General features: G+C 31.2%; 1 protein-coding gene across 1 annotated transcript; it reads left to right on the forward strand.

Moving 5' to 3' along the window:
- Positions 1–10,116: 10,116 nt before the first annotated feature.
- LOC143192522 (fatty acyl-CoA reductase wat) lies at positions 10,117–55,988 on the forward strand. Its single transcript, XM_076397916.1, has 9 exons — positions 10,117–10,350; positions 45,784–45,963; positions 46,347–46,591; positions 49,985–50,256; positions 50,939–51,048; positions 51,110–51,310; positions 51,370–51,625; positions 53,880–54,137; positions 55,644–55,988. Exons 1-9 carry the CDS (start codon positions 10,332–10,334, stop codon positions 55,738–55,740), a joined length of 1,638 nt encoding a protein of 545 aa, XP_076254031.1. The 5' UTR covers positions 10,117–10,331; the 3' UTR covers positions 55,741–55,988.
- The last annotated feature ends 10,555 nt before the right edge of the window (positions 55,989–66,543 follow it).

A 66,543-nucleotide genomic window follows, 5' to 3' on the forward strand; every position in this document is an offset into this window, starting at 1 on the left:
CGCAGTGGACGCCCAAAAGAGGTTGTTACCGATGAAAACATTAAAAAAATCCACAAAGTGATTTTGAATGACTGTAAATTGTAACTGAATTAAATAGCAAACACTCTAAAGATATCAACTGAACGTGTACATCATATCATTCACGAATATTTGGGTATGAGAAAACTCTGTGAAAAGTGCGCGCCGCGCGAGCTCACTTTTGACCAAAACAACGACGAGTTGATGATTCGGAACAGTGTTTAAAGATGATCGAGCATTATAAATCTGAGTTTTTGCGTCGATATATGACAATGGGTGAAACATGGCTCCATCATTTCACTCCGAAGTCCAATCGACAGTCATTCGAGTGGACTGCACAAGATAAACCTGTTCCAAAGTGTGGGAAAACGCAACAGTCGGCTGGCAAGGATATGGCGTCTGTATTTTGGGATGCGCATGGAATAATTGTCATTGACTAGCTTTAAAAAGGAAGGACGATCACAGCGACTATTACATACCGTTATTGGACCATTTGAAGCACGAAATCGCTTAAAAACGGCCGCATTTGAAGAAAAAGAAAGTGCTGCTTCACCAAGACAATGTACCGTGTCAAATATCCATGAATTGGGCTTCGAACTGCTTCCTCATCCACTGTATTCTCCAGATCTGGCCTTCAGCGACTATTTCCTGTTCTCAGATCTCAAAAAAATGCTCCGTGGGAAGACTTTGTCGAATGAAGAGGTGAAAGTAAAAAGTGGTAAAAAAAATGTTATTTATTTGTACGTCCAGATATTTTCTTTGTCTCGATGTTTGTTGTTTGTGTAGGTTTAGTTGTTTATATATTTAATCGTTTTTTTAATTGAATTATTGTAACTGTTGATTGTCTTATTGTTTTCCAATTTCTTGGAACTGAGCAATGAACACTATGACTCGAAACCAATAATATCAATCATTATTAGTATTTGTATACAATAAATAAAGCAATAATTATAAAATGAATACTGATGTTTTATATAGACTAATATAAAAGCGGTATAATTTAATAGTTGTTTGCATTGGTACCTTGCATTTTCACCAATAGATATCGGCCATCAAAATTTATGCAAATATCTAATAGTTTCTGAGATTTTACTTTTACTCTGTAACAGATTCATGTAAATCAGATATAAACAACATCTGCCATGTTGTCGAAAGACGATTTTGCAAATAGTAGTGTTTCTTTTGTGTTTTCGCGCGGTGTGATTATTTCTTTTCTTTTTCATTAGGTAAGCAAAAAGCATTGGGTATAAAAATAGCTGCTGGTTGATAATTATTGAATCCAATTTCCGTGCTTAAATTTGTCGAATATACAAAACAATGATTTCACTAATTTTCGAGTCAAAAATACATTCGATATTAATATACATATTGCTTTCGATTCAGTTCAAAAGGTTAATTTTGATTCTGAATATAAAGTGTTTTATTGCATGTGACACAAATCGGTTGAAAATATAATAAGAAAATTATACCCCGATATTTTAATATATTGTAATTATGCAAAATGATAACAAATACAAATTTTCCATGGTTTAGGCATTCTGTAAATTAATGCTATTAATACCTAAAAATTTCCACTGGTTCGACAAAAACAATTAAGATAGTAATATGATAAATAATAAATAGCTTATAGCAATTTGAGTTCTTTCAGTCTTTTATAAACCGTATACCGTTTATTGGAGTAATAAAACAGCTTTATTATGGTTAACTCTCAATTAATAGTCCACAAAAGTATTATTGTCTTTCGATTTTTGTATCAGAGCTATAAAAAAGCCACATATTACTAAAATATCTCTATTTTTTAAGTTTAACCAATTGAAGTTTCACTCAGCATCATAATGTGGTTTCTCAAACAAATTTAAACTAATATTTTTGCTCTTTGTGGTTACTGCTGCCAAGCTACTGCCATAATTATAATTTCATAAAAATGAAAAGTATAAGATTTTCCCAATAAAGGATCGATAAAAATATATTATTTTATATATCTCCCGTTAATATATGGGACTTCCCAAATTCTTAAAGCAAAATTTTAATTTACCATCAGCACAAATTCGTCATCTTTTTCAATAAAAAGTCGATTTAATTTTCTGTGCACTCAAATACAAGTCTTCATAAAATGTTCTTGAGTTATTTGGCTGAATATGGTTCGAAACTGACCTTAAGCAAATGGTCCAGCCCAGACAAGCCTTATTTTCTGGTGTATATTCATTTCAAATACTAATCTTTATCTATAAACTATAACAACATTTGGATTTTGACTACTATGCATTTTTACTAGCTAATACACGTCATAGATGACGTCGAATTTACTGTAAAATGTAACTGGTAAAAATGTAAAACTTGTTTTACATTCGAAGCGGATTTTTCCTTCTTATTTTACTCTAGTTAAAAGAGACAGAATGCTGCTTGATGTGTCGAATCAAGCTATAAAATTCGAAGTGTGTTGGTATTGGTGGACCATGTTGTCAAGTGTGTATAAAATTCTTCAAAATTTTACTGACAATAATTACAGGTCACAAACCCCCTAACGTTGTACACCAACGTTCTAAATTGATGCGGCAACATTGCGATGTGCTGACGTCATAAACTGTGATGATTAAAATTGTCTGTTTCATTGATTAAACTATATGTTGCGGTTTTTAAAAAAAATCGGATGTACCAAAAATATGTAACCAAGTTTTTTATTTCTTACGAATAGTTTGTCTCTTTTACTTGAATATATAATGATAGAAATGATTATAACGATAGAAACAAGATTCACGTCAAATTTAAGTGGAACTTGATTACATTTTATATTTGGTCCAACCGTCATGAAAATAGTAGTTTAACAAAAATGCTTTTAAAAGTTTAGTTCTTGATGCCGCATTACTAGAACAACTACATCTGTGAAGATAACTTGAATTTTGAAGAATCTTCTTAAGGGTATATTCTTAATGGGATAAGCTTTGAAAATCACCTTAATGACTCGTCGCCATAAACGCAACACAATTTTCTTCGAGTCTTTGTTTTCCTGTAAATCATGTAGAAGTTAGAGAGCAAAATATGAGTAAAATTGAATCTCTCTCTCTCTATTCACAATAATTTTTGAGGGATTAAACATTTGACACTAATTTTATATCAAGAGTATTTTATGGACTAGTACTTTTCAAACAAGCAATTATTTTCATCGAACAAATATATTTAGATATATAAATATATATAGAGCTTGTTTTTCTTCCGAAAAGTGATATGTACTATAATTATAACTATAAGTATAACAAAAGCAAATAAGAATTTTTATATCACTAACTATCGATATATAAAAATAAATAATTATGAATGTTATTTTAGATAATCATGCTACGACGACATACAGAGTAACGCTATCTAAATTCTTTAAAATTAATTTATAGGATTGATAAATATAGATATTTTCTATCACTAATACCGAGAGTACAAAAACCTAGGTTTTTTATCAACAATTATTGTGAAAGTTCAAAATCTTATAGTCAATATATATTGAGCCGGCTTGGTGGCGCAGTGGTAACGGCGATGGGACGGCCCTCCTACTGGGGCATGGTCGTAAATTTATGTTTGTGATTGTTTAAAATTTGTGAATGTTCTAGGCAAGGGTGTAAAATTCGACAAGGAAAATGATCCCAGCCACGCCAGTAACCAGGCTGGGTAAGACCGGATGTCTTCAGGGATGATTTCTAAAGTTGGTCACTCGCCAGTCGGTAGGCTTAATGCTGAGGATCGTGTTTCGGAGCCCACGTTAGGCCAAGTCTAGATAAACCCATGGTTGGTGTAAGGAGACTTTAATATATATATATATATATATATATATATATATATAAGTGTGTCTCTGGGGTTATACAAAATTCTAGCTGTCTTTTGCTCAGAAAGATCAGGTTGTCAGATCAATATAGGGGTGTCGACCACTAAGAGAAATATCGATATTTTTTAGTAATATATATTGATATTTTTAATAGACCCTTATAATTAAGTCCAATATACTAAACATTTAAAATTAAGTATCAAATTAAAAGATTTATTAAAAGTAATTAAATGTTTTTTTATAATGTTTAAGAAATATGTTTAATTATTTTTGAAAGAATATCTAAAAACATCTAGGTTAATATATGTAAAAATTAAAAGGTGGAATGCTTAGAGAATACTGTGCATAATAAAAGGCGTACCATTTAATGGTTTTTTTTGTATAAAAATAGTGTTTTTTTTGGATTTTTCAATTAAAATGCTTCAGTTATAATCCCCTATGATAGTTTTGTTCGGCTTCAATACCCTATTCTGCATCTTAGTAATCTTTGGGCTTTCGTTTATGTTTTTTGTCTTCCATGGTAAAGTGCATACGATTTCTCCTTGAAAACACTTTTTTAGTTCCTGTTGATTGCTACGAGATATATTGTTTTTACACCGTTTTTTTTTATATTATATAAGATTTCCGCTAATACATAATAGTAATAGCTGTAATACAGAATTGTAATTTATATTATATAAATCCGAACTAATTTACGTTAGTTTCAGAAATAAATCGCGTCTTAGTTGGCTGGGCGTCGTGTTACTGCGGGTTGGTCAAGATCAGGTTTGATTTTATGTTGTTTATTTCTTCTTTGGTTATTAGTTCGTTGATGCATATTTGTTAGGTATGTTTATAGATTTTTATGGTAAGTGTATTTTTACTCTGGAGTTGTTTTTCTATTCTATATCTCGTAAATATATTTTATAATATAATAAAAATCAATTATATAATAATAATCACTGTCGTTCCTTGAAAGTTCTTTTGTTTATCAGAAATTATGGTAATATACGCAAATGAATTATATTTTTAATATAATATTAGGCCTACCAATTATTTTTTTTAATTTGTAGCTTTATTTTAAAAAATCAGTTCAATATATTTCATTCAAAGCATTGAATTTGTACCATGTGAATCATATTTGCTGGGGATGTTTTACTTTTTATTTAAGAAAAAGGACTGAAGGTCATCATCGAATGCTTTGTGGAACTTCTGGCAACCATGCTCCATCGATATTATTATTTGAATACTGGTTTATACGTTTTAAACGTAATGGTCTTGATAGATGACGATTTAAAGGCGTTACTACATGATGATCCTTGTAAAACGTAAGAAAGCTACGTAGAATTGTTGGAATTGGCACAAAAACCATTTCCATTCGTTAGAAGAACATGGAAATGTTACAAAATATTTTGTGCCATATGAATTGATGCCAACAGATATCGAATAATTGTCATTTGTGAAATGCTGTTTCAACGGCAATATTGGAAATATGTTTGGTATCGTATTATTACTGCCAATGAAAAAATAAAGGGTCCCATCATAGGGAAACCATTAATGGGGATCGCTATCGACTAGAATTAATGCGTTTGAGACGAAGGTTGAAGCAAAAACTACCAGAATACGGGAAAAGACAAAAGAATGTTATTTTGCAGCATCAGAACGATAGCCCATATGTTGCAAAACCGAACTATTAAAATCATATATTACAACCAGAATCTTTAGAGTCAAACAAGAAGAAGCTTACTCTACAATAAAATAGCTAACGCAGGTGTACCACAAGGAAGTGTACTGGGATCAATGCTTTATCTACTCTACACTTGTAATATACCACAAATGGAGAATATTATGATGGATATATTTGCTGTTGATAATGCGATTATAGCTGTCGGAGACAATAGTGAAGAAGCCTAACGAAAATTACAACAGGCAAGTGACAATATAAAGAATTGGACACAAGCTTGGAAAATAAGAATTAATGAAAGTAAATCTGTACATGTGCAGTTCACCTATAAACTGACCATACAAGCACCAATAACATTAAATAATACTATCATTCCATGTAGGAACAACGCAAAAACAAAAACTTCGCTGGAAGGAATATATAATGAAGAAAACAAAATAACTGGAATTGAAATATAGGAAAATGTACTGGCTAAGTGGAAGAAAATCACATTTATCAGTACATAATAAATTGCTATTATATAAGCAAATACTGAAATCTATATGGACATATGGAGTTCAATTATGGGGATGTTCTGCAAAGAGTAACCTAAATAAAATACAAATTTTTCATAATAAAGTCCTGAGAAGTATGGGCGCACCCAAATACTATAGGACTGATTACCTACATTGAGACCTTCAGATACCTACAGTCAGTCAAGAAATAAAGAGAATTGCAAGGGGTATCAAATCATCTCATCTTGTGTAATGTTGTGTATTGAGGTGCATATAATAAAAACTATAGCAGTGACATGTATATACATTATTTCATCAGAGACTGAGAGATAGCGCCGATGGATCTTCCTAGTTATATACCTAGATTTAACTTATCATAAAGACAAAGTGTAGGTTAGACGGAAACGATTAGTACCAATGTAATAATTAAATAACAAAAAAAACTAAACGACGCCTTTAGAAATTGTTTTAGAAAAAGTCGAGTTTAACTTTTGGGTTTTACTAAAGTGTTATGCGAACTGCTTGGTGTCAAAGTTTTTTTTATGGATCAAGGGGTTTGGAGACTTTTAAAATTTTATAGGGTGTCCAGTACTGGTGATGAAGCATAAGTACTTCTACTAAGTGATAATGTCTTTTTTGATATTGATATATAAAAATATAAGCAATTACGAGCGTAATCACCACTTGGAATATTTTCGGAGTGAATATACCAAATAATACAGGAATTCGTTAAAATTATTGGAAAATTTTTCTTCATCGTTGACCCGCGTTGTCCTTTAGACGAGCGAACCTTCATGTTAAACTGATCGTTAAAGCTTTGAATATGCTAAAACAAGGTAATTTTGCAAATCCGGTCTAACGTGTATTTCAATCTCATTGAAAATATCTACCCGTCCTATTTACCCGATATGGGTACTTCTGGTTATCATTTATTTCGGTCAATAACTTAATCACTATACCGAAGAGTGAATATTCATATTATTACGTCATAGAAAACTATTCCTTTTCCTTGATAAGTAATGACACCGCGATATTAAATGCTTCAAAATGATATTTTCGTTCAATTCGTATGGTGGAAATTTTCTCTCGTCTTTGTCTTCTCATTGCATGTAGAGGTCTCCTTACAGTAATACCAATTATTGACTTATAATTACTGTCGGTATACTCCTAATCTATTATTATATTGCCAAACTAATTTTCTAAAATTGAGCAATTTGGAAAATTTTCGGGTATAACTAGAAATAATGGTTGGAATAATCCGTTAATCGGTCATCACGATAGGCAATATTATGACAATTATGAGATTAGACTGCCTTGAATTTTGTATCGTCTCTTGCGTTTTTTTATTTTAAATGGTACATACATTATTCAAGCATGATATTCAATATCTATTTTGGGAAAGAAATAGGTAAACAACTTTATAGTTTACTGTTATTTTTATATATATATTTGTTCGTAACATTTTTGTTTGTATATATTCATTATATCTTGTCAAAAGATATACATAGACATACATTAATAAGATAATGTATGGTCATCAACGGAAGTAAAACATTATCTATATCTGAAATAATTCTTGGTATTTTGGATAAAAAAAGGAAAACTCACCTTTCTTCGAAATATACACTTGTATGTTAACTATGTTTATGTGGGTATTAGGTGTACAAAAAAGGTTATCATGATTCTTCTTTGGTAGTAATCTCGATCTTTCTGTTGTCTGTCGGATAATGAATTAAACAGAATATAAATGAAAGCTTGAATGCTGTTATCTGATTAATTTATTATAATGATTGATTCTAAAGATTGTTAGATCACACTTCCTGTATGAGATTTAATTTGCTCATATAGATATTATGCTGTTTTGAAAAGAGCTCGAATAGGAAAATATATATTTTAAACTCATCACTTTCATAAACTATATCATATCATAAAATATCACTCTTAGTGGTCTAACAATCTACTTAGTGGGTAATAACCATTGCACATGAATACAATATATACGTGTAGAGAACACACAGTATATATTGTATATGGACGTAGAACATCCCGTGTATAACATAACTTTTCTTATGTAAAATATTATCTTAATTAGTTAGTGTCATTTTTAAGGTTATTATAAACCTTATGGATGTCCTACCACTAGATCGGATGGTGTCAAACGTTATAGTCTACGCACTTCACGCATTTAGCTGATTAGGGAGAACTTTGGGGTGCACTAACATTTTTTATTAATGTACTTAACACAAATATTTTGAATTTCACTCGTTGTGGCTTCTAGATAGGTTTTTTGATTCAGTTTATTTTATTAACTTGTGTTTGGAGATTCTTTGATGTTATTATTGGATCTTCCTGAGATGCTAAGATGGCTGTATCGTCTGAATAGGTCGCCGCAGTTGTGATTTTTGTGATCGATAGGTATATGTTTTTTTGGTTAGCCCTAACCCTCAAAAGATGCGTGTATATATTTGACAGCTGCCGGATCATTAGTTTGTGAATTATAATATTTTGAGTGAAGCAACTTTTGTTACTGTGAAAAAAATTGATAAAAAGCAATTTCGCGTGTTGATAAAATATTGCTTTTAGAAGGGATAAAATACAGTTGACAAAACAAAAACTTGGTTTGATGCCGAGTTTCCGGACACTGCCCTAGGAAAATCAACCATCAAGGATTGGTATGCTAAGTTTAGACTAATTAATGTTTAGAGATTAATGTTTAGGTGAAATGAGCACCGAAGACGGTGAACACAGTGGACGCCCAAAAGAGGTTGCTACTAACGAAAACATTAAAAAAAATCACAAAATGATTTTGAATGACCTTAAATTGAAATTGAATGAAATAGCAGACACTCTAAAGATATCAACTGAACGTGTATATCATATCATTTACGAATATTTGGGTATGAGAAAGCTCTGTGTAAAATAGGTGTCGCGCGAGCTCACTTTTGACCAAAAACAACGACGAGTTGATGATTCGGAGCAGTATTTGAAGATGATCAAGCGTAATAAATAATAAAATGGAGTTTCTACGTCGATATGTGACAATGGATGAGACATAGCTCCAATCGACAGTCCAAGTGGACTGCACACGATGAACCCGCTCCAAAGCGTGGGAAAAGGCAACAGTCGGCTGGCAAGGTTATGGCGTCTGTATTTTGGGATGCGCATGGAATAATTTTCATTGACTACCTTGAAGAAGGAAGAACCATCAACAGCGACTATTACATAGCGTTATTGGACCGCTTGAAGGACGCTTGAAAAATCGATGAATTGGGCTTCGAATTGCTTACTCATCCACCGTATTCTCCATATCTGGCCCCCAGCGACTATTTCCTGTTCTCAGATCTCAAAACAATGCTCGCTGGGAAGAAATTTTCATCGAATGAAGAGGTGATCGCCGGAACTCAGGCCTAGTTTGAAGCAAAAGACAAATTGGGCTACAAAAATGGTATCGAAAAGTTGGAGGGTCGCTATAATCAGTGCATCACTTATTATTATTAATTATGTCGAATAAAAAAACTAATTTTGCCAAAAAAAAAATGTTTTACTATGGTAGGCCGGGGACTTTTCAATTGATCTGTTACTATATTGTGATATTGTCAACATTTCCTGTATTATTTCGAGACTAGTGATTTCCTGTTCTTCAGTACACTCTTCAATTTTCCTTTTAATTTTTTCATTTTTCTCTTTGGATGGTATATTTTTTCGAATGTTTTCTGCGGACACCGTAATTCCTGTAGCTATTCCATCCATCTTTACATGATTTTATGTTGTCTTTTTTAACTTTATGCGCATCTAATAATTTGATTTTCCTAATGATTTAGGATTTCAAAAGCATATATATTGGAAAAACCTAAATTATTTTTTCCCCTTATTATTTTGTAAATTCTCAGAATTGTATTTATATTCATCGGTTAATTTTCGAGAAATAATACCAAAAAAAAAACAATTTCTTATATAAAACAAACAGTTCAGATATTTTCTAGTCATCGTGAAAGCAATTTTTGAAAATCCGTTAATGTTTCACCGATTGACCGGCAATAACTTCTCAATTAAGAAGGGACGGGTCGTGCGGGGTCGCGTACTCGTAAGTGGTACCGTCGACAAGAGTACCACGCACACCTTAAACTATTTATTTATTGGTGGGACGAGGTACCACGAAGTTAGTATTGTTTTGGTTGCGTCTGTGGTGAAGTAATTGGACTAGCGCTCGCATAAACTGCGGTATCTATCGACTTCTGCTGCTATATCGACTGCCGCGTTCATCGTGTTTCTAATTCAAGTGATAAAACTGTTTCTCTTTTTTGTCTTCCTCTTGGGACATCGAAACTAAATCGTGTTAAAGATGATTGTGGATCGCTATGGTGAGTTAACATTGATATTTTCTTATAATATTCGTAACTATAATCAACTATATTTAAAAGTTATAGAAAACTTATTAAAAAAATTGTTTAAAAAAATGAATCAATTTATTGAAGGTTTTAATATTAACCTATATATTATTATGATAAAAGGGCCAATGAATTGAAGATTCTCTAATAAATTTTTAAATTTTTTAATTTAATTTCTTGTATTATTTACTACATTTTCTTTTATAAAATGAATTTATGTTACGGTAATAGTTTTACATCATATTAGTTACCTATAAGCACATCGTTAATTATTAACATAGATTAGTTTTACTGATATGATAAAAAAAATATAATAAAATGTCTCTTTAGTTGATTTATTCTACATTATTTTTTTCTTATATTATTCGCAATTATATTTAGCTACACAAATATTAGTTACATTTTTTTGTGTTTTATTATCAATATTATTAAGCGTTGGTAAATAATAAAAATTGGTGTAAATTTTGGTAAAATTTACGAAACAAAGTGAATTTAAACAATGAATCATTGCACAGTTTAGGCTTTAATAAGGACTTTTGATATTATGAATAATTGACTAATGAATTTTTTTATTATTCAATATTTTAAATGTATGTTTTATATAATTTGATACTAGTAAAATTATTGTTAAAAGTGGTATTTTTTTTTATAAATTAATTTGCATGTGTGAAAGTGTAAATAATATTTAGGCCTCTTTATATATATATATATATATATATATATATATATATATATATATATATATATATTTATTTATTTATTTATTTTTAATTTTTTAAAAAAATTTACTAAGCAGACTGAACAATGAGCCATAAATTAGTTTAGGCTTTGATAACAGTCTTTTTTATTATGGAAAATGGATAAACAAATTGATTTATATTTAATATTTTTAATTCTTTATATAATTGACTATTAGTAAAAGTTTGGCTAAAAATGGTAAATATTTTTTTATGAGATTAAATTAAATTATGGTAAATGGTAAAAAGGATTTAAACCTCTTTACCATAAACATTTTTTTTCTTATATTATTCGTAATTATAATTAGACAAACATTACTTTTCTCTTGTGTCTTATTAATAGTATTAATATTATTTTTAAAATCACTCAAAATTGGTACAAATTTTGCTAAAATATACTAAATATACTGAATTATTAAAACAATGAGCCATTATTTAGTTTAGGCTTTGATAAGACTCTTTGTTATTATGGAAAATGGATAAACGAATTGATGTAATATTCAATATATTAAATTTATTCCTTATATAATTGACCACTAGTAAAATTCTTATATTCTTCGTGATTATAATTAGTTAAACAAAAATTACTTTTTTTTGTGTTTTATTAATAATATTCATATTGTTTTTAAAATCATTAAAAATTGGTAAAAATATTGCTAAAAAATCACAAAACAAACTAAATTATAACAATGAACCATTATATAATTTAGGCTTTAATAAGAACCTTTGTTATACTTAATTATATAAGATAGATTTTCGATGATCTAATAGGCCTAGTAAGCTCTGAGTTTGCTAAGTGTGTATATTGGTCGTTCGATATTTTAAGTTTCGTGTTTCCTGATCCTTGTACTTGAATTTGTTAACAATGGAATTAAATTACAATATATTCGAATGCATTCTTGATTTAATGAGATTTTGGTTAATTGCTATGATGTTGAGTTAAGCGGTACAAAACCCAATGCATACGTCTCGTTACGGACCAGTAATTAGTCAAGTTATTACCATCGGTCTTTTGTTCTTGGACTATTCCTTTTCCATCATTTGGCTTATTGAAGAAGAATGATATTTTCATTGGGACGTCTTGTTCCTTGTGGACACTGTCATAACACTTATCTTAATATTAAAATTTAACTTCCTTTAGGTTCTGACATATATCTAGCTTCAAGTGAGAATCAACCTGTATAATAACCTCTAAAATTCTGTGCCATTTGTTTTATTACCATTTTGACTCATACAAATATAGCTATTTTTTCTAAAGTGGTTGAATGAAAGTATTTGTTTAGCATGCATTATTTACTATTTCGCTTTAATTTTATAACATATTTCTCGAGATAATCTTATTGGTGGGTTATACGGAAAAACATATTGGTCATAAAACCAACGCCTTTCAATTTTCAGATTTTATGAGGTATATTTGAATTTCTATGAAACAATAATAGTGCCACAATATGCCTATTTTATTGACATATATTACCACATTATTCGTACTATTTAAAATTTTGTTTGATTATTAATGAAACTGAACTTATTATTTGAATTAAATTCATAGTTATATGTTGCGTGTGTTCTGATCATATTTTCAGTTTCAGGAGGCTTTTTCTATTGTTATTTAACTGGGATTGTCCACTGTAGTTGATCCACTTTTCATCCCTATTCACTATACGCCACAGAAAGCTCTTCCACTTTGTCTACCAAGAAATTGATTGATTATTAATGATACTGAACTTGAATTAAATTTGTATTTATAGGTTGCTTGTATTATGATCACATTTTCAGTTTAAGCAGGCTTTTTTCTATTGTTATTTAACTTATTATTGTTGTAGTTGATCCACTTTTCATCCCTATTCAGTATAAGCCACAGGAGTTCTCCCTCTTTGTCTAGCAGAAAATTGATTCAATGCTAATGGAAGGAGACTTTTCTCTATTGTTATTTAACTGGGATTGTCGTAGTTGATCCACTTTTTAACCCAATTCACTATACGCTGCAGAAAACTTTTCCTCACTGCCTAGCAAGCAATAAAACTGCGATATTGAAACTATTTGAAATTACATTTTCAATAAATTCCTGTATATAATCATCTGGAAACACATGATTTATCAACATCTAATATGTCTGAAAGTTCTTCGAGTTCTCGTCTAAGTCTTGTAATTCGCTGTCTACTACTGTTTTACTCTTTTTGGTCTTCCAGGCCCTTCTATGTTATTGACACCAAAATCATCAAGTCAAATTGTTCAAACTAAAACTAATAATTCGAAAATTAAGATATTTGTTTAACAATTATTTACATTAACGTTATAATTATGCAAATCTTTTTAAAATCATCTTTGATTTGAATTTAGGTCTGTGATTTTCTGCAGACAAAAGTGTAGAATCTGAAAACAAGAAAACAGTTAGTAACTAACAACCTCAGTGTTAATTAATTTAATGGGGATAATAAACATTATGTTGCTTAAAAACACATTATTTATGCTATATTTACATCTTATACGAATATATTAACATGACATATTTCGCGAAACTTTCTCATTATATTTGGTTTAAATAAATTATACCATCAAAAAGAAATTTTGCCACTATTCTAGAGAATTCCTCGTTCTGGTAAAAGTTCTGATGAAAGTTGCGAACACCGAGATAGTGGGTTCGTTTTGGAAAGGTATTAAATTGATGAAATGGCTAAACACTAAATTGTACCACTTTATAAATTAACTCAGAATATTGGAAAATAACAAGGAACAAATATTTTTAGTTTTATTGAATGCATAGGTATCAGTTTTTGTGTGTGTATAGTGATCGAGTATATTTTTAGTTCCAAGTCGTTAACATCTAACGTGTTTCGGAGATTCTGATGAACCATGGTGTCCTAATTAGTGTAGATTTAATTACTACGATTATAATTAACTTAGTAAACTGAATCTTAAAAATACTCATATCCAAAAAAAACGTGTTCATTCGCACGGAGTCGAATATTTAATTGAGTCCATCATTAACGAATCTATTTTGTTTTTTTTATTGGTTTAGCTCTATTTCTTAACTATAAATTCATTCAACAAATCAAATAACGTCCGATCATTATTTTTATAGTATTTTTGTGTAAATTTATTCTCCACCTAGTTATAATTGATTAAACATAAATATTCATTAGGTTGAATAGAATTAGGAATAAATTCGGATATTTTTTGTCGATTATGATGGAAATTAAATTATCTGATTAAAATTTGGAACAATAATAGATTATTCGAAATTAATTAGCAATATTAGAACAATACGGCGTGTTTACCAATATTTTTTATCTCTTTTGAGATGTGAGGTAGGGCAGTGTCCTATTTATATTAATTATAAGTCTTTTATAACCTAGTTTGATCCTTCGTTTTGACAATTATTCTGTCACTTTTAATAGCTCTTCTTATATGTCTTTAAAATATCATATAACAAATCAAAAAACGCATCTTAACGTCGGCGAGTTCGAATTTTGACAAGGCGGTCCAATTGCTTCATGATAATCCCAAGGCAATTCTTTTATTAACCCTTGAAGTCTTTGATACGTTTTCACTTCTCGATTTACAGTTTTAAACAGTATTAACCTATTGATTGAGTTGTAACTTATAAAGGGAAGATTGAATGTTTAATTTTAATATTAAATTTTAATTAAAAAGTTGTTTTTATTTGGAACTAGCGACCCGCCCCGGCTTCGCACGGGTGCAATGCTGATACTGAATTAAATACAGTACAGAAAAAATGTGAACGTTGTATATAAAAACATAGCGGCCCGCTCCGACTTTGCACGGGCATAAAATATATATGCCTATGTCACTCAATGAAAACATGATTAAAATCGATCCAGTATTTTTGGTTCATTCATTACTGCCCTTGGCCTGCACGCATTAAATTTGGAGTAAAACAATTCCTCTTCCCCTATACTTACTATGAAGATTTCCTGCTATCTTTGGAATATCTAAATTCATACAATTTTTATTACATTACACATTTTTAAACGCAAATTTTAAATTTGTAATATCTCCGAAAATATTTGTTTAATTTACATGCTGTAAGGAACCATATTGATCTATATTAATTGCACACTGTATTTAAGGTACTTAATTCGATAAGGATTAATGCCGTATTGCTTAAAATAGCTTCGTAAATAAGCCATTTTCTCACGTAAAAAGTAAACAATAAAAATGGTTAATGTGGGTTATCCCTAAAAGATAAACATATACCATCGCGGTCTTTTTTGTAGACCTTTTTATAGTGTACAATACTGTAGTACATTAATTTGATCTAACTCGTAGGGTTAGGCAGCGTTTTTGCTAATTGCTAAATAAGCCTAAAAAAATAGGTTAATTTACGACATCACGTTAGAAACCTCTAAAATTAGCAATGTTGCCTTAGTATATTATGCATGTATTATACATATAAACCTTCCTCTTGAATCACTCTATCTATTGAAAAAAACCGCATCAAAATCCGTTGCGTAGTTTTAAAGATTTAAGCGCACATAGGGATATAGGGACAGAAAAGGCGACTTTGTTTTATACTATGTAGTGATTTAGGGTCTGTGATTAGAACTGAGGCCACATAAAATAAAGATGATTTTAGAAAACTCCTTTCTAGAGTAGAGACGCATGAAAAATATACCGCCTTTATATATAGGTTGGGGCAAAAGTTCTGCCACTATTTTGATAGTGCGCCATCTTGGTTATGTAACGTTTAGGTCCATATCGCTTTAACCATTGTATTGTGTAAATGTCCAAATTTTATTATGGGTACATATTAAATATAGGCTACAAGAACGAGTAGACATAGCGACAATATTTATTGAAAATAATCGTTCCATTATTGCCACTCATCCTATACAAAGGAAATAAAAGTGTCTTAGCTATTTAACTGACAACTAATAACCTTTGTTTTTACATTTTTTTATTAATACATTATTACTAGTTGCTGTCAAATAACTTTTGTTTTATCTAGGACTTACTGATTTCAGTTAGTCTCAATGGTAATAATGTTCGATTCAATCTGATTAATATTTGGAACAATAATAGATTATTCAAAATTAATTAGCAATATTAGAACAATACGGCGTGTTTCCTAATATTTTTCATCTCTTTTGTGATGTGAGGAAGGGCAGTGTCCTATTATTAATTATAAGTCTTTTATAGTCTAGTTTGATACTTCGCTTTGACAATTATTCTGCCACTTTTAATAGCTCTTCTTATATGTCTTTAAAATATCATATAACAAATCAAAAACCGCATCTTAATGTCGGCGAGTTCGAATTTTGACAAGGCGGTCCAATTCCTTCATGATAATCCCAAGGCAATTCTCTTATTAACCCTTGAAGTCTTTGATACGTTTTCACTTCTCGATTTACAGTTTTAAACAGTATTAATCTATTGATTGAGTTGCAACTTATAAAGGGAAGATCGAATGTTTCATTTTAATAGTAATTTTAATTAGAAAGTTGTTTTTATTCGGAATTTAGGGTAAGTGATTAGAACTGAGGCCACATAAAATAAAGATGATTTTAGAAAACTCCTTTCTAGAGTAGAGACCCATGAAAAATATACCGCCTTTATATATAGGTTGGGGCAAAACTCCCGCCACTATTTTGATAGTGCGCCATCTTGGTTATGTAACGTTTAGGTCCATATGGCTTTAACCATTGTGTTGTGTAAATGTCCAAATTTTATTATGGGTACATATTAAATATAGGCTACAAGAACGAGTAGAAATAGCGACAATATTTATTGAAAATAATCGTTCCATTATTGCCACTCATCCTATACAAAGGAAATAAAAGTGTCTTAGTTATTTAACTGACAACTAATAACTGTTGTTTTTACATTTTTTATTAATACATTATTACTAGTTGCTGTCAAATAACTTTTGTTTTATCTAGGACTTATTGATTTTAGTTAGTCTCAATGGTAATAATGTTATAGCTATGGTGATATTATTCATTTTGCTATATCTGATTATATGCAGATTAGGTAAATAATTGGCTTCAATATATTACGTTATGGTACTCCTGCTCTCGTTTCTTTCATTGTGAAGTAGGCTATGATTAATTAATAAGAATAATTTCATTAGATAGCAATAAAATGAAAGATTTCGTTTATAACTATGTTAAAACATTAGGTGCATGAAAAAATAATGCACGTTCTTTACGTTATGATTTATTGAAGTTATTTTTTATACATTATAAACAGTAATTAATTGATGATGTTACATTGCATGATTTTACAGACCTTTTTAAAAGTACTACGTGGGAAGTGTTACTGAATAGCACATATATTTCTTTTTGTCATTGAATTGAACTTGATACCAAGTATATCGAAACATTATTGCCAGTTTTATTCGGAAAAAAATTACATAATTGTCAAGAAAATGTCTGTTTGCCCTTTGACCAAACAATTCATGGAGCCATTTTCTTGACATTTTCAAAGATGTATTACTTTTGCAAAATATAAGATGTATAGTTTTGAAGCTTCATGTTAGTAGAATAGAATGACATATGTATCAAATCATTACATTGCATAATTAAACCTAGTGACTTCTGTTAGAAAAACCGGTAATGACTTTCCAGTACATCTGGTAATCTCGAAGGTTTCTGATTATAATAATAAGTTCTTAATAGTATATTATGAAATAGCTGAATTTAACATAATATATTGTTGATAGTAGTTCATTCATATCATGTTTTGGTTCATTATTATATGATTGAATAATTCATCAGTAAGTAGTTATTAGTTAATAGTCTTATAGTTATACAACTGAAGTTTTTGTTGAAAGTAGGGCGCTGTCCTACATATCTCCCCGACGGCTTTGTGAAAAACGGTGTAAATCATCCTTCGAACATTTTGCAACGTCTAAAACCTTTAGCGACATGATCTTGATACGTACGACGGGCTTTGTTTTTGGTAATGTGTTCGATTTATTGAATCCTAATTAAGCTTCGATTAGAATACAACAACGGTAGCGTCAGTTACATAAGCTCGGCGACCAATCGTTGGTATTCAGTGCGAGCTTTGGTCTTACGACATGACGAAACGGCATGCGTCTTAGTCTTGAACTCATTACGTACTTGACCCAATTCCGGACAGTATGGAGGATGGTGAAGGTAGCGAAGAAAGCGGACGAAGCTTTTGTCTCACTCAGAAAACTACAGTTGGATTCTATCACAAAACATAGAGAGTATAGTGGAGAAAATCCCATGCAGTAGTCGTAAAGAAGGGTAGTTCATTTTCGAACCAGAGGGCGCGACAAGTAACGGGAAATATATTAGTAAAAATAAGAATAATAAATAAGAGAAAATTAAAATACAATAAATGTAGAAAATACACTTTACTTAAGTATGTCTAATATTTTAAATAAATACTGAATATACTGTGCCGAGTTCAAACAATATTAAAATAATAATATAATTTTGTGACATATATACAAAATTAAATTGCGAACAAAATAAATCTAATTTGTTGCTCGTACTGACTTCAAACTGACCAGTTGGTAGTAGTTAAAAAAATATTGTAAATAGATAAATAGGTATAGGCAGGTATTAAGCTAAATTGTTTGTATACAGTAGAATAAAATACGTGTAGTAGATAGATTAAATAAGGTTTTGTTTAATTTTGTTTAGTGTTTAGTAGTTTAGTTACGACTATTATGGACATTTTATTTTAAAATGTTTTGTTTGTGCTAAAAATCTAAGTTTGAATATTTTTTACTTTATTCAGTTCCTTATTTATTTTTAAAGTGGGTTCAATTTTTTTTAAAAATATTTAATATTGTTTATTTTTGCTATAATAACTTGGCTGTCACTACCCTGAAGTTGATTCCTTTTATCGACCATATAAAATTTTTCAGAATTAAACAAAAGAAATATAATTAACACGTTTGTTTATAAGTTTTTTTTAAAAATTGAAATTGAAAAATTCATCTCAACTCGAAAGATATGCTTTCGACAAAAAAGTTACTGAAGAAAATTAAAACGAAATCCATAATATATAAATTGAATTGTCTCTACAGAGAATTATATAATCACCAAAAAGGTCTAAAATATCCACACCAACTTCTTCATTATTTCGACAAAATATTCTCGTATTATATAGTATTCTCGTATCGTTTTGTTTTCTAGAACAAATTTCTAAAAGCTAAATATGAAAAATTTAGCGTTCCTGTCAAATTTATACTTCTAGTCACTTAGTCACCAAAAAGATAATTTGATATATCATATGCGCCCCTTTGAGATCCTCTTCTATATTCTCTGTATTTTGTGAACTGTCTCAGTGTTATGTTAGTATGTCGTTTTTTGTATAGATATCACGTACTGTGTCTATTTTTAGACTATTACACGTAAATAAATGTGGAGCAGTCGTAGTACTACTTATCTCGACCATTTACACTTGTTATCATGTTGCCAATAAGATATTGCAACTTATTAGGCCTATAAATAAGTTTTAAAGCTTTTTGAGAAAATTAAACCTTTATTGTAAAGAATTGGTACGATATATTTTATTAATATATTTCATCAATATATTTCATCAATAGCCGCTATTATTTGTAAGAAGGCACAAATAGGTCACGACTCGAACCTCGGTACAAGTTGTAATGAGAAGGAGCGCTTTCTATTTTAATGTTTTTAAGTATGTTTCTACCGGTTTTGCAACATGTGGGCGTGCGTTATCAGGCCGAAACATAAGATTGTTAGATTTTTCCGTCGAAGCAGCATTTCACTCATGACCAAACATCTTTCAATGCATTTTGGTTTCAATACGACAGTATCCAAGATCTCTCAACAATCCGGCATAATCTTCTTGCATTTTACAATCCAAAATGCTCTTTGTAGTGGATGTTATAAGAACCACTTTTAAAACATTGAAACTAGTATTCACATGTAGGTATGTAGTTCACGTAGAGCATGGTTTTCACAAGCTGCGCACAACATTTGTTGATCTTCAGCCGCATATTTATTCAAATTGAATTAAAAAAATAAAACTTTCCAGATACTGAAAAATAAGGTCCGTCAGTGAAGCTTGAGCATGAAGTTGTTTAAGAATGTACCCGATGCGATTTAATACACGATAATATCATCTTTGAAACTTAATTTATAGACCTAATTATTGTTGTATACTTTAGTATGTTTCTTTTTCTGTTTCTTTGATTTTATTTAAATGGTATCTAAGGTTTTTGTGGCATACAGGTCGCACAATTTGGATAGTAATGTTGTGAGGCTCTGTATTAAAAGCTGTACAATTGAGGAATAAAAGCGATCTGCAACTGTGGATATTCCTATTATTTCGAGACCTTCCAATAATACAATATGGTAGTCAATGATGAAAAGATAAACGGTTTCATAGCAGAATATTCTGTCTGTTATTCGATCTAATTCATATTAATATATTTTGTATAAACCTTTAAAGCAAACTATTGAAATTAACGATCTTATTTCGGACCTATATCTTTTATTCAAGTCAGTTAATTAAATATGAATTGACACCAAAGTTTTGGAACACACATATACTTTTAGTGTTGATTTCATACACATACAGATCTGATATCTTCTTATCTGTTATATTCTCATTTATATATAATTATGTGAAAGGTTTTGATTTCATTGCTTTATACTGTTTTGACGTATCGTTTATTAAGAGTTTTTTAATAGATATCAATCATTCAAGGGTGGAGTTAGTTTCACACTTGATAGACGTTATCAGAACTTATTCTTTAAAAATTAAAAAAAGAAAATATCGCTAGGTTATAAATCTGATGAATATAATGGAAACAACTCCTATCCTGGGATATAACGTAAATATACATACGGATTATTTTAACTTATGAATATTTTATCACTTCATTGAAACAAATATATATATGAAAAATATGGCTTTTTTTTAAATTGTTCTACATATGGTCTAAATCAAATACTAACCAAAGATCTTTCGTATCATGTTAAATTGCCTTTATTTGTAGTGTTAAAACACTGTAGCTTTTTCTACAGTGTTTCATTACAGTTGTCAGTGGGAAGTAGGCAATTTAAAGTCTAGAAACAAGGAAAATAACAAGCAAAGTGAAAGCTCACTGTTCTAACTCTCATTTGCATTTTCTAGGTCGATTTTCCTAGTACCTCCGTAACTCCGGCTGCTAACCATAGGCAGTACCATAATTCATTACCTCGCCGTTGACATTGAATTAATCAATCTTAAATGGCGGACGGTATATCATCGTCGATGTGTGGCCACATAAAATGCTTTTATGATGAATTATTTTCGATTATTTTCGATGATAAAGTTACGGTCGACACTGATAGAATAAATTATTTCAAGGAACCCGCGTCGCCTTGATTGTCATACCTAAACGAATTAATTTTTAATTTAAATTAAGTGTTCGGTTTAATATTTTAGGATTTATGATTGCCTTGTTAGCTATGGTACATATATACTCAGCGATTAAACGATTTATTGTCCATATAATTCGGAACAAGTTCATATCTACTTATTTTTCGGATGCCTATTAGGTTGTTGAGTATGAATCTATTTCCCAATCAATAGGTTTCTGCTGGTGTCGCAGGACTTCGAATATTTTTCGTTATATCTCGTCACAGTTAACTATGACTTTGATTCATGTCTTTTTTGAGACTGTTTACTGCATCTTCCACGAAAAGATGGTTTTCGAGGTCCATTTCATGGATTTTTGTCCCAGTGCATTTTCTTTGTGAAGAAGGATTTTCTTTTTCCCAAATGTGGCCGTTTTTTGGCGATTTCGTTCTTCAAACGGCCCAAAAAACGCTGTGTAATAGTCGCTGTTGATGGTCCTTCTTTTTCAAGGTAGTCAAGTCAACATCAATTTACGGTCATTCAAAATCATTTTGTCGTTTTTTTAATGTTTTCGTCAGCAACAACCTCTTTTGGGCGTTCAATGCGTTCGCCGTTTTCGGTGCTCATTTCACCACGTCTAAACGTCTAAGCATACCAATCCGTGTTGGTTGATTTTCCTGGGCCAGTGTCCGGAAACTTGGCATCAAGCCAAGTTTTTGCTTCAACTGTATTTTTTCCCTTCAAAAAACAATATTTTATCAACACGCGAAATTCCTTTTTATCCATTTTTTTCACAATAACAAAAGTTGCTTCACTCAAAATGCTATAATTCACAAACTAATGATCCGACACCTGTCAAATTTATACACGCATCTTTCGAGGGTTAGGGCTAACTAAAAAACAGATGGATTTAATTCTAGTAGCGCCATCTATGTATCAGGCCGGGGACTTTTTGATTCACTTGTTATGTCAAATGTTGAGTTTTATGCAAAGTTGTGCATTATATTTGAGCTAACTCGAGAGAAAATTAACTACTAGATGAACTCTATCTGTACGTCAAAAAATTAGAACAAAGGAGAAGATAACTGATCAAAAATCAAAAAATCCACCTTCAACTGCAACTGTAGGGATAAGCTTACTGTCTGCTGGTCTCAGAGGATACATAACAGTTAAAAACCACAACTAACTAGTAGTGATAACATGTGTAAATCTATAGACTGATGAGTCCATATTTTATGACTGTTGTAGCGTGATGATATGATCACAGTAAGCTAGGCCATGTGATTAAAGTTGACGTAAAACTGAATAAAGAAGGCTTTCTAAAATTACTGTAGGAATATGCAATTTGCACTGAACAGAAAGTACAGAAGTGCACAGAAAATACACAGAACTAATATGGATTGAGCATAATAGAAAATTGAAGAATCGATGCCCATCCAGCATAGCACAGTTTCGAGAATAATACATTCAAGTGAATGGAAGATAGGGGTGTTAGCTACCGAGAAAAATATCGATTTACCGATATATCGGAGAAAAAAATCAATGACATTAAATTTAATTAATGATTTTAATTAATATTAAGTCCCCGGTCTGACACATAGATGGCGTTACTAGAATTAAGTCCATATATTTTTTAGTTAGCCCTAACCCTCAAAAAATGCGTGTATAAATTTGAAAGCTGTCGGATCATCATACGACGGTCACGGTTTGTGAATTATAGCATTTTGAGTGAAGCAACTTTTGTTATTATGAAAAAAATGGATAGAAAGGAATTTCGTGTGTTGATAAAATATTGTTTTTTGAACGGAAAATCTACAGTTGAAGTAAAAACTTGGCTTGACGCCAAGTTTCCGGACACTGCCCCAGGAGAATTAACCATCACGGATTGGTATGCTAAGTTTAGACGTGGTGAAATGAGCACTGAAGACGCTGAACGCAGTGGACGCGCAAAAGAGGTTGTAAGCTCTGTGCAAAGTGCGTGCCGAGCGAGCTCACTTTTGACCAAAAACAACGACAAGTTGATGATTGGGAGCAGTGTTTGAAGATGATCAAGCGTAATAAACCCGAGTTTTTGCGTCGATATGTGACAATGGATGAAACGTGGCTCCATCATTTCACTCCGAAGTCCAATCGATAGTCATCGGAATGGACTGTTCACGGTTAAACTGCTCCAAAGCGTGGAAAAATGCAACAGTCGGCTGGCAAGTTTATGGCGTCCGTATTTTGGGATGTTCATGGAATTATTTTCATTGACTACCTTGAAAAAGGAAGGACCATCAACAGCGACTATTACATAGCGTCATTGGATAGTTTGAAGGACAAAATTTCCAAAAAAATGGCCGCATTTTAAGAAAAAGAATGTGCTGCTTCACCAAGACAATGCACGGTGTCACAAATCAGTGAAAACGTTGGCAAAAATCCATGAATTGGCCACCAGCGATTATTTCCTATTTTCAGATCTCAAAATTCGCTGGCAAATTTCAGTTCGCTGGGATGAAATTTTCGTGGAATGAAAAGATGATCGCCGAAACTGAGGCCTATTTTGAATCAAAAGACAAATCGTACTACACAAATGATATCGAAACGGTGGTCGCTATAATCAGTGTATCACCCTTGAAGGGAATTATGTTGAATAAAAAAAACTAATTTTGTCAAAAAATGTGTTTTACTATGGTAGACCGGGGACTTCTTCAATTGACGTGTTAATCATAAAATCATAAATTATCTTGGTGATTCAGACAGAAGCAAGAAGATCTGAAAAATCGAGGTATCGGCCTTGACGAGGCCATAATCATAGCCATGAACTATCGGAACTAGAGACACGCTATTAATGAAAGCTATTTGCTATTTGCACCTACAGAAGCGCGTGACCTTAGGAGTTATTCCAGACTAAGCGATAGCTGAGGTTTCATAAAATGTATACTAATTATACATGTACCGAATGTTATATTTAATGAAATCAGAGCGTAAACATTAAATATTATTCAATCAAGGCGTTGGTATTGGAGCGAATGTTAATTATTTATTGTAATATTAATATACGGTTCCTATTTTTTTTTTAAATTTTGATATTTCCTGTTAGAAGTCATCGCAAATCGGAAATAGGGAAGGTCGACCATTCATTAGTCGTCCGATTGGGTAAGACAGTTTTGCGACTTCTCTAATTAGAAGAATGTCAAGGTTCGCGATGTTGCAAGATATAGTTGCGTTTACTTTAGTGCGTCCTCTAAAATAACAATATTGATAATTTCAAGGGTCAACATATTCGTTTGCGCCTTATATATCGGCTAATTTGTTGTGTATATGTTACGACATCGGAGTTTTTTACTATTTCGACTTAGGCTAGCAAACATTTCGGTGCCATGTGTAGTTTTGACGTAAAACAAACAACAATTGTCGTTCTGATACTTTGTAGATGATTGAAAAATGTAGTATATAATACATTTTGTCAAAAATTCCGATAATTGCGCGATGAAACACTTAATGTTTATTACTTCACTTCAGTTCTTGTCGTGAATTTTTCGATAGACCATTTATCGACTGAAAATGTTGTCTTAACGAAACGAAAATCCAATGGAACCATATCAGGTAAACACGGTGGATACTCGATGTTGTTTATTGAACTTTTGACCGAAAATTCCTTCATAATGATGATTGTGTAGTATGTTGCATTATCTCGGTGCAAAGTTCAATTGTTTTCTTTGAAAAGATGTGATTTTTTTTTTGACAATTTACTTTTCAATCACCAATTATTCAACATTAGCGATGTTAGCTTTGACAGTTGAAGACGATGATGACTCATCAGAGCACGCATTGGTTTTTTTATAAAGTTGTTCTACTGTAAGATCCCTGCAATTTAGCAGTAATTCAGCATATTAGGTCCAATTTGTAACGCAATATTAAAAAAATATTTTTGTTTGTCGTTTGTTTCTTTTTTATTGAGAAAATTGAGCACATTAGTCAAACTAAGTAGCAGTTGAGGTTCAAACTTCGCGTCAGTGCAGAGAACAATCTCTTTAAGCGCCATGATCAAATCTCAGTAATTTTTAACTTCAATATATATATATATATATATATATATATATATATATATATATATATATATATTTAAATATATGTTCGCCTATTTCTCTGCCAATTATGAACCAATTATTAAACCAATTATGAAAAATAGAATTTTCAAAATTCTATTTTTGTTCGAAAAAGTGCCCTTCCCAGGTAGTCCCATTAGAAACAAATTGGGATCATGTAGAGGGAAGGGAGGAAATCGAACGAAATCCTCAAATTTCAAAGGCACGTACAATGTTTTCATATATTTTTTACCCAAAATAATCAAATAATTGTGTATAATGTTCTAGCTGAACTGATATAACGAAAAATCAAAAGTAGTTCATACCATATCATATGAGAAGTCGTAGATGGTAGGAAACTGTTTCTACGGTGTAATAGCTAGAACGTTAAGCTCATACGCGGAGCTCACGGTTTCGATTCTCAACAAAGTAGTAACCTTCTTTATTCTAGTTTGGTGGGAACATTTTCAAATCACCTAGACTATGTAGTGGGCCCCAGTGGTTGAAACATTCCTTATTTTCAATCATTGTTTCTTTATTCCTATTTTTCCTCACACGGACTGTATGTAAAGTTTCTGAAAATATTATATAAATATCATCATATTTTGTTAAAAAAGTATTATTTGAAATCTTAGAGTAACTGCTACTTTATGACAAATTTGTATTTTTATCTTTTCCATCATTATTTTTATTTTTTATTGGAATAATGTCAAAATTTCATGTTAATACATTTATTAGTATAATATTAATAAAATAATTCATTTTAAACAATTTTTTAAAGTTTTGTTCTTTTAAAAATGTGCTTCAAACAGCCTCTTGAATGGTATTAAAGAAATAAAGTATTATTGAATATATATGCTTTTTTTTAAATAATTTAAAGTCTCTATTTTGCCAACGAGGGTTTAGCTGGACTGGACCTACAGTTTAACGTGGGTTTGGAACCACGGTCCTCGGCATTAAGTCTACCTCCTGGCGAGTGACCAACTTCAGAAATCATCCCAGAAGACATCCGGTCGTACTCAGTCTGGTTACTGGCGTGACTGGGATCATTTTCCTTGTCGGCTTTTACACTGTTAAACAATCACAAATATAAATTTACGACCATGCCCCGGCAGGATTGGAACCCGCGACTATCGCAACAGTAGGTGGACCGTCCTGTTGCCTTTACCACTGGGCCAAACGAGCCGGCTAATATATATTATTAACGTAAACCAAATTTCTAATCTAATATAATTTAAGAGGTTCCAAAATAATTTTGGAAGACCACAATTTTGCGTTAGTTAGCTGACAATTTGAAGATATCACTAGGTAGTGTTTTTACAATTTTATGTAAAATATAAACCAAAAATAAGTTGTGTGAGAAGTGTGCGATCTGTTTGTTCGCACAAGACCAAAAAATGGCAAAGTGTTCATGATGCTAGTAGCTGTTCGGAATTGTTCAAGTGAAATAAAATATCAAAACCAGAAAATTTTTTGAATACTTATTTTTGAAAGCACGAATCTATCTATAAAAAGGGCATCAAGAAGTCAGAGTGTTATCGACATTAATATATTGGTCTTTAAGGAGAGTACATTAATGAATAAGCTGAAATTTCTAAATAAATTGTGAAAAACTGCCCATGAGTACTTTGTTTAGATACTACAGAGTACTTATTATACCGGCTATCATTCTTTCCGTCATAAAAAGTGAAAAAAACTGATTCATTATGTAAATATTATTATATATTTCGACAAAACAACAAATCTTCTGCCATCTTGCAGCGGAAAAAGCGCGAATATATCCATGAAATAGAAACTGCGAATTACACTCACTATTTATATAATCACGAAAACAACCAAATTGATAGACCGACTTCTACAGGTAACTTTCATTTCAGACATCAGAGAAATGCTTAAATTAAACTTTTGTGGAAACGTCAGTTAATAATATTGCGCATGAATTCGCAAAAAACACAATTAATAATCATACCGGTTTACCCAAACATCCTGTTTCTACACATTATCATGCAAGAACAATATTAGAATGCACTGCGGATAGTTCGTTTGACAGAAAACTGAATCAATTTAATGTATGTTTGGTGACATATAATGAAGTCATTCATCTTCAAACTGAGATTACACAAGATTGGACAATAAAACGAAATAAAAATGAATATCTGAGAGCGTGTTGCGGCTGTTGGTTTATAGAGAATTGTTTATATAATTTCAAGAACAATGAAATGGGATCGATGAACTTTCTAGACTTTCACCGAGGATCTGAGAAACTATTAATAGACCAAGGAAGCATTTATTTTTGATATTATCATGCCTATAAATTAATTTTTATAACAACATAGTGTTACAACCTATTAGGCTTAGGGCTCAGGCTTCACTTTTCAGTAAAGAACTTACGTAACAAGAACTGGTATTATGAAGATAACCGTAAAGGTTGTGTAAACGTAGAATACAAACTGCCAAAAATATCATAATTTTTAGAGAACTACTGCCATAAAAAAGTTCTTGAATTTACAAGAAATTTCGTAATATTAACTGTATGTATCATAGTTCAAATGTAATTTACATGATATAAAAATACAATTTGTGCATTAAAATATAAATAAAAAGTCTGTAAAGTAGTTTTAACTGCCTATAAAGTAATTTAAAAACCTATATAGCTTGTTTTGGCCAAACTTCGACGAAATATGTGTTATTTGAACTATTACCAACTGATAAAATAAACTATATGTACTATATTGTTATGATCCTTCCTAGAGTTTGAATAATTGTAAAGATATGTTGTAGAAAGATCCATAAAAATATTTAATAAAATAAAATAAGACATTGTTATTATTGATGTATTAACACTAACCATAATAAGAAAGAATAAATGAAAAGCATCATTTTTTACTTAATGATGTACTAGAACGTCAATAAGTTTGCAGAAATTAATCTGATTTTAAGGAATCTTGATTTTGATTTTTTTATGAATTGAACAATCTAGTATGAGAGAGAACCAAGAAAAAAGTATTCAAAATAGTTTATAACTCTACAATAAATATTTACCAGTATGGAAAAAGGGAAACAACAAGAAATATTTGTTTTAATTACGATATTAGTCATTTGATTTTAAAGCTGTTTTTTTATCTAAAATATATAATTTTTATATCACAAATACTGGAACTCTTTAACTTAACCTTCAAAATAATTAATAAAAAATTCATTAAAAATATTATAAACATATATTTTATTAATTATATTACTGTAACAACTGTGTAATAATTGATATTCTATTGAAACAATGCGCCATTATTTTAAAATGTGACTAACTTTTATTAAATAAGTGACCCTTCAACATGCTATACAATAGATATTAATAAAAGCTAAAATTAATGCTAAATTATTTTTCCTATGTTTGATTTGAATTAAAATGTGACTTTAAATATTATGTACTGATGTTAATTCATTAATTATATTCTAAATTCCCTTAGAAATATTAATTTTTTTTCATAAATTATTAGATGCAATTGGAAATATTAAAAATTTTAAAATAAAACATAAAAGCATTGAAAAATATTATTTTTGAATATATTAAACACAACATAACACAGTTTAGGCTCACTCAGGCTTCACTTTTCAGTAAAGAACTTACGTAACAAGAACTGTTATTATGAAGATAACCGTAAAGGTTGTGTAAACATAGAATACAAACTGCCAAAAATATCATAATTTTTAGATAACTACTGCCATAAAGAAGTACTTGAATTTACAAGAAATTTCGTAATATTAACTATATGTATCATAGTTCAAATGTAATTTACATGATATAAAAATACAATTTGTGTAGTTTTAACTGCCTATAAAGTCATTTAAAAACCTATATAGCTTGTTTTGGCCAAACTTCGACGAAATATGTGTTATTTAAACTATTACCAGCTGATAAAATATAAAGAAATGTTGTAGAAAGATCCATAAAAATATTTAATAAAATAAAATAAGACATTGTTGCTATTGATGATCAACACTAACCATAATAAGAAAGAATAAATGAAAAGCATAATTTTTTATTTAGTGATGTACTAGCACGTCAATAAGTTTGCAGAAATTAATCTGATTTTAAGGAATCTTGATTTTGATTTTTTTTATGAAGTGAACAATCCGGTATGAGAGAGAACCAAGAAAAAAGTATTCACAATAGTTGATAACTCTACAATAAATATTTACCAGTATGGAAAAAGGGGAACAACAAGAAATATTTGTTTTAATTATGATATTAGTCATTTGATTTTACAGCTGTTTTTTTATCTAAAATATATAATATTTAATTTTTATTTCTCTGACGACTTGTTATAATGAGATATTAATCTTAGCTATGATTAGTAGAAAAGCATGTAATGTTGTTTTATAAACTATTGAATAATTCATTATTTTAAACGAGTATCCTAGTTTAATATGTAATGATATTATAAAATTAAGTAAAAATAGAGATCCGTTTTATAACTGTGTACCTACACCTAATGGAACATGTTATAATTTGTTGGTTATGTTTGCCTTTTTGGCTTTCGTTAATTATCGCGCGTCTTGGGTCGATGTACCAACGTGTTATCCCGTCAACTATTTAAAATAACTTCTATTTACTTAAGTTTGCTGTTCCTACGTAGGAACAAGCGCGGAAAAGTATGAATAAGCCGTATTTTATTGTATTCTCAATATTTAAAGGTTTACATAAAACATCTACGAGGATGAATTCTTTTGTTTTACGACTGTAGTTTCGGGAAAATTTGCTAAAACAATCATTGACGTAATCATCCGTATTTTTTTGGAAATTCGGGTGATATATGTCTGACCCCACGTTATTAGCATTTTCATTAGTTGTTTTCTTTATTTTTTCATTCATGATTTTTCAAATATTAAATTAATAATTATTAATAATAAATAATAATAAATAATAATAAATAATAATAAATAATAATAAATAATAATAAATAATAATAATTAATAATAATTAATAATAAATTATAATAAATAATAATAAATAATAATAAATAATAATAAATAATAATAAATAATAATAAATAATAATAAATAATAATAAATAATAATAAATAATAATAATTATAAATTAAATTAATAATGAAATTAATTAAACCTTTTTGGGTACTGCAATCTACTGTTGCTGTAGAGTACTACCAACTGATCATTTTGAAGTTGGTGTTCAGCCCAAACAATACAAAAATAATAATATTATTTTGTGACATATATAAAAAATTAAATTACCAACATAATAAATCTAAATTAATATGACTGTTTGGCTTAGGCATCGATTTCAAACTAGTCAGTTGGTAGTAGTTAAAATAATATTGAAAATAGATAAATAGGTTTAGGGAGGTATTAAGCTATATTGTGTATATAGTAGAATATAATATATGAGTACTAGATAGGTTAAATAAGGTTTTTGTTTATTTTTATTTAGTTATTACAACGATTATTATGTACATATTTAATTTTAAATTTTTTTTGGGTTAAAAATATAAATTTGATTGTTTTTAATTTTTAGTGAATTCCTTATTTATTTTTTGAAGTCGGTTTAATTTCTTTGTTAAAAATATTTCAAGCTCCTTTTAACAAACGAGGATTTATCTTGATCCCGAACTCCGAACCACGGTACTCGGCATTAAGCCCAATGACTGGGCAGTGACTAGCCTAGAGACCATTCCAGAATACATCCGGTCTTACCCAGCCTGGCTGCTGGAGTGACTGAGATGGTTATTCCTTGTCAGATTTTCCACTGTTGACAAGACATTCACAATTACAACTACAAACATAAAGTACATCCACGCACCAGCAGGATTTGAACGCGCTACTATCGCAACAGTAGGAGGACCTGTCGCCTTAACCACTGCGCAAACAAGCCGGCTTTTGCTGTAGACGGATATTAATTTTATTAATATTTATATAATATTAGTGATTATTATTTTTCAGAAACTTGTATATTCATGTTTTTTGAAATAATATTGTTATTTGACTATGTTGAGAGTTACTACAGGATTGATGTCTTGTTAATTTATATGAATTTCCAATATTCAAATGATTTGTTGAAATCACCTATACGTCTGAAATATTTTATCTTATATAATTATAATGGTTCAGGAAATCTTGTTCAAATAAGCATTGACGTTGAAGTTAATATTTTCGAATATTAATGAAACTGTGATATAAGGTGATGATGTGTGTGACAGAATTTGTTTTTCATTTTTGTTCCAACTTTGATTATGATACTAGTACCAAATAACATTTCTGTAAAACTATTATGTGACTCAGATATCATATCTATTATCTGTTAAACTATTAGGACTATAAATTACTTATAAGCTTTACTGTGAAAAATTGGTACAAGTTTATTCAAGGTATTGTCTGCTGCTTTTCTTTTAAAACGGCTATAATGATCAGTTCTTTCGTTTCACAATAGCGTTAAAATTCGTTGAAGCATCACTGCTGTAATGTTCAGAATTTTTGAATATTAACGAAGCATTTATGTCTATGTCTGATAAGTTACTGTTATCTCCCTTAGTTGCTAAATTTGTTTCTTGATTTCTTGATTTTCCTATAAACCTTGATTAGTAGTATCAAATGTTATAATTTTAAGTCATGATTTTTTAATGATATTTGAATATCTAATACTCAGGCGTTTTTTTTGTCACCAATTCTAGAACTCTTTATCTTAACCTTCATTATAATTAATAAAAAATTCATTAAAAAATCATAAACATATATTTTATTAATTATATTACTGTAACAACTGTGTAATAATTGATATTCTATTGAAACAATGGGCCATTATTTTAAAATGTGACTAACTTTTATTAAATAAGTGACCCTTCAACATGCTATACAATAGATATTAATAAAAGCTAAAATTAATGCTAAATTATTTTTCATATGTTTGATTTGAACTAAAATGTGACTTTAAATATTATGTACTGATGTTAATTCATTAATTATATTCTAAATTCCGTTAGAAATATTAATTATTTTCATAAATTATTAGATGCAATTGGAAAGATTAAAAATTTTAAAATAAAACATAAAAGCATTGAAAAATATTATTTTTGAATATATTAAACACAACATAACACAGTTTATAAGAGGTCAATTGAAAAGTCCCCAGTCTACCATAGTAAAACACATTTTTTTGGCAATTTTTTTTAATTCAACATAACTCTCTTCTAGGGTGATATACTGATTATAGCGACCCTACAACTTTTTGATACCATTTTGTAGTACGATTTGTCCTTTGCTTCAAAATAGGCCTCAGTTTCGTCGATCACCTCTTTGTTCGACGAAAATTTCTTCCCAGCGAGCATTTTTTTGAGATCCGAGAACAGGAAATAGTCGCGGGGGGCCAGATCTGGAGAATACGTTGGATGATGAAGCAATTCGAAGCCCAATTCATGGATTTTTGCCATCGTTTTCACTGATTGGTGACACGGTACTTTGTCTTGGTGAAGCAGCACTTTCTTTTTATTCAAATGCGGCCATTTTTCGGAGATTTCGTCCTTCAAATGATCCAGTAACACTATGTAATAGTCGCTGTTGATTGTTGTTGTTGAGAGAGTAGACCGTTGCGTTTTTCCACGCTTTGGAGTGGTTTCATCGTATGCAGTCTACTCGGATGACTATCGATTGGACTTCGGAGTGAAATGATGGAGCCATGTTTTATCCATTGTCACTTATAGATGCAAAAACCTGGGTTTATTACGCCTGACCATCTTTAAACACTACCGAACTCGTCGTTGTTTTTAGTCAAAAGTGAGCTCGTGCGGCACTCACTTTGCACAGAGCTTTCTCATACCCAAATATTCGTGAATGATATGGTGTACACGTTCAATTGATATCTTTAGAGTGTCTGGTATTTCATTAAATTCCAATTTAGAGTAATTCAAAATCATTTTGTGGATTTTTTAAATGTTTTCGTCGGTAACAACCTTTTTTGGGCGCCCACTGCGTTCACCGTCTTCGCTGCTCATTTCACCACCTCTAAACTTAGCATACCAATCCTTGATGGTTGATTTTCCTGGGGCAGTGTCCGGAAACTTGGCATCAATCCAAGTTTTTGTTTCAACTGTATTTTTTTCCTTCAAAAAATTGCGCGAAATTGCTTTTTATCCATTTTTTTCACAATAACAAAAGTTGCTTCACTCAAAATGTATAATTCACAAAGTAATGATCCAAAAGCTATCAAATTTATACACGCGTCTTTTGAAGGTTAGGGCTAACTAAAAAACATATGGATTTAATTCTAGTAGCGCCATCTATGTGTCAGACCGGGGACTATTCAATTGGCCTGTCACATAGTTTCATATCTGGGAAATTTGTAATCTGAGTAATATAGTGTACCCCAATATTTTATATATATTCAAGTTTCAAAATTAATATCTGATTTATTTTAATAAAGAAAATGGATTACCTTTAAATATATTGCACAACAGTTAATAAATTAAATAAACTATTATATTATTATAGGCCTTAATGACCTAATAATTAATTTGTACATAATTCAAATGAGATTGAGTAGTATATATTTTAGTTTTTAATTGTTTTATAATAAATATATTATTGCCCTAATCGTATATTCTCTCGAACAGGTTTTTTGATCAAAAGAACATTAGTTTAATGATAATGTATTTTTATATAAACGCGACCTCAACAAGTACTTTCACGAAAAAGTACTACTATGTACTTATCTTCCAGTATTGTAATACGCGAATAAAACTTGTTTTTTCGTATAATTGGGGTTTCTAGCCAAGTTACTAGGTTGTGAGGATATTTATTTTTTGTTTGCAATATTTGGGTTGAATGTTAACTGTTCAAGATCATAAAATTATTTGTTATGATAAATATAAACCATGTCTTTGGTCGTTATATGGCAAAATACATATTGTAAAGGTAAATATTGCCATAAAATATTTGCTCAGGATTTCTAAAAATCAATTTCGTTATTTGTTTCTGTTTTAACAGTCGTTTTAGTTTCATTAGGTCTGCGAATTGTGATCACTAATGTATTCAAGAATGTAGTTATAGATAACCATTATGGCAAGCATGACTTAGCAGCTAATGATTAAAAGAAAATAATATATCGATTGAAAGTTATTGAAATTAGTTCCGAGAAGTTACAAAAATAATATACCCTTCAGTACTTTTCAGATTCTGTAGTATGAATGCTACTGTCGATCATAATATTTTTTTACATAGAACTGTTAAAATTGAAATTTTCTTGTTATTTTATTTTTTATCAAGATTGCGCATTTCTCTTAAACATTTTTGAGGATTGTGTAGGTTCTTGATGTTTTGAGACCTTGGTTCTCATCTGATATGTTTTTATGATATGTTTGGTTGGTTTAGTAGAGTTTATAGTTCCTCCGAACACTTTTTAGTAACTGTATTGTATATGTGACAACATTCACGGTTTCATTAGCAGGTTTAGAGGAATTTCTGTTTTGTAAGGAAATACGTCCCAATAAGAGATTATTATGAAAATAGAAAGCCGGTAATTTATAAGGTCGCATCATTTATGTGAATAAATAATAAATAAATAAACACTTTATTTTTTTAATGGCCTACAATTTGTCTTTGCAATAAATATATCTAATAGGACGCATCGTTCCTAACTAATAAAGTAATAAATAGTCTAACAATGTTTGTGTATTGACACTGCAGTTATTTTATATTAAATGCAAGTCATTACACTGTATAAGATTAAATGGTTTGATTATTTCGAATCCTGTTATGGTGTTATCTAAGAGCTCCTGAGTGGCACTCTGTATATGAAGGTCTCAGTGTAAGTAATAAGTCGTATATGTTAGTATCTGGGTGCACTTATTATGCTTCTCAGGACTTCTTTTGCAAGTTTGGTTTTATATTTACATTTATTTTCGCGGAATATCCCCATAATTTAGTTCTGTAACGTTATAACTTTGATACAAATACACGCTTTAAAGATAAAAGGAGTTTAAGGGAAGTAAACTTTCACTGATATTTAAGTTACCTTATATATAAGTTATTGATTATTAATTAATGATTTATGATTATTTACAATACTTTATGCTTGTTATTCGCCTGATCATTCGTCAGAAAAACAAAATTACTTTCATTATTTCCTGGGTCGGTAGAAATTTTAATATCAAAATAGAAAGTAGTACACAATTTTACCATATCGTAAACAGTCCTGTTTCCTGCTCGCGCGAGCTCATAATGATGCTTGATTGTCGCTGATTACGTCTTGATATGCACGCTCTTGAGAGAAACTCGCTTGTTTTACGGTTAGTTTGAAACGACAATCAGAATTATTTACCGCTCTAGCGGAATTAATTTTAATATCATTTCGCGAATATTTTTTTTTTTTTTTTTTTTTTTATAATTATATACATTGTTACTAGTCGTTGCCGACTAACCTACAATTTGTCCTTATAATAGCTTAAATCTAGGTATATATCTAATAGGACTCATCAGTCCTACATAGTCTCTAACATAATAATAATTGTTTTAACACTTTGAGTTTTTTCTAATGCACCTCACTGCACTACACTACAACACACTACACAAGTTCAAATGGTTTGGTCCTTTTGAGTCTGCGTCCGGTTTTGGTGTTGTCCAAGAGTTGTAATACTTCGAAATTAACATGAGAGTGAAGTCTCTCCTCATGTCTCTTTGCAATTCTTTTAATTTCTTGATTGACAGTCGGTATCTGAAGATCTCGATGTAAATAAATGGTCCGGTAATATCTGGGTGCACCTACGATGCTTCTTAGGACTTTGTTCTGGAAAACTTGTATTAGATTTATGTTGCTTTTTGCGGAACATCCCCATAATTGTATTCCGTATGTCCATATAGGTTTTAATATTTGTTTATATAGAAGTAATTTATTATGTATAGTTAATTGAGATTTTCTTCCAATTAGCCAATACATTTTTCTATATTTTAACTCAAGTTCTTTTCTTTTCTTTTTGACATGTTCCTTCCACCGTAGTTTTGCATCAAGTGTCATTCCGAGATACTTAGCATTATTGCTGTATGGTATGACAGTGTGGTTTATGGTCAATGGTGTAAGCGCGGCCTGTTTATAGGTGAATTGAACATGCACAGATTTGTTTTGGTTAATTTGTATTTTCCAGATTTGGGTCCATTTATTTATAGCGTCAGTAGCCTGTTGTAGTTTTCGGGTTGCTTCTTCGCTATTGTTTCCGACAGCAAGAATAGCAGTATCATCAGCAAATGTAGCCATTGTAATGTTTTCGATTTGTGGTATATCACATGTATAAAGTAGGTACAGAATTGGCCCCAGTACACTTCCTTGTGGTACACCTGCTTTAGCTTCTTTTATTGTAGAGTAAGCTTCCTCTTGTTTCACTCTAAACATTCTGGCTGTGATGTAAGATTTTAATAGTTCGGTGTGTTGCTTCGGTAATATTTTCTGTAGCTTATGGACGAGGCCTTTGTGCCATACCTTGTCGAAAGCTTGTGCTACATCTAAGAATACAGCTGAGCATACTTTATTATCTTCATAGGCTTTTTCAATAACATCTGTTATTCTATGCACTTGATCAATCGTTGAATGTTTGGTAATAAACCCAAACTGGTGTGTTGGTATTAGGTTTTTTCTCTCTATAATTGGTTTTAATCTTTTCAAGAGGAGCTTTTCAAATACCTTAGCTATCATCGGTAACAGTGAGATAGGTCGATAAGCTTTTATATCATTTGGTGATTTTCCAGGTTTTGGAACCATTATTATTTCAGCCATTTTCCAAACGTCTGGGACATATTTCAGTCGAAATGCTGCATTGATTAAGTTAGTGAGCTTTATAATACCCTTTCTTGGCAGATTGTGCAGCAATTGCCCTGTTATTAAATCATAGCCTGGTGATTTATTTGGCTTGATGTTAGTTTTAATAACGTTGGTGACTTCTTTCGGAGTTGTTAATTGAATTGTCGAATTTTCGCCGTCTATGTCCGGTAAAGTATGTTCAATTTCACTTTCGTTTGGTTTGAAAGTTTTCTCTAAATGGTCAGCGAATGCTTCTGCTTTCTCCAGGTTGCTGCGTGCCCAACTTCCATGCATGTTTCTTATCGGAGGACTATGTAGACAGGATCGTTTTAGGTATTTAGTGGCTTTCCAGAGCGAGTAGTCTGTGTTCTTGTCATCTGTTAAATTTCGTAGATAGTTATTTATGGAATTGTTTTTAATTTCCAAAATTTCCCTCTTCAACCTTTGTGTTATGTTGTTTAAGATATTCTTATTTTCAGGTGTTCTATTTTGCTGCCATTTTTTCCGTAGTTTTCGTTTTTCAGCTACCATTTCCTTGATTTCTTTCGGGTAATTTATTCCTTTGGTTGAAGTTTTAATTTCTGGAGTGTTATTCCAAGCAGCCTGTTGGATGTCTGCAACGAATTTTTCGGTTTCATAATTTAATTGGTCTTCTGTCTTAAGGGGAACATTTAGTTGAATTCGATTGTTTATTTCTTCAACAAATCCTTCCCAGTCTGTCCTCTTGTTGGTTAATGTTGGATTTTGTTGTTTTCTTATAATGTTTTCACTCAGCGTCAAAATCACAGGTGTGTGATCTGAGCTATTTCGCGAATATGATTAAATAAAAAACGGGGACAAAAACTGATAAACGTTTATAACGAAATATTTTCTCTACTTCGAATAAAAGAGAAAGTATATAGTAAATGATGTAAATAGAGTTTTAATGCTTTTTTCCATTGGTTATTTTCCTAATTAATTTATAAATTAGGCATATAATTGTAAAATTGCTAGAAAATATATTTTACATATTAAAATAAACAATAATTAATATAACTTTATTAAATCATTCTGGCTTTGACAAATAAAAAATTGTAATCTAAAAAAAATATGTCTAACTGCAACTAAAATAATGTATTTTATTTTCATTAGAGAACATATTTACCTTTTTATGTTTAGTTCTTGATTCCTTCATTGCAGTGCTTTTTTTTTCAAATAATTCTGATATCGCTGTGTTTCTACACAGTTTTGTCTGTAACTATCTGTGTACATTTTTAAAATAAAATTAGATTTGATCACTGTATTCGCCATAATGGATTTGCCATATCTGTAAAACTGTTAGTATTCATTCTCTTCTTGTATATATAAACCAAATGTTCCTCTATATTTTGAATATATATTTTTAATAATTACTTCTACACTCAACAATACAGTTTTCTAAGGTTATTCTATCCACTCTCATTACCTTGTCTTGGCAATGTCAGCTTTGAATCATAATACCTCTTACAGAACGATTCATTCACTCACTGTCACGTTCTGAGACTCTATCCAACTCAATAACTAAGGTCTTAACATAATTTCTATCTAACACTATTATACAATTCCACCATTTGTCTTCTTTTCTGTGTCTTCGAGTTGTCCAAACAATCCAAACCTAAGGGTGTTTTGTAAACAATCGTTTCCACATATCTTAATACTTCTTGTTTATATAATTTTCTCTCTCGACCAGCTTATCTATTGTAGTTAATCTTTGCCACTTTCCATAACATTTTGACTTGATTGAAGTGATAGGGAGGAAGATGTTACCCTCGGTGTGTATATTGCTTAGTCGTCTAAACTACAGTTCAGGCCTATTACTAAAAGATTCAATTAAAAAAACATAAAACAAAATTAAATATTTTTTATACACATATTACAAAACCTTATTAAACTTTATTCTAAATTTTACCTTTTCCCAACACTCTTTTTATTAGCATCTTGGCAAGGGCAGCCTAATGTTTTGAAATACCTATGTCAGTACAAAAATTGAAATAACAAGTCTCCTTTAATTTCATTATAGACTTTCAAAAATTATACTCTTTTAAAAGCAGTCTCCAGAAGCATTATTTTTGGAGCTGTCAATGCTCTATAGTATTAGAAATGATGATATCCACACACTAAGGGTACCTAAGATCAGCCAAAAAATGAAACACGAAATATTTGATATGAAATGTTTGATCTGGACTTGAAAAACTATATTACGGAAAAATAATTAGGTCATGAGTTATTAGTTTTAAAATGTGTGTCAAAAAAAAAGAGATTATTAAAACAATGATAATATTTAATTTGGTTGAGATGTTTTGATGTATCTAACATATCATAGAGTCCAGACATAGCATCCTCTGTCAATCACTTCCGATTTCTACAGAAGTCTCGCAGGGCTCTTGATTTAGTTTATTTTAGTTGAAAAATATAAAATATTTAACTATAAGTTATATTTATCAGCTTTGGCTAACTCAAGACAGGGGAATAAAAAAAGTAGATGCATTTTTCAACAGACAAGTTACAGTTAACCGATACTTACATATTGATTTAAACATAATTAATGTTATATGTTTTTTGTCCATTCGCATATGCAAATGAAAAAGAACGGTACTGAATACGTGCTGGTTTTCCCGACTGAAAGTTCATTCATCATTCTTCCTCGATAAAACGAAACTGGTTACACGAATCTACGGTCTACTTTCTACCTTCGAGACCCTATGAGAAGCTGCTAACGGTAAACGGCGATTTCTTTCACGAAAACGATTAATTGGAATAATTATATAGGTGCCCGAAGTGAAATGTTATAATCTCATTTTTTAATCATTAAAAATATTAAATATTTTATAAATATTTTACCGCCTTATATTAAATAAAAATAGTAATTCATACTTATCTTTGGTATCTCTAACTTAATTGTGACACTTGAATGTTTACTATTAAATTTATAGGGTGAGTACCTGAGCTATATACAATATTCATTTATTAATAAGGTATTTAGTCACTATTTACTTATAAAACAGCTGCATTTCTTCACGTAATGGATTCGAACAGTATATGAATAGTTTCCAATGGAATGCTGTCCCATTATTGTATCAAAACAGCCACTAATTACGGTGATATTGACTCTGGAAAATACTCCTTACTTTCCGGTCTAAAATACTCCCCATAAAATTTCTATTATGTTAAGCTCTGGGGATTTTGCTGGGCAGGATTATATTTTAATGATGCTCAAATCAACATTGAACACTTTTGACAGTGTGTATGGGTGTGTTATCATCTTTGGTATTTGTTATTTAGTGTATTAGTGCTTGGCAGCAATGTGCTGGTTATAATAAGGACTTCACTATTGAGCTAGTCAATATAGTCTTTTATATTTCTAAAATTACAGTTTTGCTGTTCTGTTTTTTAAAGTTTGTCGGTCACTGTCAGTTAATTTTCAAGTCAAGATACCTATGTCTACCCCCTGAGTATTTTGCTACATTTTATTGGGATTTTTATGATTTTCAATTTTTTTTTGTAGATAATTGATTTTATGAAGCAGTGAATGATTGAGTCCAGCTTGAAGCAAAATGATCATTTATCAGAATCTAACCTTTTCTAAACAATTGTTAATCCTAAACTAACCAACATTTTATTTTTTAGAAGTAATAACTTGGTACTATAACAAGTCATTTGAAATGTCCCCCACTTGACACATATGTGGATCAAAAGATGCGTTTATGAATTGGACAGCTGTCGGATCATTAATTTATGAATTATAGCATTTTGAGTGAAGCTACTTTTGTAATTGTGAAAAAAAATGGATAAAAAGAATTTCGCGTGTTGATAAAATTTTGCATTTTGAAGCGAAAAAATATAGTTGAAGCAAAAATTAAGCATGATGTCTAAGTTTAGACGTGGTGAAATGAGCACTGAAAACAGTGAACACGGTGGATGCCCAAAAGAGATTGTTACAGATGAAAACATAAAAAAAATCCTCAAAATGATTTTCAACGACCGTAAATTGAAATTGAATGAAATAGTAGACACTTTAAATATATCAACTGAATGTGTTAGGTATGAGAAAGCTCAATGCAAAGTGGGTGCCGCGCAAGCTCACTTTTGACTAAAAACAACGACGAGTTGATGATTCGGAGTAGTGCTTGAAGATGATTAAGTGTAATAAACCCGAGTTTTTGCATCGCTATGTGCCAATGGATGAAAGATGGCTCCATCATTTCAGGCATCCGAATGGACTGCACACGATGAACCTGCTCCAGAGCGTGGAAAAACGCAACAGTCGGCTGGTAAGGTTATAGCGTCTGTATAATTTTTATTGGCTACCTTGAAAAAGGAAGGATCATCAACGGCGACTATTACATAGCGTTATTGGACCGTTTGAAGGACGAAATCGACCTTATTTGAAGAAAAAGGAAGTTCTGCTTCACCAAGACAATGCCTCGTGCCACAAGTCAGTGAAAACGATGGCAAAAATCCATGAATTGAGCTTCGAATTGCTTTGTCATCCACCGTATTCTCCAGATCTAGCCCCCAGCGACTATTGTTCCTGTTCACTCGCTGAGAATGAAGAGGTGATCGACGAAACAGAGGCCTATTTTGAAGCAAAGGACAAATAGTACTACAAAAATGGTATCAAAAAGTTGGAGGGTCGCGATAATCAGTGCATCACCCTTGAAGGGAATTATGTTGAATAGAAAAAAACTTATTTTGCAATAAAATATGTTTTACTATGGTAGACCGGGGAATTTTCAATTTATCTGTTAGCTCTAGTACTGGTTTTGTCTAGGTACGTTTAGTTGCTTCAATGAAACTATATTCAGCATTGAAAATGTTATATTTCAAATTCAAATTCAAATTTCAGTAGGTGCCAAATTAGAAAAATACGTTAATTTGTCCTATAAGTGTATTGATTCACGATTTGTACGCATGCTCATTTATTATTGAATATAACCTGACTCCTAAAATTCATAAAAATGCGTCAGTAGTTGTTAACATAACTACAAATTTTGGATTTCTAGACCTATAGCTTTTATTGAAGTAACTTGTGTTCTATGGATGTATGACAGTTCTGTGTGGCGTTTCATCGCCATCACAGTTTATTATTACGTATTAACTATTATATTCGACTATATTGTTAAAACTTATACGTTTTTTTCGGAAGAAAAATAAACCGTCTCGATGATTGATCTAGGTTTATTAATTTTTGCTTTACATTCTGATTTTTAAAGGCTCAATGTCAGTAATATTGTTATATATACGAATGGCCTAGATAATAACTCATTATATCACTTAAAAACTAAAATAATTATTTCATTTAGTAGCAATAACAATCCAATCACCCATACAATACCAATGGAATGTTAAATCGATTTGACATAGTGTTTCGTAATTGATTATTCATGAAATTCCCCCAATGTATCAATAAAAATAGCTGCATAATAATTTAATGACACAGTACCCTCCTCTGGACTTTTTCTTTGTTTATTTTTGGAAACCTTTCGATAGATGCTGAGATGGTCTTCGACGCCGCGGTTCTTGGGATTCTTCTCTAGAGCTGGTGAATATTTTATAATATATTTTATGTTAGATGTCAGCCGTATGTAAATAAGTCAGAAAATCCAAATTTATGATAGAAGATTTTAATATACATTTTCAGCTATTTTTTGAGACATTTATTTCATATGAGTCTTTGATTATGAGTTCGTGTAATTTGTAAATATAGACTTAAGCTGGAAGAAAATATCGCGAAAAATGCATTCATCCAATATATATCAGCATTGTTTTAAAAATGTAAACTAGCTCAACTAAATGTTGCATTAGACACGTGTTTTGATTTGTGCGTAGCTTTTGTGCAAATATACGACACAAATCAAGGGCAAACGTTTAAATAATATTTATTGATTAATACAATGTTGAACGGCAATTGATTATGTAAAGTTAATCATTTGACGTCTAAATAAAAACTTATTTTTTAATAGGATAGTGCATTAATTTTGCAGGATCTATTATAAAACTGCTAACAAGCAGTACGACTTGAGCTCTTGCATTGTTATGCAGTATGATGCTGTGCTTCATGACGCATCTTTGATTAAAACTTAACTCGTATCATTCCACAACTTTTGAGGATCCATTTTGAGTCAATTCAGCTGAATTTAGTCCCCGGACTACCAAAGTAAAAGAAATTTTTTGGCAAACTTAGTTTTCCTTATTCAATAAAATTCCCTTCAAGGGTGATACACTGATTATAGCGACCCTCCAACTTTTCGATACCATTTTTGTAATACGATTTGTCCCTTGCTTCAAAATAGGCCTCAGTTTCGGCGAGCGCCTCTTCATTTGACGGACATTTCTTCCCAGCTAGCATTCTTTTGACATCTGAGAACAGGAAGCAGTCGCTGGGGGCCAGATCGGAGGAATACGTTGGATGAGAAAGCAATTCGAAGCCCAATTCATGGATTTTTGACACGGTGCATTGTCTTGGTGAAGTAGCGCTTCCTTTGTCTTCAAATGCTTCTGTTTTTCAGCGATTTCGACCTTCAAACGGTCCAATAACGCTAATGAAAATTAGTCTATGCGCATCCCAAAATACAGATGCCATAAACTTGCCAGCTGACTGTGGCGTTTTCCCACGCTTTGGAGCTGGTTCAGGGTGTGCAGTCCACTCGGATGACTGTCGATTGGACTACGGTGTGAAATGATGGAGCCATATCTCATCCGTTGTCACATATCAATCCAAAAACTCGGGTTTATTACGCTTGATCATCTTCAAACACTACTCCGAATCATCAACTCGTTGTTTTTGGTCAAAAGTGAGCTCGCGCGGCACCCACTTTGCACAGAGCTTTCTCATAGCCAAATATTCGTTAATAATATGATGTACATGCTCAGTTGATATCTTTAGAGTGTCTGCTATTTTATTCAATTTTAATTTACGGTCATTCAAAATCATTTTGTGGATTTTTTTAATGTTTTCGTCGGAAGTAATTTCTTTTGGGCGTCCACTGTGTTCATCGTCTTCGGTGCTCACTTCACGGCTAAACTTAGCATACCAATCCTTGATGTTTGATTTTCCTGGGGTAGTATCCGGAAACTCGGCATCAAGCCAAGTTTTTGCTTCAACTGTATTTTTTATTTTCAAAAAGCAATATTTTACCAACACGCAAAATTCCTTATTACCATTTTTTTCACAATAACAAAATTTGCTTCACTCAAAATGCTATTATTCACGAACTAATCATCCTACAGTTGCATCTTTTGAGGGTTAGTGCTAACTAAAAAACATATGGATTTAATTCTAGTACCGCCATCTATGTGTCAGCCCGAGGACTTTTCCAATTGACCTGTTGACTACTTTTATCACCAGTTCGACATAATTAGAAAGAATTAGTATAGTTACTTTAAAGGGCATAAACTACCTTTTGGTTAAAATAGATGAAAATAACTCAAGGATCTTAAAAGGAATACGTTTTTAATATTAAAATATATTATATTTTGAGTCATTTTATTAAAGAAATTAATCGTATATCTATTACATGATAGTCTATGGATGTTACCTTTCTGTGTACCTTTTATATTCATCAACAGAAGCTTATATTAAGCAATTTGGTACTTTTTTATCTTAAATTGTTTATATTGTAAATTGATTGGCATCATCAAATGTTTATGCGTCAACCATTAATTGGAATCGCTTCTTTAGATTACTATTTGTTTCGACATATGAGTCGTGACCTGTCTGAGCAGCCCTTAACTCCTCTATAATAAAGGTCGTTTCGTGGATAGTCTTAAAAGATACATTATTCTTGTGAGTTAAAATCTGCAAATTCTCTGAAAGATGGGAAAAAGTAGCGACCATCAATGATCTTGTTGTTCTTTGTATAAAATACATTGTACCGATTGTTCATAAAAAGGTTTTAAGTTAAATAATAACCCTTAAAGATGATGTACAGTCCTAATACACTATCCCGATAAATTATTTAGTTTTTAAACAAATAATATTGATAGAAAGTAATTCGCCGAAACAAAATAAAAGTTTACCCCCCATTGTCAACCCACATTATTAAATATAATAGATTTATTAATATTAATGGGCTAGACTAGCTTCTTTTTATTTTTTTCAATAATTTCACGTACAATAATTTTGAATTTATTTATTATTATTGTGATTTAGATAATTGTGTAAAGGTATAATTGATGTTATTTAAAACATGATATCGAATAAGAATAATGGTTGAATTATAACTAGATTAGACAATTAAGATCATTTTTTAAAACAAGGAAAACTTTCAAAGCTTGCGAGCGAATTGTTGGCCTTGCCCTATATAAATCTGAAAAATCAATACCAGCTTAAACATGGCTGGTATGATTGTATTTTATAACATGTTATCCGTAATTTAGTGCGAAATTCAACGTAATTTAGTTGCACGGTGCTTTATACTGCGCGTTTCTATATAAATTGATGATTTTACGTAGATATTTTTGTTTTCAGGTTATGCGACCTTCGAGAGTCAAAACAATTTGAAGAACTTGGACAGTTCCCCATATATTGAGAGTAATATCACCAATATAGGTGATATTAATGGTATCAATAATGACATGGACCTAACACCGATTCAAAAATTCTTTGACGGTGCTAACATTTTTATTACTGGCTCAACAGGGTTTCTCGGTAAGTACCAACTAAGAATAGAGTGTTTCGAATGTAGTGATGAAGCTTAAAACTGCAGAAAATAGCAAAATCTTTTATATTCATATTTTGATTATAATTTCTTGTGTCTTAAAGAATTAGTTTATTTTATCATATAGTGTATTTAAAAGTAATTAAAAAAATGGCACTTAATTGTCTTGAAGAGATAATCTGACTCAAGTATCCATAAATTAAAAAAAAACATACATAAAATTCCTAAGTGAAAATGCATTTCTATGATCACTAGTAGATGAATACCGAATAAAATACATCAAAACAATATGTTATCTCTTAAAGTTTCTGTTTTTCTCAAAACAAATTGTTTTATGAGTAATTATAATGATATTATTAATTGTTAATTACAGGAAAAATACTGGTAGAGAAACTGTTGAGGTCATGTCCTACAGTATCCACGCTTTATCTGTTGGTACGCAACAAGAAAGGGAAGAGCATGGAAGAAAGAGTTGACGAGATGTTCGATGACATCATTTTCGACAAGATGAAGAAGGAATGTCCAAAATTCAGACACAAAGTGGTTGGTGTTGGCGGAGATTGTGTTTTACCCACTTTAGGACTAAGTATTCAAGACAAGAGGCTTCTTATTGACGAGGTATGACATTTGCGTGTATTTGGAAGCTATAGTTGCCAAATTATGACTTAGTAAGCCTGTAACACTTCGTACTTTAAATGTATATCTATTTATTTATAATCCTCTTCGATATATACCTTCCTCCTTCTCTACAGAGCTTCCATTGTATTTCTCATTGTTTAAAATTACGTGAAAGATGCGCTGTAACTATCCATGTAGTGCTGCATGCTGATTTTTGATGCAGATTTGGATTCAGAGAATAGACAAAGCTCACTTCGGACTTCTTTTCGATATATCCCTTTTTATAATGTGTCCTAATGTTTTGTATAATGTAAGACATCCTTATATTATGTCATGTCATAGATATTCTTTAATAGTGGTAAATTAATTCCAATATTACTTAAATTTTTCGATATATCTCAAGATGGATTTCTTTTTGCTTTCAAATTATTTCTTAGTTTCTTGTGGTGTATGGCGGGGCAGCCATTTGTGAAAGAATGAACTTGAATTTAATCAAAAATATTCTTTGAATCATCAGTTCGTCAGTATTTTTCTGATGTTTTTTTGAACATTATCTTGTGATACATTTGGTTACAGTTTATACAGAAACTATCCTCACGAAATGAGTAAGATTCTATTTGTACTGGTTATTTATTTGGTTTGTCATTAAATATGTTATTACTATTAAAAAGTCGCCAAATCGTAAACGAAGAAAAAATGCATGACTAATTTTTACGTTTCATACACAATTATTTATTATTTTAATCACTTCCTATATTCTTCCTATTATATCTAGTTCCAATTTAATATTGATATCTAAAAATGTACTCAATTAAAATTAAAACGAAATCTTAATTGGCCCACTAGCTGTTTTGAAACGGAATTTAAAATTTAAGTATTAAAAATAAAACAAATTGCAATATATTTGCGGTCGGTTCTTTTTATAGAATGCGTAGTACATTCTTATGATAATGTTATTGTTTTTTTACGTATTAATTTGGATGACATCGTATTTAACGTGGCTAAAATAGACTTAATAGTTTTCTTCCTTATTCGTATGGTATATTGTTATTATACGGAGTTATTTTTAGAATTAGCAGTTGTGTTCCAGTGTTTTGCGGTTAATAAAATTGATCATTGATATTGGGCCAGGAAAAAAACTCTTTTCCATATTCTTTTCTAAGAAATGAAGCCAGTCACTATACAGTTGAACCCGTTGAATAGCGAGATATCACATTAAAGTCCAGGCATAATACTCTCGGATTATTACTTGTTCCAATCTCTGCAGAACCTTTTTAATGAGAAGGTTCCGAAGGTCCATTTATCCTAGGTACAATGTCAGGCATATTGTGGCTTAGTTACCCTCTTGATATATCCGGTACAGTACCCTGAAGTACACTATACTGTTTTTATACTATTTAAATAACGTAAAAATGTCTCCTATCAACTGTAAAAAAGTATTTATGAAAATTATACAAATGAGGCTTCCACTATTACAAGGTTCCATTATCTTTTAACTTAACAGTGGATGCAACCCTTATATGATTCAGTGAGTTTTCAAGACGCACTAACCATGAAATGTAGTAGAGTATTGAGAACATTAAGTAAAAATACTACCAATAAATGACCATAAATGTTAGTAATAACTCTAAAGAGTAACTCATAACAGCACAATCGCCATTTTGGAACTGCGACAATAGTATTATTGAAATCAAGTGCCCTATAGCCGGCTTGGTCGCGCAATGGTAAAGGCGACAGGACGGCCCACCTACTTGTGCTATAGTCGCGGGTTCGAATTCTGCTGGGGCATGGTCGTAAATTTATGTTTGTGATTGTCTAATATTTGTGATTGTCCTAAAGAAAATGATCCCAGTCACGCCAGTGACCAGGCTGGGTAAGATCGGATCGCCAGTCGGTAGGCATAATGCAGAGGACCGTGGTTCGGAACCCACGTTAAACTGTAGATCCAGTCCAAATAAAAGGAAATTTTAAAACATATTAAAAAAGCGCTCTATATTTACAAAGATAAACCAAAAGTGTATCGATAGCAAATCTACTGAATATGTTATAATGATAATTTGAAGATACAGATGCAAATATATTTGACAAGGCTGCTAAAATATTCATTTTACATAGTTGATAGTAACGTTAACAAATGTTTGGTTTTGTAAAGTTTTATCAACTCTGTAGAACAAAAAGATGTATCTGATATTATATTAATTTACCTTGTAATATTTGGGTAAATATAATTTTGTAAGTAAGTTCATTCTAATAATTAATAGCATTACAATCAAATAAGCATGTGCAACTAGCATACTTTACAAAATCTATGTTTAGACATGTTTTAACATATTAAGTTCTCCTATGAATTCTTAAACTAGATCTCTGCTTAGATTTTTTTACTTTATTTAATTTCAATGACATTTAGGTTAGGATTTGGATGGCCCTTGCTTGCAACCAAGCTTTCAAGGTTTGAATTAATATTTTTCTTTGTATTTTGACAATATATTTTTGATCAGTATTGAACAGCAGTGAATGTTTAACGAGTTCAGTTAGAAGCCCATTTTCTCCTGTCTAGTTGATATTCGAAACTTGAAGAGGCATATACTGACATGCATATTTGAACAACTAAACTAGTCAAATGAGACTTCACCTCAAATTTTATAAACAACAGCCTTATCTACGTCTATATTACGTTAATTACACTTAACAGAGACATCATTAAAGGTACTTAAAATATAAATATTTACATTAGAATGATCTATTGCAGTGAATAAATTGTCTAAATGTTAAATCTTCAAACTATTTTGGCTGGGTTCCGCCATGTATATTTAATTTTTCTGTCTTCTTGAAGTTTTTAGCGATGTATAATTATATTAGGGGTCCTCGCATTATCTATACACATTATAATATTATAGAAAATTAGAAGTATAATAGAAAATTAAGAAAATAATGTATAAATAAGACCTGTACTATGCAAACCATCCAGTGCGACCAAAACTACTATGTAACGTGCAAATTTGGAAGGTTTTAGCTCTCATTTAAAATTTCGCTATTTAAAAGGCCAATTTTTCTTTTGAATCAATTTTTTCTGCACAAATGACATTCTTCTGGGTAAAGTAAATATGTAGTAATTTTTCAAAAATCTGTTATCATATAGTTTATTGAGGTACAATTTCATAGACTTAGAATGAAAATAATCACTAGTAGAGATAGAATGTTTGAAACAACAGCATCATTGGCAGCTTATTGGATTAGAAGTAGAGACATTTTTCCTGAACTCCAGCTATATATTGATGATGATGTTATTTGCTATACTATTAAATTTCGCTTTTTTATATTTTTGTTAGCTATTTGAAATATATTTTTATATGATATCCATCCAATAATACAGCCATCTTCTTGTTCTCCTAGATTAATATTGTGTTTCACGTTGCTGCTACTGTACGATTCGATGAACACATAAAAACCGCGACGGCCATTAACATACGTACACCGAGAGATTTACTCCAGCTCAGCCGTCAAATGAAGAACCTGAAGTCTTACGTGCACGTTTCCACCGTCTTCGCTAATTGCATCAAGAAAGTCATCGAGGAGAAGGTCTATCCCCCGGGGATAGACGGCGAGAAACTGATAGCCATGGCGGACTGTGTTCCGGAAAATATTCTGGCACAAATGACGCCGACGTAAGTATAGTGTGTTCGATAAACAGTGAATTCAAGTCATCTAAATTGATGATGTAAAAAAATCGCAACATTGCTGTATCAATTCATAGTTTTAGTTCATTTGAACAAAATTATAATCTAAATAAGATAAAAAGAAACATCATTTATTCTAATATTATAGTACAACAAATGCATATATCATCCAGGTTTGGAGGAACTATAAAACAAGTGCATAGATTTATAAACTAAATAAACATTGACCTAAATGGCAAAAGATAATGTTCGGCTGCTTTCCTAGATATATATTTCTGCCGAAGATATATTCCTATTCAGTCCCATTCCTGTCGAAGTCCTGTTTGAAGTTAGTAATTGGAGACGTAATTTGATTTTTACATTTCTCAAGCAAAGCGCCAAAACAACGTTTGCCGGTTTATAAACTCTTTATCAATAATGTTTTCAAGAATTTTTCACGACATTTGCAGGCTGATCCGGTTATATATTCAAACATATCAGATAGCATTTTGTCTTTTATTAAGTTGAATAAAACTAGAAGGAAAACATTGTCTGATTCTAAAACGAATTTACAAATTGCGATAGGCAATACTTTAAACATCTTGATGACGTGAGTTCACTGCTATTTTGAATAGACTACATATTTGCTTGAATGTATCAGGCATTTTAACGTTACTATATATATTTTCAGATTGCTTGGTGATTATCCTAACACGTATACATTCACCAAACAAGTAGCCGAAGATCTAGTCAAAAGGGAAGGAGAAAATCTGCCCGTAACCATTTTTAGACCAGCCATCGGTAAGTCTATATATATTTTGATTAAAAATTAAAGAACAATCTAATAATTTTTAATTTTCAGTGGTGTCTTCGTACAAAGAACCGTGTGAAGCTTGGATTAACAACATGTACGGCCCAACAGGCGTCGTGGCTGGATCTGGCATGGGTCTCATCAGATCCCTTCGAGCTGATGGTAATGTGAATGCCAACATCGTACCTGTGGACATGGTAGTGAATGGTATGATCGCCGCTGCTTGGGGAGTCGGGGAATCCTACCAGAAAAGTATGTCACATCATTCAAGATGCATATTTTATCATAATCATCCACTGAATGCATTTTAGGTATCAAAGAAAACAAAACCTTCGAAATGCCGGTTTACAATTACGAGACTTGCAGTAAGAAACCAATAACGTGGGGTGAATATATGGAGAACAGTGAAAAATATGGGTTGATATTTCCCTTGAGCAAAGCCATTTGGTATTACAGTTTATGTCTGATCAAATATTACCCAGTCTACCTCGTGGCCATATTCTTCTTGCACATTATACCTGCTCTTTTGACTGACACAGTGCTTCTATGTATGGGAAGGACACCAAGGTAAATCAGTCATTATTTATATATTTTTTATTATTTAATTATTACATTGTTACTAGTCGTTTATGACTAACCTACAATTTGTTATACACGTCATGCTGTATTTTTTATTAAATTCACCTCACTACGCAACACTGCACAAGATCAGATGGTTTGATCAAAAAGTTGCAATACTTTCATGAGAATGGAGTCTTTCCTGAAGGTCTCGATGTAGGTAGTCAGTCCTGTAGTATTTGGGTGCCCCACAATACCTCTCAGGAGTTTGTTCTGAAAAATTTGTATTTTGTTTATTTTAATTGAACTCCGTATGATCATATAGGTTTCAGTATTTGCTTATATAATAGCAATTTATTATGTGCTGTTAATTGTGATTTTCTTCCAATTTGCCATTATATTTTCCTATATTTCAATTCCAGTTCTTTTCTTTTCTTCTTTATATGTTCCTTCCAGCGAAATTTTGCATCAACATTCCTTCCGAGATATTTGGCGTTGTTGCTATATGGAATGATAGTATTATTTAATGTTATTGGTGCTTGTACGGTCTGATTGTAGGTGAACTGCACATGCACAGATTTACTTTGGTTAATTTTTATTTTCCAAGCTTGTGTCCCTTTATTTATATTATCACTTTCTTGTTGTAATTTTCGTGTGGTTTCTTCACTATTATTTCCCACAGCTATAATCGCAGTATCATTAGCAAATGTAGCCATCATAATATGCTCCATTTGTGGTATATCACAAGTGTAGAGCAGATAAACCATTGGCTCCAGTACACTTCCTTGTGGTACACCTGCTTTAGCTTCTTTTACTCTAGAGTAAACTACCTCTTGTCTAACTCAACACACATCTACGTTCTAACTGTATACATGATAGTAGTTCGGTGTGTTGTTTTGGTAACATTTTCTGTAGTTTATGAATAAGACCTTCATGCCAAACCTGATAGAAGGATTGTGCTACATCTAAGAATATAGCTGAGCATACTTTTTACTTTCGTAGGCTTTTTCAATAACATCTGTTAATCTGAGGACCTGGTCAATTGTTGAATGCTTATTAGTAAACCTAAAATGGTGTGTTGGTATTAGATTTTTTCTCTCTATGATCGGTTTTATTATTTTCAACAAGAGTTTTTCAAAAACCTTAGATATTACTGGCTGCCGTGATATAGGCTTTTATTTCGTTTATCTTATTATTTCGATCACTACAATTTTCGACATTTTCCAAGTGCCTGTGATGTTTTAATCTAAATGTTGTATTGATCAAGTTGGTGAGTTTTATAATTCCCTTTCTTGGTAGATCATATGTATGACGTGTATAAATATGTTTTAAGGGATTCTTCAATAGTCATGATGACTAGTGATATATGATATATGATGTATTATAAAAAATCATATTTAAATTACATGTGTAATTATTAACATTCCAGTAGAAATGAGAGCAGAAAATTTAAAAATCGCCATATTTACAACACAAATTATAACCGTTATAAAATATTAACATCACTTAATATTTCCCAACCGTAATTTCCCCATTCCAACGTTTAAACTATTTTGCTTTGAAACAATACATGATAGGTGTTTAATATTCTCAAACTTTTAGCAGTTGATAATTGGGCAAATTAAATGCGCAAATTGTAATTTTAAACTTTATTTCAATAATAAACAAATTCACTCAATCTGTCTGGTTGGTATCCGGTATTCGATTCACATTAGTAAAACTAAATCACATTGTATTAAATATAATTTTACAAACACAATAGTTAGGGACTCTTTCACAATATACAAAGTAATTGAAACCTAACACTTTGGACAAAATTAAAGACACAATTGACACATAATATAATTTATTTAAAAATAATTGAAATGACTCATGTAATTGAGATTCCAATTTCTTATTTCCATTGTTTTTCCATGATAGACAATGGTTTCATGCTTAATAACATAAGCAAATCTTTCATCAAATCTTTCAAATTCATGCTCAATATTAATGTTTAAAAGAATAACAGTATTTCTTGTTATATTAACTATATACTGATTCTGCGTTTTTGAAAAATATACTTAATCGACTAGATGTTTGGCATTTGCGATTAATATCATTAATATATATATATATATATATATATATATATATATATATATATATATATATATATATATATATATAATAAATAATAAAAAACTTTTGATTGAAGAAAATTTAAAGAAACTGATACAACTGACACTTCTTGGCAGATAAAAATTTACTCTCAACATATTTTCAGAATGATGCGTGCTTACAAGAAAATCCATAAATATCTGGAAGTTATCTCGTACTTCGCCGTGAGAGAATGGACGCTCAAATCAGAAGGGTCCGATCGCCTTCTGGAAGAAATGACGGACAAAGACAAGGAACTCTTCTTCATGGATTTAAGAAAATTAGACTGGGACAAATTCTTCCAGAGCTACTTGATCGGAATCAGAATGTACCTCATGCAAGATCCAATGGACACTTTGGAACGTTCAAAGAAAAGATGGAACAGGTAAATAGATAGAATTTATTTTGATTCTTGATATCGATAATTAAATATTATGAGCTAGAATTATAATTATTAATACATTAATATGCATCTTCAAAATTAAAATCAAATAAATCTACTTAAACTAGAATTAGGAATAAAGTTATACACTATTCAAGTTCCTGTGGTTTGGCTCGCTTCAATCTTCTGACTTCCTGCGTGTTGTCCAGTAGCTGTATTGCTTCAACCTTATTTCATGGTTTAAGGCGAAATTTTGGATCACTTCATATATGCATTTGATTTTAAAGTCATTGTTTAGCCCTTCGTTGGTTAAGTAGCGATAAACATTGGTAATTAATCGTAGAACTTTATTCTTATACCATATTTGCACCCCATAGGTCCAAATTGGCTTTACGATTTCTCTTTGCCTTTAGGTCGAGTTGAATGTCGTCGGCAAATGTTCCAAGTACTGTTTCTTTTGTTGTTGGGATATCAGTAGTGTAGAATAGATACAGGAGTGGTTCCAAGACACTACCCTGGGGAATGTATTCATGATAATTTACTAATTGAACAACATTAAAAGTAAAACAATATTTAAATGTTTGAATCTGTTGTATAATAATTTTCCAATATTTGGCATTATTGCCATATTCTTTTGTCAGTTTTTTAGTATTTTGTTCTTAAAATTTATTAAATTATGCTAGTTGAGAATGTATTACTACATTTCTAGATGTTTGAGATTTTTTTATGATATGATTATTTTTCACATTATATATATTTTTGGTCTTTGTCTATTGTAATCTTTTAATAATTCAGTCACACATACCCTTCTTTGAATTTCCTTAAATTCTGGATGTACGATTAATCTGTTCTAGATACGAGATTAAATAGATAATAAGTAGTTTTTTTTTTATAACTTTTAAGCACAAATAGTATTTTGTTCTTTTCAATGTGGTGTAACGCATTTACGCTAAAAACTTTTCTAGTCCTTGGTACTCTTAAAAGATTTTGGTTTAGATTTTATGTTAACATTCGTCTCAAAACAAAATCATCAAAGTGATTTTTTGATCCAGAAATCTTGCGAAGCTAAATCAGGTAAATATGGGGGTGGCTATTATATATAACATATAACGTGTTATAGTTAATGATACATTAACTTCTAGTAGGGTAAATTTTGTTAAACTTGAAACAATATCTAAGAATAAGACAACGTCAGCACTAAGGGGATTTGATGCCACCTCCAGTTAACACTGAAACAAACAACTCTGCATATGTTAAAAATAATGTTAAAATGATGATTGTGAAAAAGGTTGTTTAATCGTTGTACTTTTTTCAGTGTAGTTTATATGTATTGGCAATAAGGGCTATAAATACTATAAATAGGAATGAATTATACATTGGCTATTCGATTTATAACAAATTGTATTATGTTATCATATCCAGTTTAATAACATTTTTAAAGCTTTTTCTGGAATGGCAACTTCTTGAACTTCTGCTAGTCATATTTTATTTATATTTTGTATTTTTCAGATTCTACTACGCCCATCAATGTCTCAAGGTAGTACTGGCAATAGTTGGACTGCAGATAGCTTACTGGTTACTGTCTTCGCTGATGAAACTCGTCTAGTCCGTTGTTGGTTAGTCATTAACTATTGTGATATAAAAGTACGAGGGCATCTAAATCGGCTAAAATACAAACATTATTTATAATGGTGTTGCTCAACTTTATATAGTAGCTGTAACTTAGTTTTGTGTGCGTGATTTTTTGTATGATATGATAGTTAGGAAATATTTCTATTATTTATATGTTGGTATTTTGTTGTAAAATATACAGTTTTATACGATTTACTGTAGTTTTAATAAAAATCATTATGTTATTTTGTTTATTTTATTTGTTTGTTTATTTCAGTTATTTATTGTGTCGAACTATAGCCCACTATATTCTTTTCGACCTGCATATCTATTGTAATAATGCTTTGCCACAAGTCATAACAATTCGATTGGATTGAATATTTTCATTACATAAATAATTTATTAATTTCAGCCTTTGTCGATAGACTTGTTGGGATCTTCTCCACCAGTGTATTATGGTACATTGTCCATAACAATATCTGGTTATTCCTCCAAGTTCTTTAGAAGGTGATTTTCAAACCAGAGTTAAAAACATGTTATGGTTCATTAATTTTCATAAACTGGAACAACAAAAAGTTATTGTCTCCGACTCGAACCCGCGACCTACGTTTGGGTGTTGAACGCTCTTACCATTACACCATAGAAACAGTTTCAATATTTCTACGAGGTTTTATATGCTATGGCTAGTGCTTAAAAAGTAAACTGAATAGCTTTTACACTGAACGACTTACGATGTTCCGACACATCAGGTCAGCGATAACATAACATAACAATTACACAAATATCTAATTATTTTGGATAAAAAAATATGTGCAAACTTTGTACGTGCCGTTCAAATTTGAGGGATCGATTTTCCCCTCTTCCCCCTATCAGATCATAACCTGGTTCCAATGGGACCACCTCGGAAATGCACTCTTTCGAATAAAAATAGAATTTTGAAAAACGGTTCATTATTGACGAAGAAATATATATATGTATATACTGCCGAATATAGAACTTCCTCCTTTTCCGAAATCAGTTGAAAAAATATGAAAAAACACCTTACTTTCGAGTTTAACATCTATATATAATAATTAAGAACGAACATGTTATTGTGAAGTGTACTTCCCGTACAAGTATTGTCTAACACTTATCTAGATATCTAAAAATGTTTACTTAGCGTTTAACACTTTAATTATCATTAACATGCAATTAAGCGGACATTTGATGACTCATTACGTGACTTTTTAGTTATTAGTTTTTTTTAAGTCACTAATGCGCAGTTTGTTATTGCATATTTTCTTTTATTTTGCTTACAAAAGAACATCTAAATAATATGGCTGAAGGAATTTCAAAAGTGTGGTAGTGTTGTTTTGGATTTTTCCTTATAACATAATTTTTGATGCCAATTTTTATTTTTTCTAACAGGTCAACTGAAAATTCCCCGGCCTGACAGATAGATGGCGTTATTAGGATTAAATCCATATATTTTTTTAGTTAGTCCTAACCCTCGAAAGGTGTGTGTATAAATTTGACAGTTGTCGAATCATTAGCTTACGAACTATAGCATTTTGAGTGAAGCAACTTTTGTTATTGTGAAAAAAATGGATAAAAAGGAATTTCGCGTGTTGATAAAATATTGCTTTTTGAAAGCAAAAAAAAAGTTGAAGCAAAAATTTGGCTTGATGCCGAGTTTCCGGAAACTGCCCCAGGAAAATCAACTATCAAGGATTGGTATGCTAAGTTTAGATGCGGTGAAATGAGCACCGAAGACGGTGAACGCAGTGGACGACCAAAAGAGGTTGTTACCGACGAAAACATTTAAAAAATCCACAGAATGATTTTGAATGACCGTAAATTGAAATTGAATGCAATAGCAGACACTCTAAAGATATAAACTGAACGTGTACATAATATCATTCACGAATATTTGGGTATGAGAAAGCTCTGTGTAAAATGGGCGCCGCGCGAGCTCACTTTTAACCAAAAACAACGAGTTGATTATTCGGAGCAGTGTTTGAGGATGATCAAGCGTAATAAACTCGAGTTTTTGCGTCGATATGTGACAATAGTTGAAACATGGTTTCATCATTTCACTCCGAACACAAGATAAACCCGCTCCAAAGCATGGGAAAACGAAATAGTCGGCTGGCAAGGTTACGGCGTTTGGGTTTCGGCATGCGCATGGAATAATTTTCATTGACTATCTTGAAAAAGGAAGGACCATCAACAGTGACTATGAAATAGCATTATTGGACCGTTTGAAGGATGAAGTCGCCGAAAAAACGGCCGCATTTGAAGAAAAAAAAGTACTTCTTCACCACGACAATGCATCCTGTCACAAGTCAGTAAAAAGTATGGCAAAAATCCATGAATTGGGCTTCTAATTGCTTCCTCATCTACCGTATTCTCTAGAGGTGATTGCCGAAACAGGGGCCTATTTTGAAAGAAATGACAAATAGTACTACAAAAATGGTATAAAAATGTTGCAGGGTCGCTACAAACAGTGTAACATCCTTGAAGGGAATTATGTTGAATAAAAAAAACTAATTTTGCCTCACTTTTCAATTGGCCTGTTATTGATGAGTTATTGTATTTTTGAAAATTGTACAATCAATTTGCCGCAAAGATTTCAAAACGATTGCGAAGTGAGTGATTATTTGAAAGTTTTTATTATTCTATAACTTAAAATAAAATAATTTTTTATGATTATAAATTAGTTAACGAAACATAGACTCTATAGAGTAATAGACGTAAATTATAACTAGAAATATAAATGTGGACTTCTTAAGGCATTGGCCGCTGTAAATTCTCAGTAAAAACTGAGTGGGCATTTTATTATTATTCTTAGCAGTTCCATAATCTGCTGAAAGGTCAATAAGTATTTGTTATGTTCATATTATAAATACATGGCATGTAGAAAATCACTTAATTAATTGATCTCCTGTATAAAATACGATTTCGATAAATTAGTTTTATTCTAAAGTCTATATATGTCCAATAATCAGATCGTATGTAATAGTAGACTAAACAACGCACTTCACTGTCCCTTCGCATATTAAGCTGATTTGCGAATGTATTGAGATGCACTGATACTCTTTCGAAGTACTTCACACAAACACGTTGAGTTAAACTCGTTATTGGTTCTAGAGGAATATCGCGTTGTATCGTTTCATTTGAAACATAGTACGAAACATCGACAATAGCACGCAACATTTTATTTTGAAACCGTTGTATGATGGATAATCTTAGACTTGCTAGCGGTTCCCATAGTTGGATTTCATATGATAAAATAGAGTTTCGATTTATGAAGTAATATCTTGTTATCTAATGATAACTTGGTTGGGCGCCCGATAAACCAATGCATTTGGTTGAGGTTAAGTCCAAGTTTTTACCTTTTTCCGAATATGTGCTTCTTCCAAATTAGTCGTCGATCTAGGTGCATACGAAGATATTTGGCGTCCACTGCTTGCGGGAGTTGACAATTATTGATATAAATTGGTGGACATCTACTTCTACGGAGCGTAAAAATTGTATGACTAGATTTTGTTTCATTGACTTTTATACGCCATCTTTTCAAACACATTTGTATTTAATATAGGTGTATTTGTAGGGCGGGATCTTCATGAGTTACCATGAAAAACACAGCATAGCATATAACAACGAAAATGAAGGGGATTTAATGTTTTTGTGTAATTTGTCTGAGAAATGACAGTTAATCGGATGAAGATTACTAAGTAATAATGTAAACAAATTTGAAATTTCTGGTACAAGAAAAACCTGTTTACCATGGTATAGTTTCAAAATATATATTACTGTTTCCTTTAGGAACACATATTACTTTTTAGATTGTTTTCTAAGTAACATAAGACCTTTCTGAGTATTTTTCGGATAATACAATGATAATAGCTAGAAATTGATGATTTTCTTTGAAATATGATACGCCTTTTTTGGTACTAAATCCTTCAAGACAGTCTTTATAAATTGAGCAATCTTTATACATTTTTGAATGAAAATGGGCTTAATTGAGATGATGGTAAGTAGATGCTGTGGAATATGATCAAAACTATAAGTGGGTAGGATTCTGAGCCTAACTATAAATTGATTGTGAAGATCATTGCAGCATTAGAAATAGATGTAGATGAATTAATAGAATTAGAATTAGATTATAATTAAATAAAAAAATTTTAATCGATAGATTAATTTTCTAATGCATATAAAGTATATAAAAACCTGATAAGTATATGATATATATTGTGCTTATTATTTAATTCCTGCATGAGGACATAGTATAACATAAGGTTTCTCCATAGGGCTTGATAATTTTTACTCCAGGTTGTGAGAACTCCCAGTACCACTAGAAAATCAACAATTTCGTACTTAAGTACTTAAGTAAGTTAGGAGGTAATCCGTGAAAAAATTGCCTCCTGCTTGTAAAAATTGATTTTAATAAGCTGTTATTTAATATTTTTAAACTTTCTAATTTCTGGAACTGGAAATCGCTACCAAGAGGAGGCAGCGAGATTTTATTACTTTCCATATACTTGTTTTATTTTAGGATCATATTGATATATTTAAGGCGTATTATGTATTCATTATGAAATGTTGAAAATATTATATATTAAGCATTCTGGTGAGATCTTGCATTTTTGTGGCGATTTCGACATTTTTTTTCTTTTTCCATGCGGGTAGTACTTTTCCTACAAGTCATTCCACTATGTGTTTACTAACCACTTGTTTACTAAGGTGTATATTCGTTGGTGTTTAAAATATTTTATAGCCGTAATAACCGAGTCATGCCATTTTAATATTTGTTTAAATGATAATTGCTTGATATATCAATCAAGGGCAGGTGCAGTAAGGAATGTAGACATTTTAAATACATTTTGTGTAGTTAATATACGCAAACACCTTTATGTATTGACATTGTGTTATCGCACGTTACCACTAAAGAGCACACAGGGCCATAAAGTAATAGAATGTGATTTTAGTGCAATAATTACGTACATTGTCGGCACTGGAAACAAAATAAGGTAATATAAATTTTATTAGGTGAACTTAAGCCTATAGTGCAATATCTGATAATGTTCGGTAAGAAAATAATGATACTAGAATAAAAGTATAATGGTTATTTTACTAGGAGAATATAGGATGTCAATCTTTATGTCTCTGTATAACGAGTTGCCCCTTAGGCGACTTAGGAATCCCAAGTTCAAGATGAAAAAAGATTTGGTGAATATAACGGTTAAATAACATAATATATGATATAATGAATGGATGGAATATGTGACCGAACATAAGTATGCTGGAAAGTATACAACGATTCTATATACACAAAGCTAGGAGATAATGCTCCATGGCATATCACAAACTCACAGTTAAATCTTGAAGTCACTCCGTCTTCATGATAGAGAATTTTCTAGAAATATTACGTGGTTGTTTCACTATGAACTGGAAGAACGCGCGTGTTTCAAGGAATTCATCAATGAAAACGATTTATTTGCCTATATTTTAAGTGATAATTGCTCTTAAAATATTTGCTAATTATTATTGCAGTTTACAGTTAAGTTTAATATATGTTTATATCACCTAAATTGTATATTTAATAGGGAAAATATTTTCCTAATTCTGTTTCTTGTTACAAATTCTTAATTTACATATAGAAAATAGGAATTTACGTATTTATTATGTGATAATTGGCCTTCAAATATCGCTTCTCCTTCTACCACGAAAATACAGCTATGATATTCTACATCATCACTGCTCCAGGATGTGTGCATTATATTGAACTTTTAGAAACAATTAGTGTTAATAGATGTTTACATAGATCCAAATAGGTGACAGTGTAAAGTACAACATCTTTTAGCGGAATTCAACAGTTTTATTACCCAAGAATATTTATTTTTATTTTACAAGTCATCATCTTGCGATTTAGACAAGTAAATCAGGTCGTTTTATCAACTATCTCTTTTCAGATAAGGATATTAAAATATTTACTATAGTTATGACATATAACTTAACAGGTACCAAACAAGGTATTAACGTTCTGTATATTGAGTCGTTTTAGTTTTGCCAACATTTGTTAGAGTTTTTATCCACTGAAAAAGTGATTTCTACTAGAAATCATAGGCTTTTATGTCTACTTGGAGTCTTGGAACGAGCTTCGAAGAACTTTAATTGTTGATGAAATATGCAACAGACGTGTGATTACTGTTAAAAAATTAAAAAATAAATTTTAACATACTTTTTGACCAATTTTTTTGTTCTTCTTCATATTCTAGAAACGTGTATGTGTTACTTTTTAATCTACCCTCGTATCTTTACATTAAAAGTTCTGAGTATAAGGTGATATAAACTGAACCCTTATCTTACATTCTACCATTTAGTCTGTAAAGGAAATGACTTTGTAATTATGACATTATTGTAAGCTAAAATAATTGAAAATAGAAAAAATATGGTCAATTAAAAGAAAGAAATATTTTTAGTATATAACGCGATTATTTTTTGTAATTGTTTATTTTTAAATATGTTTAGTTGTGAAGATTATAGTTGACATCTGAGATAATAAACTTTAGGAATTATCATCAATAAACATAACATAAATAACTTACCTCATTAATACTTTTATTAATGTATTAACTACACGTTATGGTAAATTATTACTTTCTTATAGTTAGAGTTGTGTATAAGGGATACAAAAAACTTAACTGATTTAGTTGACAGCAAATCTTCTAATTTTGGTTTGGTATATAGATACATATTTTGGCTTTAGATTTTTATTCGCTATTATAGCTGGTGTGTTCTTCAGCTGAGATATCTTCAGATAGTTTACTAATAACTTTTAAACTGTTTGGCGTGTATTTACTTCTTGATATATACAAAGTTGATATGTGATTGACAGTTGAAGTCGTGAATTATAATACTGCCCGATAAACAATATATAGAATCACGCTTCATAATACAATATTTTAGAGAAGTATATCTGTACATTTTTACTATCGGATTTTGGGCTATTAAACTGTATGACCTCAACGAAGGTCTGCGTCTATGTGATGTTTGAATTTTGGTTTTGGTTCGGTTTTTGGTGGTTTGTTATCATGACTAGCTACGGTTTATAGCAACTGAAAAGTGTATAACCGAGTTGCTTTCTTTTATTTGTTGAATATACCAGCTATACCGGAAATTCATTGTTGGTTATCTTATAATTTGATAGATATGTTATTTTATTCTACTGACATCAAGCTTCAAAGCTATACATGTTATATTTTGTGAAAGTAACACCGTCATACCTCTTCGAAAATTTCAATATTCAAGTCTGAAAACATGCATTTGCGGCAAGTATTATTTTTCTTATTTATTCGAAAGAAAAACGTCTCTGAAATTCATCGTTTACCAATAGAAACATACGGTGCGGACCCAATAACTTTATAAACATATGAGGCGTGGTTTCGAAAATTCAGATATAGGAATTTCGTTGAAAAGTTATTGGGTGAAGACCCAACCTAAACTGGAAGCAGAAGGGTTAAATGTCGCCCAAAAAACAATAAGCGACGGATTACGAGTAATGGGGAAAATCTAAAAGATGGGAAGATGGTTGCCACATTAAATGAATGATAAGTAAATGAAAAACCTATGTATATGATATGTATGGTATGATAGGAAGTTATTTCTGCATCGAATAGTGACTGGTGATGAAAAGTAGATTTATTTTGAAAACTTCAAATGCAATTAATCATGGTTATCACCTAGTGAAGCCGTTCGATCGACTCCAAGGCAAAATCGTTTTGGTCCTGAGACAATGCTGTGTGTTTGGTGGGACCAAAGTGTCGTGGTGTATTACAAATGATTTAGTACAATCGCAAAGAAAGCCTGAGTTCATGTTTTTTGGCGTTTGGATTCGGCTTTTGGGGGTTCGTCACCATTGTTGGCTAAGATTTATAGTAATTGAAATGTGTACAGAAAAGGAGTTATCCTCCTTCAGCAGTTGTTATTAAATACATTAAATATATCGCTATAGTGATAGTATTGTTGAAAGAGGTACTGCGTTTACTTATGCTATGTTAAACTCAAAACATGATAAACTTTACAAATGAACATAATCCTTTAAACGTAAAAAGTATAGTGGAAATTGCAATTCATCTGGAATGTTTAATTCATTATAAACATAAAATGGATTGTTAGTAGATAATTTTGGAACAGAATTTCATTGCACTTTTGTATTTATTTGATTGGCATATTTATCAACCGAATCTGGCGTTTTAAAAGCAATGGGGATTAGTATGTACGCATTAAATTGACAAATAGGAAACAGATAATGCGCAGTTTGCGACGACCCTTGATGCTAAGATGAGATTAAAAAATACATAATAAAAAATTTTAATGCTATAAAAATTCCTACATAATCTGGATAAAAAAATAATATGCATTAAAAATGTCGAAATATTTTACTAACTGGAGATGCTAAATGAGTCTTTTAAAGTAACAGTTCAATTGAAAAGTCCCCGGCCTACCATAGTAAAGTACATTTTATATCTAAAAACCTCAACACCGAACAATCAGAGCTGAAATAGTTGAAGAGTTTGGCTCGTCTATCCACAAGAAATGAACATATTTCTATTTTCTTTTTATTTTTGTGAAATTTAAATTAGCTGCGGCGTAAGACATTAAGTAGTTGAACTGTGATGCATATCATAAACTTCAGTGTCTCTACTGTATGAAAACTTAGACAAACATTCTCAGCAAAATATAAGTCGCAGGTGATCGATCGGTGTTATTTTGGTGCTTTTTCTCGAAATTTTGACCAGTGTCTGTGTCAATACATAACTGTAAAATAGACCTAAACGCAGTACTGTAATTTAGTAGGTTATTGTAGATAAATGAGATTCGTGGAAGGTGAATACTGTGAAATTGGTCGATGAGGTGATGTCCTCAGTTTCTTAGAATGCAGGCAGATTTATGCGTTTTTATTGTTACAGCAAATACATCTAAAAGTATAGTCCTAAATTTCAAAAGCAAACATAATATTTTGGGCCTGTGAAGAAAACGCATAGGTTATTAGATCATAAAATTAAATTTGGATATTTTATTTCACTAGATCTTTTTTCTAGATGCTTTTCTGCTTACCTCTAGATATTTCTTTAAAAAATCTGCTTACAATAATATTTTTCTGAGGATTTATTTCATTTTCTTTGCAAATAGAATCTTCTCAGGATTATGTTCATTCGTTTATTACACTCTTTGGATATTCTTTGAAATAAGAATGTGTTACGAATTAATTAAACACTAATTAAACTTTTACTGCAGATATCCGTCGATGTTAATGGTTGCAAAATAGACCGGCAATAACAAGTAATAGACCCAGTCTGGTTACTGGCGTGACTGAAAAGGTTCTACTTGTTGGATGTTGCACTCTTGCCTATGGACAATATTATCGAACTATAATTATTGTTGGAATTTGTTGCAAATCATGTTAAACAAAGGGCAAAGCAGATGTTTAAGAACTGCACTGATTAGTTGGAAGATATTCCCAACTTGACCAATAATCAAAAGGAAAGTCTTGTTTAAGTCAAACCAACTTATAATCCAACGATGCCAGAAAAAACTTCTTAAGTTACCCAAGATATCGCGTCAAGACATGAAAGAAGTTTACTGAATCATAACAACTAAATACTAATAATAAACACTAATAAACAATAAATACTGGACAACACACAGAAAATCCGAATGTTGAAGCGAATGAAACCACATTAACTTGTATAGTGTATACTGTATCTGCAGAGTCATTTAATTTTATTGTGTCTTGCTCACTGTTGTATTTGATGTGCATGAACTCGTTGCATTCTAAGCCATTACACTGTTATCATTTTCTGTCTCTCGCTAGTCATCAGCGCGGTTAACAGGTGACTTGGGTTACAAAATAAATTTTCAAACTCACCTATAGATATTTGACAATCAACAAAAATGTCGATCTTTTTTGACACTGAAACTATTGACGACAATGACGAAAAACGGTTGCTTTCGCTTTTTTCCGGTAAAAATTCAATATTTTCTCCCCATATAAACCTTCCCCAGACTTCCATAAATATTTCAAAACAAAGTTTAGCCATATCGGTATAATCGTTCTCGACTTTTAATGAGACTAATGACCAGTAATTCATTTATATATAAATAAGATGTGTGCATAAATTTGACAGTTCTCGGATTATTGGTTTGTGAATTACAGTATTTTGAGGGAACCATCGAGGATTGGTATGCTAAGTTTAGACGTGGTGAAATGACCACCGAAGACGGTGAACGTAATGGACGCCCAAAAGCGGTTGTTACCGACGAAAACATTTAAAGAATCCACAAAATTATTTTGAATGATCGTAAATTGAAATTGAATGAAACAGCAGATACTCTGAGGATATTAACTGAACGTGTACATCATATCATTCACGAATATTTTAATATGAGATAGCTCTGTCAAAATTGGGTGCCGCGCGAGCTCACTATTGTTTGAAGATGATCAAGCGTAATAAATCCGAGTTTTTGCGTCGATATGTGACAATGGATGAAACGTGGCTCCATCATTTCATGATGGGCACACGATGAGCTCGCTCCAAAGCGTGGGAAAACACAACAGTCGGCTGGCAAGTTTATGGCGTCTGCGTTTTGGGATGCGCATGGAATAGTTTTCATTAACTACCTTGAAAAAGGAAGCACCATCAACAGCGACTATTACATAGCGTTATTGGACCGTTTAAAGGACGAAATCGCCGAGAAAATAAGTGCTGCTTCACCAAGATAATGCACCGTGTCACAAGTCAGTGAAAACGAT

This window comes from Rhynchophorus ferrugineus, unplaced genomic scaffold (genome assembly GCF_030347505.1).
Source record: "Rhynchophorus ferrugineus isolate W39M unplaced genomic scaffold, kcgeb_rfMv2 rfM3, whole genome shotgun sequence".
Taxonomy (NCBI): domain Eukaryota; kingdom Metazoa; phylum Arthropoda; class Insecta; order Coleoptera; family Curculionidae; genus Rhynchophorus; species Rhynchophorus ferrugineus.

Bases quoted from the DNA above. Each gene is read 5' to 3' on its own strand.
- LOC143192522 (XM_076397916.1), top strand. The intron at 51,049-51,109 runs GTAAGTCTATAT...TTTAATTTTCAG, and splicing joins CATTTTTAGACCAGCCATCG to TGGTGTCTTCGTACAAAGAA. The intron at 51,626-53,879 runs GTAAATCAGTCA...ACATATTTTCAG, and splicing joins TGTATGGGAAGGACACCAAG to AATGATGCGTGCTTACAAGA.